At 48.1% G+C, this 70,957-nt stretch overlaps 3 protein-coding genes across 5 annotated transcripts in view; 2 read left to right on the forward strand and 1 right to left on the reverse strand.

Moving 5' to 3' along the window:
- The first annotated feature begins 15,783 nt into the window (after positions 1 to 15,783).
- Positions 15,784 to 16,347, forward strand: LOC129080253 (calponin-2-like). Its single transcript, XM_054585548.1, has one exon. The coding sequence runs from the start codon at positions 15,784 to 15,786 to the stop codon at positions 16,345 to 16,347; it is 564 nt and encodes a 187-aa protein (XP_054441523.1).
- Positions 16,348 to 30,828: 14,481 nt separating this feature from the next.
- On the forward strand, positions 30,829 to 54,605 carry MAL (mal, T cell differentiation protein). Its single transcript, XM_054585551.1, has 4 exons — positions 30,829 to 30,997; positions 48,615 to 48,782; positions 49,928 to 50,053; positions 54,266 to 54,605. Exons 1-4 carry the CDS (start codon positions 30,905 to 30,907, stop codon positions 54,338 to 54,340), a joined length of 462 nt encoding a protein of 153 aa, XP_054441526.1. The 5' UTR covers positions 30,829 to 30,904; the 3' UTR covers positions 54,341 to 54,605.
- Positions 54,606 to 66,989: 12,384 nt separating this feature from the next.
- The window catches only part of MRPS5 (mitochondrial ribosomal protein S5), a 23,088-nt gene continuing 19,120 nt past the window's right edge, over positions 66,990 to 70,957 (reverse strand). For 2 of the 3 annotated variants that reach the window (XM_054586513.1, XM_054586531.1), the window contains exons 11-12: positions 69,423 to 69,559; positions 66,990 to 67,368 (exon numbers count right to left, since the gene is read on the reverse strand). In XM_054586513.1, the coding sequence (XP_054442488.1) occupies positions 67,144 to 67,368; positions 69,423 to 69,559 (362 nt within the window). In that variant the 3' untranslated portion in view covers positions 66,990 to 67,143. Of the gene's footprint in view, positions 67,369 to 68,034; positions 68,195 to 69,422; positions 69,560 to 70,957 lie in introns of those variants that run through there. The other variant, XM_054586521.1, reaches the window with a different exon arrangement.

The raw sequence follows: 70,957 nt of genomic DNA on the forward strand, positions 1-70,957 counted from the left end.
GTCCCCAGTTGGGGGCATAGGAAAGGCAACTGATCGATGTTTTTCTTGCACATTGATGCTTCTCTCCCTCCCTTCCCTTCTTTCTAAAAATAAATAAAGAAACTTTTTTTTTAAAAAAGAAGAAGAAACCATAGGTACAAAGCTCCAGGTGAGAGAATGGCTGCCTCAGGTCTTTCCTCAGCATAAACAACTCAGGGGGACGGCGCCAGTGAGAACTCTGTCCATGTCCTGTAACTGACTGCCCCAGCCTGGGCAGAGGAGGAGGTGTGAGATGGAGGTGCAGAAAGAACAGCTATCAAGTGGAAGAAAGTGTAAAGGGAGGAGAGAGAACAGTCCCTGCCAGCTGCCCCTTCCACTGCAGGGTTGACTTGGATAAAAGATCGCAGCTTTGGCTCCAGACTGGACTGGACTTTTTAGTACCTTGATGTCTGAGTGCCACCTGTGGCTCCTGAGCACTTGAAACAAGGCTGGTCTGCAGTGGAATGAGCCGTCAGTGTAAAATGCGCGCGCATTTCCAAGACTTAGTATGAAAAAAAGAACATCAAACACCTCCATGAAAAATGATATATGGGTGTCATTGGTTTTAAGAAAATCTTGCCCTATCAGGTGAATTGGAGCAGATACAATTAGCAAAAATATGTATTGCCCTGTAGCATTCCCTAGTTGGAAGGGAACAAATTCTGATTTAAAATAAGACATTGGTTGATTAGATTCCCTCCATCTGCACAGCTTTACTCTGAGGGAGGAGGCAATCTTCGTTAGGTGGTTAAAAATGGATAAAGTAACCCCAGTATTTACAAGTAATTTTCCCTTTATTGTGGTAATTTTTAATTTCTTCTAAACTACTAATAAGGAGAAGGAGAAACTCCTTCTCATAGTCCTCTGCAACCACATGCTTGCCGCTCTTTCTTTTCTCTTTCTAAATTCCATTTCCTAAGGTGCACACACTGCTCTGCAGGAGTCTTCTTGAGAACCCTATTTAGTAATTCTGTTGCTTCTGTTCCCAAAAATCCGTAGGTATATTAATTGGAATATATCATAATACCCAGGAGTACATGTTCTAACAGTTAAATTCCTTGTGAACCCATCAGAGTCCCAGAGAAAATTGAGGAAATTTGTAGGTAGATTCCTTAATTCTGCTCTAGTCCAAGAAACATATGCAATTGCTGATTCCCCTCCACCTGAGACCAGCTTTTTTGCAAAGCAAGCTTCTAGAATTTTTGGATAATCCTTGTCTAAATTTTTATTCTCATTTTCCCCTGGGTCAGAACAGAGGGGAAGTAGAGGAGATACAGAGAAGGTAGAAGGGGAAGAAGGAAGGTAGGGGAGGGAAAGCCTGGACAATGAAGCTCAGAGACCAAAGAATAGAGCAGAGGGGCTGTAGAAAGGGAAAAAATGGGGTTTTGGTGTTATTAGCCTCAGAAGCCGTCTTTAGCTCAGAGATAGTCTCTAAAATTTCTTATTAACTTCATTGGTTTTTTAAAAGACTGTATCTGTGCTCCTTAAAACTTCTAATTTCCAAATCAAGGTACGAATCCCATTCAGTTTAATTTTAGAGCCAGCATTTTCTAATTTTGCATGCAAAAAAATTATTTTAGGCATCTAAAAGCATCTGTATGTTGGCCATTTTAAGTTGATATCATTTCTAGTTAAACTGTCCTCTTTCTGTAAAGTCTTTGCAAGTAGAGACTTCCTACATCCCCAGGAGTATTAATGAGGGCTGGGGTCTGGGAGTTCCTGGCCGTGGAGGCACAGTTTGCCATGTAAATTTTAATTTTATTTTGGGATCTGTAGAGTCTGCACAGATTTCTAGGGATATTGTGTAGTGGGTCAAAGTGCACCGTTTATGGGTTGAGCTCCACCGTGAGGCTCTCACCCTGAGTCACATCAATTCTCTTACGCACCTCGGTGCCTCTCCTCAGCCGTCTAACACAGCAGTGAGGACTTGGAGTACCAGGTGACCAACCTTTACATGTGCGTGCCCAGACAAGTCAATTTTTTAACTACAGTTGAGTTGGAATTCCCTATGGGGTGCCTGCACATTGTCTGTGGAGGGGTGGGGACAGGATGACCCCTGACACCTCCACACAAATTCTTAGTCCTCTAAGGATACCCTAGATTCAAGCTGGAGGAGGAAATGCCCCTTGCCTTTGGAGCCCAACATGCCCAGGCTCTCATTTATCCAGAAAAAAATGTTTTTTGTTTAGACTCTCAAAAGCAATTCCAGTTGAAAAGCCAAAGTTAAAACCAGCCACCCATTTTTCCTCCAGTCACTCCTGGGTTCTCTCTCAACCCTTAACCTTTAGTTCCACCTCGAGGATTTTAAAAAGACAGCTCAAATAAAATCAGGGCCTCTTACCTTAAAACAGGGAGGTCTGGAATTTCTATTGAAAGTCACTCAAGCTCGCTCTTTGCAAAATGAGGAGCTGGTGGGACACAATAGGCCCCTGCTCGTACCTAGCACGAGCCCAGGTCTGCAATGTGGTTCTGGGTGGGTTTCTTTGGAATCCTGCTGTTCTGTGTCAAATTAACGTCAATATAAGACACATCCAAACCTGTAAGAATTTTTGTGAGTTTATTTGAGCCAATCTGACGACTATTGCCAGGAAGCACAATCTCAACAGACTGAGAAAATGCACCGAAAAAATGGCAGCTTCGCACCTTATTTTATACATTACAACCAAAAGAGAAGATATAAGTGGGTTACATGAAATCCGCTGGTGACAGATTAGGGAGACAGGAGAAGGCAAAGAGGAGAAACCTCTGGGATTGGATAAAAAGTAAAATGATAGACACATGCCTCTTTTATATAGGTAAGTACAGAACAGTTAACAGTCAACAATTAACGCGATAACAATACCAATGAGGAAAATTTGTGGTCTCCACTCTGGTGCAGTGCTTGTGCTTTGAGGAGTCCAGAAAAAGGAAATTTAACATTCCAAATGTAGGTTATCATAGATACAAAAAGATAATAGGCTCAATTAAGGTAAAGATTGACTTTTGGCAGGGAAGACTCTAGCCTAGGACATGACTGCGTGCCATGAATTGCTTTTAGTGAGAAAGTTTTAATTTCAGACCATCCTACACGGTCACTTTTGGTCTCTGAGTTTGTAAGGCTGCCACACAGGCCTCCCCTGAGCTTGTCAAGTTTAGCGTGTGGCCCCTTTTCATCCACAATGGTTTCTGTGATGTCTGCTGAATGGCGTCACTGTGTGGAGGGAAGCTGAGATTTCTCCCAGGAGCCAGAGAAAGGGCTCTGCTGGGGTGAGAAGGAGTGGCTTTTACTTTTCCTACCAAGCCCAGTCCTTCCAGCCGACGGTAGTATTTATCCACAACTTGAGCAAAGCAATTGAAAAGCAGCTGCGTGTTAACATCCCCCCTGCCTTTAATTCACTCTTTGGGGTTGATTCTTGGAGGAAAACGTGGACAGGCTGTCATGTCCTTCTGAGGTGATGAAGACTGAACCTGAGGCTGAGCCCCTTCTTGCCTTCCACCCCTATGCTACCCCAGCCCCGGCTCGCTGCAACAGGGGAGGGTTTGTGACCCCTGGGGGTGCATAGGGAAGAGGAAGGAATGGCAGTGGAAAGACTTTACTAGGTGGGCCCTGCAGTGTGCTCTGGCACTGGCAGAAGCGGGAAACAGCCTGTTTCTCATTCAGTGTGTTTTCATGACCTCTGTGGAGGGTCACAGCCCCCCTCACCACCTGCCCTAATGGTACTTCACTGTATACCTCTGGCTGGCAGACCTTGAATGAGGGAGGTGCTCTGTCCACCTTGGGTGCTGAAGAAGGTGGACCCCTGGGCAGCCAGCCACACCTGCAACTCCTCAGTGCTGTCCCCTTCCCATAGGAGCTAGGAAGACCATCAGTCTCCCCACTTTCTTTTTGGCCCCCATCTATTCTGGGGAACATCTCTCTGGCATTCTTACTCTGACCCACTGGCTCCGACATGACAGCAGGCTCCAGCCATGGCTCACTCTGGATTTTTCAATCTTGAACCTGGGACCAGTTCCTATATCCCTCCAACTGCTAGGACACAGGTTTAGTTATTCAAGCAGGCTCCTTAAAGCCCTTAATTTGAGACAAACATTCATACCCTCTCTGTCTCCTTGAAGATTGGCTGGATCCCAAAAAGTCCCCTCTCTTAAAAAAAGAAAGAAAAAAGAAAAGAAAAAGAAAGGGAAAAAAAGATTGATTGATTTGAGAGAGAGAAAGAGAGAGGAAGCAGTACAGAGAAATTCCCTGAAAAAAGCTCTCAGCACCTGCTGGGAAGTCCCCGCATTCCCACTCTGCAGTCAGCCTGCCTCAGGCAGCTGGGACCCCAGCCCAGGCCTCTGACGTCCATGCTCTCCTACCAGGGTTGCCAAAAACTGTAACCGAACAAGCAGGTGCTTGGTTGCCTGCCACAACAAAAACCACATTAATGAAGCAGGTGCTGATGCAAAAGAAAAGAGGTTTTATTCAGGTGCCATGAAACCTGGGAGAATGGTAGACTCCCATCTCCAAGGCCGACTCTTCTTCCTGCTCAGGCCTTCAGTGTTCTTATAGGGATAGGGAGGGAAGAGCTTTTTTTCCTATCCAGTCATCATTCTAGGTTTTGTCAGTGCTCTGTTTAAGAACCTCTCCCTGTCGTCATCTTGGCCAATGGGGGAGACTCCCCAGCACTCCAATGGACTGTCTAAAGTAATAGGAACACTTAAAAGGAAAACAGAAACTATTATATTTATAGACTCAATTTTAAAGGCTTAAGGGGGAGGACTTCCGGCCAAGATGGAGGCACAGGTAGATACCCTTTGCCTCCTTGCACAACCAAAAGAAGGACAACAGCAAATTTAAAAGCAAAAAATAACCAGAACTGCCAGATAATCAAACTGTATGGAAGTCAGACAACCAAGGAGCTAAAAAAGGAATATTCATCCAGACCAGTAGGAGGGGCAGAGATGGGCAGCTGGGGTGGAGAGGACATGTGGCAAGGTGGTGGCTGGAGGACTGGGCGGTCCCACATTTGTGTGCAGATAAACCAGGAGGAACAGCTGGGGAGCAAGACAGACCATGCAATCCAGGGTTCCAGTGCAGGAAAAGAAAGCTTCAAAACCTCTGGAGGTAAAAATATGTGGGAGTTGTGGCAGCAGAAGAAACTCACAGGACTGTTCATTAGAGAGACCCATGGGATCCTAGAATGTACACAAACCCACCCACCTGGGAATCAGCACTAGAAGGGCCCAGTTTGCTCTTGGGTAGCAGGGGAAGTGACTGAAAGCCAGCAGAGAGCCGAGCAATTGGGATTGATCACTCTAGGACCCCTCCCCCACAAAGTATCACAAGGCAGTGACCTGGGTTGCCCTGTCCTGGCGAATACTTAGGGCTCTGCCCTTCCCAAAGTAACAGGTACGCTGAGACAAAGAAATATAGTCCAAATGAAAGAACAGATCAAAGCTCCCAAAATAGAACTAATCGATGAACGGATAGCCAACCTATCAGATGCATAATTCAAAACACTGATAATCAGTATGTTCAGAAATGCTGGAGTATGGTCGCAAAATGGAGGAAAAAGCAAAGGCTATGCAAAGTGAAATAAAGAAAAATATACAGGAACCGACAGTAAAAGGAAGGAAACCAGGACTCAACTCAACAACTGGGAGCAGAAGAGATAAACATTCGACCAGAACAGAATGAAGAAACAAGAATTCAAAAAACTAAGGAGAGGCTTGGGAACCTCTGGGACAACTTTAAATGTTCCAACATCCAAATCATAGGGGTGCCAGAAGGAGAGGAAGAGCAAGAAATTGAAAACTTATTTGAAAAAATAATGGAAGAGAACTTCCCCAATCTGGCCAAGGAAATAGACTTCCAGGAGATCCAGGAAGCTTAGAGAGTCCCAAAGAAGTTGGACCGAGGAAGCACACACCAAGGCACATCATAATTGCATCACCCAAGATTAAACATAAGGAGAGAATCTTAAAAGCAGCAAGAGAAAAGGAGACAGTTACCTACAAAAGAGTTCCCATAAAACTGCGAGATGATTTCTCAAAAGAAACCTTGCAGGCAAGAAGGGGCAGGAAAGAAATACTCAAAGTCATGAAAGACAATGACCTACATCCAAGATTACTCTACCCAGCAAAGCTATCATTTAAAATGGAAAGGCAGATAAAGTGCTCCCCAGATAAGGTAAAGTTAAAGGAATTCATCATCACCAAACCCTTATTATATAAAATGTTAAAGGGACTTACCTAAGAGAAAGAACAAGATAAAAAACTATGAACAGTAAAATGACAACAAACTCATAACAATCAACAAGTGAACCTAAAAAAACAAACAAAGTAAGCAAATAACTAGAACAGGAACAGAATCACAGAAATGGAGGTCAGGAGTGGGAGGGGGAAAAGGTACAGGGAATAAGCAGCATAAATAGTAGGTAAAAAAGAAAATAGGCAGGGAGAGGTTAAGAATAGTATAGGAAATGGAGAAGCCAAAGAACTTACTTGTACTATCCATGGACATGAACTAAGTGGGGGAATTCAGGAGGAAGGGGCGGTGCAGGGTGGTGGGGAATAAGGGGGAGGAAAACAATGGGACAACCGTAACAGCATAATCAATAAAATATATATTCAAAAATACAGGCTTAAGGGAATTTAATTATCAAGTAATCAAGGCACTCAAAATAATTGCTAATGTGTAAGCTAAAATATGTAAAATTTAAATATGCGTTGGGCTGAAATTAATGCTTAAATAAAAACTAGGTTTTTGTGAATTTAGTGAATTGGATATTAAAACTATAAAGCAGAGTGGCCTCTGGCTAATGTTTTTTGCACCAAACCTCCTTCAATTACAGCGAAAGATGCCATAGTAGAGGTCTCCTTTGGGGGACCTCATGGGAAGAAACCAGAGGGACTCCACAGCCATGTTTAAAACAGGGAAGAGACAGTCAAGACTGATTTCTCCCTAGGACTCACAATTTTATATATTGCTCTAACTTTGCATTATCGAAGCAATCATTTCAAAACCCATTATTCGTGCATCCTATTATTTAATAAATCTACTCTTCAGTTATTTCTAGGATTTGATGGCCTACACCAGGAGTAGGGAGCATTTCCCATGAAGCTGTGAGGCCTCATGTGGCTCTGGGAGGCAGCCCTGGCAATAGGCTCACATAGTTACGTTTTGTGTTAATTTGCAAACTGTAAGTATATAAATAACAATTTTAAATTTGGATTACTGAGGCCCAGAGTCCACTTCATTGGTGCGTGGCAGAATACAGCGCTGTGGGTTAGACCACGGACCCTGGGGCCCGTTGGAGCCGGGTGCAAATCCCAACTGCCACATTCTAGCTGTGTGATTTCTGGCAAGTTATCTCAGCTTCCTGATCCTCTGGTTCCTTGGCTCATATGCACCCAACTTTAGCACAGTGGCTGCTGCACAGAACACATGGAGTGCCCAGTGACATTGTTTTACAGCTGAAATCTAAGTGAGGAGGTCTTCCCTTGTGTGTGTCAGCTCCACTACTATAACAAATACCTTAGATTGGGGGAATTAAACTGCAGCCTTATTTCTCACAGTTCTGGAGGCTGGAAGTACAAGAAGGTGGTCCCAACAGCTTCAGTTCTTGGTGAGAGCTTTCTTCTCATTGTGCAGCCAGCCACCTTGCCTCTGTCCTCACATTGTTAACAAACTCAAGGAGTTTGCCATTTTCAGGGCTCTGGTTCGAGAACCAGGTGGAGTTATGGCAAGGTCATTTTATTTACTTGCAGCAAGTAAAGGAGACAGGGAATTCATACCCAAAATTCTGTCTCCAGGAGGAAGGCTTAGCCATTGCTTGTATACACTATTTGGCCAATTACATATTGATTTCTTCTTTGTAGTTGGATACATTTAACCTGTTGAGTTCTGAGCAGCTCATCCTGTTCACAGCTGCATCTGCAAAATACTGTACTACAATTTAACAGTTAGTAAGAATAACTTAGACCTTGAGACCCTTGTCCTATATAACAACATGGCAGAGAGAAAGGGATCTGGTCTCTTCCTCTTCTTGTAAGAGCACATCCCCAGTCTCACAACCTCCTCTAATCACCTCCCAAAGCCCCACCTCCAAATACCATCACAGCCCTGGTTGCTGTGGCCCAGTTGATTGGGCATTGTCCTGTAAAGCGAAAGGTCTCCGGTTCAATTTCCAGTCAGCGCATATGCCTGGGTTGCATACAAATGTCTCTCACACATCAATGTTCCTCGCCTCTTTCTCCCTCCTTTCCCTTCTCTAAAAATAAAAAGAAAAATTTAAAATGAATAAAAAAGAATACCATCACAGTTGGTGGTAGGGCTTCAACATGTGAATCTGAGGGGGGCACAAGCCAGTCCATAGCACCTTGGCAGCTGAAGTTTCCATGCAGGTTGAGTGTGGGGTGAAGGGACCTGGCAAGGAGCAAGAAAGACATGAAGAGGAGGAAGTGGGAGCACGGCCAGGAGATGCCACCAGCCCCAAGACAGGGCCACATGGGGGCTTCTTCAGTGAGGAGTCCTCTTGGACTCCACATTGCTGTCTGCGTTTGGCTCCCACTGTGAGCGGTGTCTCAAATGAGGGTCTGCAATCTGTGCCCTGATGCAGCCAGAGACAGCATAGGAAGGACTCTGAGACTGCACAGCTGTTACTGGCCAGAGTCTAACATCCTGGTTGCCAGGAAACGCCTTTTATCACTTAGAAAGAATGAATGGCAAACTGAGGCAGGGAGGAGGGAGACATGGCTCATTCACTAACTCAACCGTCCTGAGTCTGGTCTGATAATATTGCCAGGTGTTCCAGCATCACAGGGAACACTGTTAGCAAGGAAGGGGGGAAGTCGTTAAAATTCTATGTATTGACTCCACTATCTGGGAAAGAAAGCCTTGAAGCTGTGCTTTCATCCCAAGGCCTGAAATGTGGGAGAGGGTCCACAGTGCCCAAAGAAGCAGCCCATAAGTAACTTTGGGTAACTGCCCCAACTTTAATTAACTGCCTCCTGTCATGTATCTGTTTTACAACAAGATGAACAAGTGGAGTCTGGCGCAGGATAAGGATTCAGACTAACACACCCCGACACCTACCTCAGTTTGGATAGTCACGTCCCCCCTAGGAAAGCAGACACCCGCCAATCAAGATGTAACTTTTTTTACTCCTATCCTGCCAACTATGTAAATCCTCAGAACAAAGGACTTGCTCTCTTGGCTCCCTTGGCTCTCAGGCCACCTGGGGGCTTGCCACCCCGGCCTTCCGCTGCCCTTACTTTTGCTGCCCTGGTTTGCCCTGAACCCCTGCCTTTCACCGGCCCCCCTCCCCGACCTTAGCTAGGCCCATTCTTTTCCATGGGTCAATGGGTAACTAATAAACTCTGATTGCACACTAATAGATTTGCTGATCTGTAATTCTTTACATGCGTCAGCAAGAACAACCAGGTCTCTCCTGTCAACACTGAGGCTCCTGCATGCTGGAAGGCTGAGGAGGGAACTTACAGGAAGAGCAGGGTTTGGGGGTAGAGAGGAAGGGGCTGTCCTAGACCAGGACATGGGGAGGGCCCAAGGGTGAGAATACAGGCTTGGGGGAATTACTCAGAGTGGGGGAGATGGGAAAGCATCTGGGTCACAACTAGGACCTTTATTAGCTATCTCTGTGGAATGGGCTTGATGTGGGAAAGGCTTGTTTAATCCCTCAGCAACCCCAAGGGAGGCACCACAGTGTACCTAGTTCACAGTGAGGAGACCTAAGTTTAGTGGAGTTAAATAACTTGCTACGGCTTCCAGGGGACAGAAGTGGACCTGGACTCATGCTACGTGACCCGTAGCCTGTTTCTCAGGCCCATTTTGCTCCTGCCCACAACAGCCACACCGTCCACTCCAGGAGGCCAGGAGCTAGAACAGACCTGCCTATGGGCATATCATCCAATGTCTTGGAGCCTGCAGAGTGCACAGAGGGCCCCAGCTCTCCCTGTCAGTCAGTCCGCCTTGCACTGCAGGCCCAGCAGTCCACCGTGGCACACAGCCCAGCCCAGCCCAGCCCAGCCTGCAAGGGCCAGGCGTGCTCCAGCTGTGGGATGGTGGAAACCCAGATTACATTTCAGGGTCTTTGGTCAAGCTACAAAGCCTGAGCTTGCCAGTGGCCCCACACTGTGTAGTCACGGTCACTGTGTACCCCCAGCTCCGGCACATTGGGAGCCCTAAGGGTGAGAGGTATTCAGCACCCTGGATTTGCAGTAGGGGAGAAGAGAAGATGGGGTTCTCTGTGATTTTTTTGAAGCCTAGGGCTTGACTCCATAATGCCATCATCAGCTCTGTCTCCTTCTATTCTTCAAAGTGATGGAGGTGAATTTTAAAAAGGCAGTCCCCCAGGGAGTGGGCCAGGCAGTGGTCAGGGCTACTCTGGGCAAGCAGCAGCCATCTCAACTCTTATGGGCAGCCCTAGTCCCACTTCACAGATGAGGAGACAGACTCAGGGACTAGGTGATGACCCAGCCTGCCCTTGGCACCATGCTGGCCACTGAAGCAACTGCCTGTGGCTTTGGATACCCAGGCTGGTGGCCAGGGAAAGAGTGGGCTCTGCACTGTGGGTCAGATGTGGGTTAAATCAGGCTCCACTGCCTCCTTGGCGTGTGGGTTTAAGTAGTCACTCGGCCCCACTGAGCATCACTTTGTAAGGATGGTTGGGAAGATCAGCGATCAAGGGTAAATGGCCCTTGTCACTTAATAAATGGCCACTTACTCCTCTACTCTCAGGAGAGAGGCAGGAGGTGGCTCTAGCCACCAACAGGAAACCTGGCATACAGCTTCTTGCACCAACGACCAAGGCCAGAAGGCATGGGCTGCAAGGGAGATCCCCAAACACCAGCCAGCCCATGGGTGAGCTTTCTCTCGCCCTGGAACAGGCATCACCTGTTATAGATGCTCCCCCACCTCCTGGGTGCAGAGCCTTCTATGGCTTAAGGGTCAGGTCACTGCTACCAACACCGTGGTCTCATAGCAGTCGGCACTTAGACCTTCCCCTCAGGCCGAAGGTCATTGGTGACACAGAAGAGGGGACACTCTCCTCTTGTGTGGTTAAGTGAGGGGCCCAGACTCTGACCTTCCCAGCTGTCAGGATGGCCCATGACTCACCTCAGCCCTGCTGTTGTCTGAGTTCTGTCAGAGGTGCGGCATCTTCCCAGAAGATGGCACTCAGGCTCTCAGGGTGGGGTGGTCCCCAGTGGGCTTCGCCCAAGTACTCTCCGGGGAAACAAGGATGTTGGGTTTTTTGTATAGAAGTTACATCAGACACACACAGAGACAGAGGGAACCCACGGCTGCTATGTATCCCTTGGCGCTCTAAAGCGAGGGCCCCTGAAATGCACAGAACCATAGTGTGAACACTGAATCGGAGGGCAAGGAGCAGAGTCCCCATCCCAAAGTGGCTTTACCGCAAAGGAATTCAGTGCCATCTCTCAGTCAACAGAAGACTGGAGGCATGGCACCTCGGGGTCTTCCCCTGTGATACCCTGCAGCCTGTCCCAGGGCCAGAGAAAGCTCACCTTGGACAATCTCCCTGTTATTTCCATGGCTTTGCCCTTATCATCTCAGGGAAGCTGATGTTGCAGCATCATCACATCTCCATACAGTAAGGCCCAAGTATATAAAACAGCCGCATCAGGGGACCACTCCTCTGTGGAATAAGGCCTAAAACTGAGACCCAATATCATGTGCTGCCTTGACACCTGGTGAAGCCAGGAGGGATGGCGTCCTCCCCTCCTCACTCCAAGTCCTAGCCAAACAGCCCTCCTATCAAGGGAAGCTAGCACAGTTCCTGCCTATACCTGAGTATTGGGGCTTCAGTTCCAAGCGGGTGAATGGGAGGTGATTTATGCACCTTCCCCCACGCTGGAGACCTCTCTGACCAGGGTGAAAGCTCCATGAAGAGACTTTTTTCTGTCCAGTAGGAACTTCCCAGTGCCCACATAGTGCCAACATAAGAGTAGATGTTAAATGGATACTAGTGGAACTAATGTATGAATGAAGAGTGAACACATGAATTTCATAATTGGCTGAGTTGTGATTTGTGCCCAGGCCTGAATAACTGCAAATAGCTTTACCATGACTAACTTAGAGCAGCGTCTATCTACTGTGTGTGAGCACACAGGAGCCAGGGATGCTGGGCTATTCCCCCCTCAGCTCTGGAAGAGGTTCCAGTCGCCTGCACAGTTGTACAAAAGTTTTTTCAAAAATGCTCTTGACCCAGTTTTGAGGTCCTGGCTAGAGGCTGGTCAGTGCCCTCCTTGAGCAGCTGACTAAGCCCCACCCCAAACTCTTTCCTTATGTGGCTCTGACCCTGTCTATGAGCCCTAATCACCAGGGGCCAGGCAGCCAGGGACAGCCCCTGAGCTGTCCTTCTCAGAGCCCAGCAGCTATTCAGATCTGCCAGTCCACAGAGAGCTCAAGAAGCCTGGCTGACCCCACCCCACTTGTCTCACAGCTGCCCTGGCAGCTCTAGCTGCCTGCTACTCTGGTTTGGAGCTGCAAGTGACAGTCTGCCTTTCATCTCTCTGAGCGTCTTTGTGTTGCGTCCACCATCAGAGAAATGTTTACAGCTTATAGAACAATCGGTGCTGTGAGCAGGGCGGCGTGGCGTGGCCGTGACCGCTTGGTGGGGAGACAGCTCTCCGTTTATCAGTGGGTTCCAGACCACGGCTAGAGGGGCTTGCACAGTAGTTGTTAGCCGTGTGCTTGCTGTGTCTGCGTGCGGTTGCCTCTGTCTTCTTCCTCAAATTCCCTCAGTGTGGGAATATTCCAGGTGAATGGTGCTAACTGGGCAAACGCTGGGGACTGCGCACCAGCCCGAGCAGAGCCACTTTAAGGCAATAGGACAAGTCACTTAACTAACACTCTTCCAGGTCGGGCATTCCGATGTGTTTCCAGAACAGCCATTGTTTAGAAGAGGCCCATTCCAGGGGCTCAGACTTCTTCAGTGTCATTTCTCCTTATTGTTATTTGGAGCAGAACCCTGGTTTATCTGTTTCAGGTGAACCTCGTGTTGGCTGGGCTCTCCAGTGATAGAGAATAGGTACTGGTCTCACTGCCCATGTTGTTCATGTGGTGGTATTGGCCTACCTGTCTTCTTTGCAGGCGCATGCCTCGCTGCTGCCACCTGCGCAGCTCCTGCTCCGTAGGCGCTCAGGGGTATGGTGAGTTATATCCTACCCCCGCTCCCACAAACACCTGCACAAGAAGTTAATCAATTTGGAAAGTAATACAAAATTCCTAAGTTAGCACTCCACCTCCACCCCACACCTAATACGAAAAGGGCCTAAGACCTCAGGTGGGAGGCTAACGGCCTGTCCCAGGAGGGGCTGCTATCATTCTCCCAAGTGGGAACCCTGATCTCCGGGAGGGGGCAGCCCTGGAAGGAGAGGGATGGCTGCCGATGGGGCAGGGCCTCTGCTCCGCGCCGCTTTCCCTGTCGTCTCCTAGAAGGCCTCCACCGTGACCGTCAGAGACAAAAACTAAAACCCTGCCTTTAGGATTCTAGAAGCAACTCCTCTCCCCTAAGAAAAAGAAAGAAAGGAAATCTGGATACATGGGGAGATTAAAAATAACAAATTTATTAAAATATACCGAGTGGGACAAAAATAGGTTTATAGTTGTGAGTACATGAAGCACAAAGTTTATTCTTGTATTATTAATTGTTAATTATTGTGTTATTTTTCCATACAAACAACTGTAAACCGGCTTTTGCCCCATTCTGTACATATATACATACATATAAATTACATATTTATACATACATACATATGTAAATTAAATTGAAACAAGTGTCCAGCATCTGACTGAACTGCAAATCTAAAACTTACTTTCCAAATTATGTAACAACAACATCAACAACAACAAAAAAGTGTGTTGACTGGCAGTTTTGCCTCTACAAGCTAGGTTCTAAACTGACTTTAACATTTGTTTAAATGTACCAACTGACAGTTTCATGGACTTAATACTAGGTCTCAAATTGCAGTTATACCTGAGGACCTCACTAAAATTAAACATGACATCCCTTATAACCTTAATAAAGTAATTACATATGAAACAAGGAAAAAATAGATATGCCTCACTTTAACTGTAGCCTTGGCTATATTACCACAGTTATAGTACCCATTGCCCTAAAATATTCCATTAGACACTCGGAGACATAAGTAGTAAGTTAAAATTAAATTATCTTTGTCACTTACAAGCTGGTTTGACAAAATGAGAACCTGCGGAACCCTAGTTATAATTGTTAAATATGGCTCTAGGTAAGTTAAAACAAGGTTTTCAAGGATTAAAACTTATTAGGTAAGATCTAATAATGAATGGTGATTATCCCCACTGCCTCTCCATTTGACAGCCCAATTTGCCTGCTCTTAAGCCTGGAAAAAATATATGGCACCTCATGGTGAATTATCCATTAAGATACTCCCACCATTCCCTGGTTGGATCCCCAACTCTCTACCACCCTGTGTCAGCTCTAATTGCCCTAGAACCAGCTGCCACAGCCAAGGACAGGCCCGATGCTTTGGAGCTTTTGATGCCAAATGATTCAGATCAGCCAGTCTGCAGGACCCCCACCCCTTTTGCCACACTTAAGCTGGCCCTACAGCTCCAGCTTGTGTTATCGTGTCCCCAGGTGCAGCCTCAGGGAGCTGTAAGTTACAAAAATTTTGCTCTTCTTCTGAGTGTGAGCATGTTGTCTTCACCAACAAACCTTTAAGTTTTACAAAACCCTGGGTATAACAAATGCTTTCTGACTTGGGAAAGGATGGGAAGCACTGGGTCTGGGGAGGTGCTGTGGAGCTTTACAGAGCCCAGGACCCGACCAAAATCTGGGTCTTGAGAAAGGAAGAAGCCAAGATAGGGGTGGAAATGAATAGGCTGCCTCCAAGATCAGCCACAGAAGACTACCTTTGCTGCCAGGCCACCTCTGTCCCCTGCAAGTCCTGTGACAGACTCCATGACAGCCAAGAAAGACTGATCACTCATTCACTCACACATTCACTCACCCACTCACTCACTTACAGACTCAATCATTTGCTTGTTTATCAAACATGTGTGCTGTAGCCAGGGTGTCCAAACTGCGGCCCAAGGGCCACATGCAGCCAGGATGGCTGCGAATGTGGCCCAACACAAAACTGTAAATTTACTTAAAACAGTATGAGATTTGTGTGTGTGTGATTACGTGTCGCAATGTATTTAATGTGTGGCCCAAGACAACTCTTCTTCTTCCACTGTGGCCCAGAGATGCCAGAAGGTTGGACTCCCCTGCCTAAGCCTTAAGGATAGAAAAATGGAATAAGAAAGAATTCGTGTAGGCAAAACGCTGGGTGAGTAGAAGAGCTGCCCTGAGGGTGCAAGAAGGGGAAGTGGAGGGGGCCACACAGGTGCGGGCCTGGCCTTGAGATACATCAGGTGTAGAAGAGAGTGGAAGGCAGGTACACAGAGCAGAGAAGAGCAAGGAAGGTGCCTGCCACTGTGCGGAAGACCTGTGAGCGTAACATAAGCCATTGGTTCTAAGACAAAATGAGTGTGCGGTGAGGGGATTCCAACCAACCTCTGGAGGAGAGGATGTGTGCATCAAACAGAGAATAAGATAAGGTTGGTCAGAGACTTAAGAAAATGATGCAGGTCTGTCCCACCATGTGCCATCGTAGGCATGAGCCCCATGCAGCTCAATAAGGAGCCCTTGTACAGGTTTTTGGCCGAGGTCAAAAACTGCCTCCTGTCTCAATATGACCCAGAAGGAGGCAGAACTTTGCAGCTAGATCAAGGGACTCATGGGCCTTTCTATTGGCCCTGACTTCCAGAAGAGTCTGAAGGTTGAAATAATCCCATGCACACTCATGAATAAGCTACAGCTGGGATCCTTCCCCAAGATCAACTGCTTCATGCAAAATTGGCACCAGCTAGAAAACCTCTCCAACTTCACCAAGGCCATGATTGGCTACAGCTTGAACTCTGCAGGCCTGTTCAAGGCCAAAGACCTGTTTGAGAGTGGAAACATGACACATGTGCTGGTGTCTCTTCTGGCTCTGGCAGGGAAGGTTAAGACAAAGGGGCCACGGCCTAGTGTGGACATCAGCATCAAGCACTCAGAGAAGCAGGAGCGGAACTTCGGTGACACCACTATGAAGGCAGACCAGTGTGTTATTGGGTTTCAGATGTGCTCCAAGAAGTGTGCCAGCCCGGTGGGCATGACAGCCCCCAGGACCCAGTGGCACATCTCTGACACTAAGCTGGGGACCAACAAGTGTGACAACTCATCCATGTCTCTGCAGATGGGCTATATGCAGGACATCAGCCAGAGTGGCCAGGTCTTTGGCCTGGGCTGGCATATATGACCCCAGTACTGCCCACAAGGCCCAGTGGCCTAAGGGGCTCCAAGGTCAGCAGGCAACTGCCCAAGAACAGGGAAGACCTGGAGTAACCCCCTACTACCAAGAGAAGGCAGACTACTGAGGCCCCTCTTGTAAGGTATTTCCCCATATCATCACACCATCTGGGATTTTGAGTTTTTCCTGTGTTTTCATCTTTTTTTCCCATGTATTCAAGTGCTTCCTACTGAAGGTCTGCAAAGACCAGATCCAAATGTGTGTGGGGTAGAGGTCCACATCCAAGTCACAAATTTCCCAGCAGGCTTTGGGGGAAAGAAGAAACCTGTGCAGGGAGGGAAACTGACCCCAAATGGTTTCCAGTAGCTTCTGCTCCTCTTCTCTTCTTTTCTGCTGATCAGTTTGTGTTTTTTGTATCCACAGAAGTTTCAGGCACTTTTAACAAAAGTAATTTTTTTTTTTCAGGGGAACAGGGTGGTATTGATGAAAGGGAGTGTTGGGAAGGAAGTCCCCTGGGAGAGGGCCAGGCCACAGTCCCCAAGTATTTTAGGCATCGTAAGAGATTGGATTTCCCCAGGACCCTCCCAGTGGCCCAGTGAGGAAACTGAGGCCCAGACAGGACAATGGAGTTTTGAGTGGCTGAGGCAAAGCCAGGCCCCCCTTTCCATATTCGTCCCCTCCCCCCAGCCAAGCACTGCAAAGGGACCTCTACTGGAGGCCCTCCCTGGGGCCAGCCCCACCCAGGATCCCTGGGAACAAGAGATAATGCGAAATACCAACTTGGACCAAAGGCAATAAAAATCTCTTTTTAGGTAGGAAAGAAACAAAGGAAGGAAGAAAGGAAGCAAGGCGAGGCAGCCTCTTGAGCAGCGCAGATCCTAAGGCCTATTTCAGACAATTTAGAATGTGATGTCCTGACCTGCTCAGACCCAGCATCGCCATCCCAGAACCCCACAGTGGGCATTTGCTCAGAGGGACCTCAGTATTGAGGGCTAAGTGCAGGCTAATTCTTGTATGTAGAAACATAAGGACCAGCCATGCTTTAGAAATTAGGCTGATTTCCAGTTTCTCAAAAGATGTCACACAGTCAACAGCTATTGACTGAGGACCTTCTCGGTGCCAGCATTATTCCTGGCATACAGAGCGAGGCAGGCTTTCCAGATGGCCAGCATTCACCCAGCAAGTAAACACCGGGCAACTTTCAGTTAAGAAGGTTCCATGAGAAATGATCAAGAGGACATAAGAAGCGACAGAGCGAAAAAGGGGCTTCTGGTGAGGGCTTGTCAGGGAAGGTCACTCTAGGAGACCATGTGTTCAGTCCTTCAGGAAGAAGTGTTCTGAGTGGAGGGAACAGAGAGCACAGAGGCCCTGGCCTCTGTCTGAAGGGCGGAGTGGAGGACTGAAAGACCCTGAACTGCGGGAACGACCGAGCTGGGGCTGGCTGGGTCTGGGTAGGTCTGGGTAGGTCTGGGTGGGTCTGGGTGGGCCGTGCTGTCCCAAGGCAACCAAGACTCAACTACAAGAGGAGCATGTTCTCAGCCCACACAAAGGACGCACCTCAAGTACCCAGCTGTGGGGAGAGGGGAGGCTGTGCCTCTGGACCTTATAGGACACCTGCTACATTAAGCTATGCTACCAAGACACCAAGTCAAAGCAGCTCTACTTGATACAGTGCTGTAGGCACAGGCCTGAAGTACCCTCAGCCTGGCTACCAAAACGCCTCCAGACCAGCAAGAAGGCTACACAGAGGCCATGGCCAAGGCAGCCTCGGGCTTGGACCAGGGAGGGCGGTGGAGGGAGAGGGAGAAAATGGACAGATGGGTGACAAGTTTTGGAGACTCCACAGGCTTTGGTGTAAAGCTAATGAGAAGGAAATCAAGCTGCTGAATGGGCGTCCGCAGGCCCATGGATTGAAAGGAAGAGGAGCCTCCTGGCTTAATTCTCAGCTCTGTTTTCTAGAATCCCACCCCCCAACTCCCTTCCCACCATCCTTCCTGGCATTAGTCCTGCCTGCCCCAGGCTCTGCTCCTGCTGTTCCAGGGCAAGGCTCTCTTCTTTGTGCTAGGACTCTGTTGGTCAGGTCACAGCCAGGAAAACAAACCCATGTGATTGTTTTTCTCTGCTGGAAGCCTTAGCAGACAGAACCCAGAACTGGGAGCTAAGACCTGCCTTTCCTTCTGGCCCCACCTTGGGGACTTCTGAGCCAAGGGCTTCAAGGTTTTGTGGCCAATGTTTTGTATTGATCTCAGCCTGTTAATAACAAGTGTTGTGGCTGGACCAGCCCTTGTGTTTCTTATTACAGTTGCCAGACACCCTTCAGCAATAGCCATCAGGAAACTTTGAAAGCTACAGGTTTTTTACTTACAAAACCTGGGATTACCTAGCACACTTAGGGCCATCCAATGAGGTCACAGGGTGACAGAGGCCTGGCATTCTGCTTTTATGGGGCTGTAGGGTGGGCACTTAGAGTTTCTTGGGCTCACTCTTAATTGGTAAATTTAAAACATAAGAGCACTTACTGCAAGGTGTCTCAAGGGGGTGGCAATCGCCACCACAATTAACAGTGATTATAAAGGAGGACTTTGGAGAAAACAAAAAGATTGCTAAAGTAACCCATCTTGCAGGATGACATTGAAGACTTGTCTATTGATCTAAGATAGTTATTTTGTAAGACTTCCTAGTGTACAACACAACTGTGTCCAACTGTATATAGTGATAAATAGTTTTCTTTTTTACTTTGTCTTTTACTATCTATATTATGATGCAATGCATTGTAGATTTGTGTTTATACAAATTTTATTTTTACGGTTTCATGTAAACAATAAAATAAATAAATAAATGCTCAAATAAATGCTTCCTTTAAAAAAAGAAGATTTTATTTATTTATTTTTAGCAATAGGAGAAGAAAGAGAGAAAGAAAAGGAGAGAAACATCGATGCGTGGTTGCCTCTTGTGTGCTTCCTACTGGGGACCTAGCCTGCAACCCAGGCATGTGCCCTGACTGGGAATAGAACCAGTGACCCTTCTGTTCATGGCCTGGCACTCAGTCCACTGAGCCACACCAGCCAGGGCAAATAAATGCTTCCTTATTTGAAAAGAAATAAAACATAAGAGCAGGAATTTAGGAATTCCAGTCAAGATGGCAGCATAAGCAGGCATAGCATGCCTCATACACAACCACATCAAAATTACAACTAAAATATAAACAATTGTCACTCAGAACTGGCAGAAATCATGTTGAATGGAAGTCTGACAACTATGCAATTAAAGAAACCATATCCACCCAGACTGGTAGGAGGGGCGCAGATGTGAAATGGTCTGGTCCCTCACCCACATATGATGGATAAAAATTCAGGAGGCATATCTCAGGAATGAGAAGTCACAACCTCACACCAGGCCCCCCAGCCCAGGGCTCTAGTGCCAGGAAAATAAGTCCCCACAACTTCTGGCTGCAAACACCAGTGGGAATGAGTAGGTGGAAGAAACTGCTGGAACCCCAAGCAGTTCCTCTTAAAGAACCCACACATGGACTCACCTACTCAGTCTCACTCCCTCTAAGCTCTAGCATTGGGATTGCAGCTTGAAAGGCATCAGTGGTATATAGGGAAAAACTGAAATGTCTGACATCAAGGTGAGCAGAGGCCATTGTCCTTTTTCTAAACCCTCCACCCACAAGGCTGGCAAGCCAGTGCCATATCCAAGACTCTATCAAACTAGCTAACACCTTTTGACCTGCCTTGGAGATCCCCAGAGACTGCTCCCCACTGAACTTACTGTCCCACTCAAGCTGCTTTTCTGTATGAATGGCTGGCATTGGCTCATTCTTCACAGCTTCCTAAATCCTCTCAAACAAGCAACAGGTAGCCTCTGTGAACCCCATGCACAGCAGTAGCAGCAGCCAGCATAACTATGCAGCTTGGCTTTGCCTGGGAATCTCCAGGCTCAGCACAAGTAGCAGCTATCTCAGATTTCTTTATAGCTCATGCAGGGTGGTTCTGGGCAAAACACAGATGGGCACTGACCTTGGCCTGCACCACCGGGGAGACCCCAGGGTCAGCACACCCAGTGGACAGCTACAGTCCATGTCAGAGCACCACCGCCCTGTCCCGCACAGCTCATCTTACATGGAGGGTAGACGCGGGTGGTCAGTGGTCATGGCCAGTCCTTGCAGCTGACTTTTCTGGGTAAATCCCTCTGATTGATCTGCCAACAGCAACCAAGGCTCAGCTACAAGAGGATGGTATTCTCAGCCCGCACAAAGGACGCACCTCAAGTACCCAGCTTGGGGGAAAGGGGAGGCTGTGCCACTGGACCTTGTAGGACACCTGCTACATTAAGCTATGCCACCAAGACACCGAGTCAAAGCAGCTCTACCTGATACATAGAAGCAAACACAGGGAGGCTGCCAAAATGAGCATAAAAAGAAACAGGGCCCAAATGAAAGAACAGATCAAAACTCCAGAAAAAGAACTAAACAAAATGATGATAAGCCATCTATCGGATGCAGAGTTCAAAACACCAGTTATAAAGATGGTCAAGGAACTTAATGAGGACCTCATCTTTTATGCTATCTGGAGCATTAAAAAGATCAGGTTAGAAGCAAAGGACACACTAATAGAAATAAAGAACAATTTACGGCGAAACAACGGCACAGTGGATGAAGCCGAGAATCAAATCAATGATTTGAAACATGAGGAAGCACAAAACAACCAATCAGAACAACAAGAAGAAAAAGTAAAATAAAGAAAGTGTAAGCAGCCTCTGGGACAACTTCAAGAGGTCCAACATTCGCATCATTAGGGTTCCAGAAGGAGAAGAGAAAGAGCAAGAAATTGGAAATCTGTTTGGAAAAAACAGTGAAGAAAGTGTCCCTCATTTGGTGAAGGAAATAGACGTGCAAGTCCAGGAAGCACAGAGAGTCCCAAACAAGATGGAGGCAAAGAGATCCGCTCCAAGACACATTGCAATTAAAATTCCAAAGGTTAGAGACAAGGAAAGACTCTCAAAAGCAGCAAGAGAAAAGCAATTACCTATAGGAGAGTTCCTGTAAAACTGTCAGCTGTCAGCTGCAAAAGAAACTTTGCCGTCTAGAAGGGACTGGCAAGAAATATTCAAAATTATGTAAAGCAAGGACCTGTAGCTGAAATTGCTCTGTCTAACAAAGCAAAGATTTAGAATTGAAGGGCCAGTAAAGAGCTTCCCAAACAAGAAACAACTAAAAGAGTTCACCATCACCAAACCATTATTATATGAAATGGTAAAGGGACTTATTTAAGAAAAAGAAGATCAAAACTATGAACAATAAAATGGCAGTAAATACAACTCTATCAACAATTGAATCTAAAAACCAAACTAAGGAGAACAGAGACAGAATCATGGACACAGAAAGTGTTCTGATGGTTGCCAGATGGGAAGGGTATATGGGGGAATGGGTGAAGAGGTGAGGGGATTAGGAAGTACAAATAGGTAGTTCTAGAATATCCATGGGGATGTAAAGCACAGCATAGGAAATGGAGTGGCCAAAGAACCTATACATGACCCATGGACATGAACAATGATGAGGGAATTGTCTGAGGGAGTGGAGGGTGCTGATTGATAGAGGACAAAGGAGGAAAAATTAGGACAACTGTAATAACATAATAAATAAAATATAAATGAACATAAATTAAAATAAGTAAAATAAAAAACAAAAAAATCCAGATGATATTGAGGTTTTCAGTAAATCAAAGAAACATGTTACCCTGTGTCTCATTTGCTATTTGAGAAAATGCAATCAAGTATATTCACTACGATGTTATATAGTAAAATGATAATACAATGTCTTCTCATCTATTAAAAAAAAAAGAAAGAAAAAGAAATTAAGGTATCTAAACTGGAAAAAAATAATAAAGTTATCTCTGTTTGCAGATGATATGATCTTATATGTATAAAACCCTAAAGATATCAACAAGAAAACTGTTAGAACAAATAAAATCAGCAAAGTTCCAGGATGCAAAGTCCACTTGCATTCTATTCATGAACAATGAATGATGTAAAAAGGAAATTCAAAAAATAACATTCCATTTGCTAAAAATCAAGAAGGATAAAATACTTAGTAATTAACTTAACCAAGGAGGTGAAAGGTCTCGCCCCCCTTTCTTCTCAAGGCTTGACTCAGAGGTAAGCTGGTGCAATTGCAGAAAGGGCTAGGGGACCCAGCCCCTCTAAGCCGGCAGTGCCAGAGCAGGAGGCGAGAGGTTATCACAAAGTCCAGATGGAGCCTTCTGAAAGGGCTGAAAGCAGCCACTCAGGACCCCAGTGAACCAGGCCTGACCCAAGGCAGAGCCCTAGGGGCTACGAGTGGCAATTCTGCTTCTGCTCCTTACCTCTGAGCTGGGCAAACCCCCTTCTGTCCCAACAGGTCCGAGAGGCCACCAGAGAGTGAAACCCCCAGACCAGGTTGACCAAGTGACTGAGGTCTGGACACAGGGCAGGATACGTCCGGCTGCTGCCTCAGCATCATGACGTAGTGCCAGCTGATGGCACAGTGAGAGCAATGGAAGTGAACCAAGGAAGAAGCCAGCCCATGAATGGCTAGGTTTCTATGGGGGCTGAGATTTTACTTGCTGATGAAAATTCTGGGACCTCTTTGAAACTATTTTCCTCCCCTAGCAGTACAGTGCTGTAAGGACCCCTTTTAAAAGTTCAAAGTCAGGTAGTGGTGACACACAGTGTCATCCTTTGCTTTAGTTCTCAGCTGTGGCTTTAGTTCTCACAAACTCCCATCTTGTGAGTTATAGAAGTCACGGCTGGTGACTCCTGCAACAGCCAGAACAGAAACTTCCACTGGCTGAAACAGGAAGGGATAGAAACAGCCTCAGGCCTGGGAGGTGGTGGTCAGGAAATGAGGCGGAGATCCAAGTGTGTGAGTGAGAGCCAGAATGTTCTTTAATGAACTCTGCGTCCATGTAGGGGAGAAAAGTTTTATTCTCAGAGTGAAGGCATGTGCGAGATCACACATACACGTGTGACAGTGACGAACCTGGGGAGTTCCGTGAGAATGTAGTAATCCTGCAGTTTACCTCACAGCAGGCACTCGACCCAGAATATCTCATTTAATATGAAATCGCCCTGTGAAAGCAGGAGCATCATTGCTGTTTATAGACAAGGACACCAAGGCACAGAAATCAAGCAATTTGTCTGAAGTTGCATAGTGAATAAATAGCAGAAGGGAGATTTTTAACCTAAGTCCCAAATTCTGTTTCCATAATCTTGAGGGCTCTCCAAGGTCTCTCATTAAATGCCTGTTGTATATTTAACATGGAACTAGAAAGAGGGGGACGATTGTGATAAAGTCACAGGTGCAGCCCTGACTCCATATGTGGCTATTTTCGTGCAAGGGGATATGCCAAAGAGAAAGCCAGAGGCCAGCGTTCAGAAGGGCCAGCCGCCGGGATGCTGCCTTCCCTCTGTGTGAAGGAAACCCAGAGCCAGAGGGCTGTGGCAACCGGATGACTGAGGCAGCCCAAGCAGGCAGGAGTGTCACCAGCCAGGGGCCGGGCCGGGAGGCACGCAGCCTTGTCCCTGGCCTCAGAAGTGAAACCATGTCTGTCCAGCTACACCTCTAGCCTGTCTCTTGGACCATTTAGGACCATTTGGGACCATTTGGAGTAGGAGGAAAAAGTGATGTTTCCAGAAGTGGGGAGACGTGAGATCTGGGGACTCGAGCCCGCACCCTAGTCTGGCTTGGCAGCACACAGGCCATCCCAGAGTGGCAGAACGAAAGGGACTCTTCAGGTCAGCAGCCTGCAGCCACAACATGCCTTCCTGTAATGGGTTTTCCATTGATAAGTTCTATATTCTACAATCACTATTTAAAGAACAAGTGATATTTCTCTCCAACACTCGGCCCCACCTTTCCCTTACTGGCCATCTCATCGCCAGAGGGAACCATTTTTGAAAAGTGTGGCTTCTCTTGCCTTCCAGGTACATCATTGACACATTATAAACTTATAGTTTCTTCAAAGAAAACACACGAATTATGCTTTATGTATTGATATGCAACTTCCTCTTTTCACCTGCAAAAGATGTTCTACTGGCCAAATTCTTGTATCAGCATATGAGTGACTGCTGCCTCCCCTTGCTGGCCTGGGATCCCACTGTGTGGACGCGGGCCTTGTGTGTCTGGGTGACTTGTCCTATGCCAAGTGGATGTGGTCACAAGGCCTCCTTGAGAAGGGGTTGTCCTTTCCCGTAGAGCTGCTCTCTCTGAGCAAGGATCAGAGGTTGGGGCGGGGGGCGGGGCGGTGGGGAGGGGATGTTTTACCTCAGGGAAACTGGGCATGCTAAAAGTCTGGTCTCTAAGGGGTTTAGAGGAGATGATATATCTGAGAGGTGATGTTTCTGGGAGGTGACACTTTAGGAAAATGTGGGGTTTGGGAGATCTTTGGTCTGCGAGGAGGTGGGTGCAGGAGGTGATGGGGTTTGAGTCATCGTCCATGATGCAGTGGCCAGCTCTGCAGTCTGGGCTGCTCCCCAAGCCAGCTGGGCTGGTCAGATGAGAGTCCAGGCTTCCTCCCCAACAGGCCGTGATCGGCCTCCACCCTCTACTGCCGTGGTGTTTCCTGCACACCTTTGTGTGCACCTCTCTGGAGCCTCCTGCTTTGTCATCCAGGTGAGGCAGAAGCGAGTTTTCTCCTTTCCTGCCAAGGGCTTAGTTAGTTGCTCTGAGTCATCGACCAAGACAAGGGGCAGCCAAGAGCTTTTTCCTCTTCTTCCGTTAGGCCTCACAGTTGGAAAAACAGGTCGGTTCATGGTTATAGGAATCAGTTCACCCAAAGGACACACTCTATGACACAGTTGGTAATTTTAGAAAACCAATAGAACACGGCCCCTGTGGAGTCTCAGGATCCCTTGTTTTCCAGAAGCCTCCCTTGTTCCTTCTCTCCCCTTCCCCATCTTCTCTCCCAGTCCTCACTCCTTGCTCTTCCCATGAACTGGCACCGACAGATGAAGGAGCAAGTTCCTACTACTCTCCATGAGAACGCTATTCTTCTGCACCAAGCCTCTCATTCTGTTTGGTTGAGGTTTTATGGTTTTGTTGTATTTTCTGAATTTCATGCTGATCTGTATCTCTAGTGTCTCTGGGCTAACTCAGAGACCTCCGGGCTGGTCTCTGCCCCGCTGTTGGCTCTGTTTCAAGAGCTTGGCACTCACCAAACATTGCAAGGACTAAGGAGACATCGACACCTGCTGGACTTCCTTTCCCCAGAAGAGAACTCACACTGGCCTTGGCAAGGGTCTTGATGGCCCTCACCTGGAATGTGTGTGGGTATACTGGCCTCACCTCCACCACGAGGCTCCCACACACACCTCCCTTTCCAGCCTGGTCACCTGCACTCAGACAGCTTGAGCATGGCACTTGGAGGGTGCTTGAAGCTGAATGAATGGACAGGTCACTCTGTGGAAACAGAAGCTCAGAGAACTAAAGTGTCTGCCTCTTCATGAGTACTAAAAGAATTTGCAGAGATTAAAATGGCTGTCTTGATTTGGAAGCATGAGGAACATTAACATAACTTTCCTTTATACGTTTTCTATGTTTTAGAATATTTTTTTCCAACTGGAAACAGGAATGCTAAGAGTAGATAGCAAGAGAGGGCCCTTACTTTCTCAATGACTGGAGGCAAGTGGCTTTCCTAGAAGGTGGGTTCCTTGTCATTCATGAGGGGTCAGTTCTCATGGGGCCTCAGGTAGAAGTATGTTTGAGAGTGAAAGTCCTGGAACCAAGTCTGTTCCAGGGTGCAGCTGCTAAAATCTGATATTTACTTGGCAATTGCATCTGGTTCTAAAAAGCATGCTGTGTGGCAAAGGCTATCTGAGGGGTAAGTGAAACCTCGAAGGAAGGAGCTTCACATGGGAGCAAGTCAGACCAACCTCAAACCTGCCTGGACCACATTCCAAGAACCCTGGGGCCCAGCCCTTCTCTGAGCCTCTGATGTTTCCTGATGTTTTGGGCAACTTGGGCCAAAGTCTCAGTGTGACTCTGTGGGCAGGTCCTGAGCTCTCGTGTAAAGGTAGGCGCAGGTTCTGTCCTCTCTACAGCAGACAGGAGGAGCCGGATTACTCTCAGGGCTGAATAGGGAAATGACTAAGCTTGAAGCACGCTTTACACCCTGTGAATGCTGCCTCTTTTCTCCTGAGCCTGTCTGCGCTTGGCCTTTCCAGGTCTGTCACAGGAGCCACCCTGCTCCCCACAGGGATCAAAAGCTTTCCGGCCTCTAAGACTCACGTATGCCGCTCCCTCCTCCTGTCGAACCCTTTCTACCTCCTCCAGCACCCCTGTCTGCATCTCTCAAGTCTTCTTCCAGAACTCACTGCCAGTGTCTACTTCCTTCTACCATGGATGTCCCCAACCTGAGTGCCTCTGACTCTTAGTATGGATTTCCTTGGTACTTGCAGCCATCCCAGTGTGTGGAGTAGTGCCTAATGCTCCTCCAGAGACAGCCAGGGGCCCAGGGAATGCTCTTCCTCCCCCAGTTAACTATTGCTTGCTCACTCAAGGATCACTTCCCACAAACTCCCCCAACCCAGGCCAAGCCAGGCTGTGTTGGTTGATGCTCTTGGGACTCCCTGCTCTCTCCTTCTAGCACCAAACCTCACTGCACATTTATTATGTGGATGTCTGATAGATCCCTCTCTCCTGCAATCCATACTAAGCTTCAAAAAGGCAGGGATCATGTCCACCTTGCTTCTATACTATACCTGTTGTCCGGCGATTACTGAGCTGATACTGACAGGGGGACTGAGGGCAGAGTTCTCTACCAGGGTTACATCTTCAGTGCTCCCAACAGGTTCTCAGAAATGCAGCCCTGTCCCCACCCCAACCTTGATGTAGAGTGACTGACCCATGCCTCATTGCTTAGCATTTGAGAGGGCAGGAAAATGCCAGTGTGGGCCCCATTCTGGTGTCTACTGACTGCATGTGATGCCCCTTTTAGATGGAACACTCACCCAAGGGATCCAGGACTCACTGACCCTCCACCATCTGTCCTTGCCCCTGAGACACCCAGAAGGTGCCAGTTCCCTGCTGCATGCTTGGAATCTCAAAGCTTGGTGATGACTCTCTCAGGTGGTGGGGGAGTGCCTAGCGTCCCTGGCACTAGAAAACATGAACCCAGAAACGGTTGGGAACAAGAGAAAGTGTTCATGCAGTGGCTCATTGTCACTGGAGGGAGCAGGATACGGGTGCCCCATTGGTCGTTCAAAGGACTGCTCTACCACCTCTAGTTTTCAAGGGTGTGCACTTCATGCAGTAGGCATGGAGGCAGTGGGGGCGGTCTGCCTTGTGGAATGAAGAGGTCCTGTTGCCCTCCCTGGGGTCTGGGCACAACCTCTCTTCAGTCTGAGCCTGTACGGTGGGGTGACACTTATTAGAAAGACTCTGTGGGATTAAATGAAGTCACGTGGACAAAGTGCCTATGGTGGTGCCGGGCACTTAGTGGGCTACAGCCAAGGTGGTTGTGACTGTCATGAACCCAACTGTCCAGCAGGCACCCTCATTGCTTAATGCCTCGGGTGGGAATCCAGGGCTGCGGCGACTGCAAATCAAGTAAGATCCCTTGGGATAAATGCTGGCCCACAGTAGCTCTCTGAGCTTGGCCTTTATCCAGCTTCCCCAGCCATAAACAGAGATGATGACCTCCAACCTTCTGTTGTCCCCAGTCAGGGTCCAGAGCCCTCTCAGCTTGGCAGGGATGCCTCATGGAACAAGCTCAGTGCCATGCTTGAGATGACCACTCTAGACTGGACTTGGGAGGCTGCCGATGGTCTGCATGGAGCATAGCATTTGATTGGCAATTGTCCATCTTAAGTGTGGTCTTAAGTACTTGAAGCTTTGGAGGCAGGCACAGGATCACTCAAATTTGAGGCTGAGCTTCACCTGTCACCACCTTTCTGAGCTTCCATTACATTAACATTAAAATGGGAGTCATCCTACAGACCTCAAAAGCAAATCATCTGCTCTCAATTATTGGCATTTCCTGTCTCATGATCTTCCGCTGAACAGGTCCCCTCTCCCTCACCTCCTCTTCATGAGTGGGAGGTGACCTCTTCAGCCCTCTGGCTGGCATAGCAATATAACTTTTACTTTCTACTTTGTAGAAACCCACCCTAGGCCATGTTATTATTTTGATAGAAGCCCCAGATCCAGCCCAGCCTGACCTCCACACTCATATCCACTATGTTGCTAAAAAGACTGACGACACCGCAATGACTTACTTTTAGCTGGGGTTATTTTTTCATATTCTGCTGGAAACCAACGTGTGGTCCCGTGTTTCTTATAAATATGAACCATAAGCAAGGGGCTCAGAGCCCTCTGGAGAAACTCCATTATGACGTGAACACAAACCTCTCTCTGCTTCCCAATATTCTATGTTTAAACAGAGCCATCCAATTTCCTCCTCTGTGGTCTAGCACAGGCAAAACTGGGACTGTTTTGGCACTGGACTAACATTTATTGAGCATCTATCATGGGCTGTGTCCTCGGTTAAGTGTTGACAATATGATATAACAGGGAAGGAGACAGGCTGATAGGGATGGGGTGATGGATGGGACATCCTGCAGAGGGTAGAGGGTTGTCAGGAAGCAGAGGACCACAGGGGAGAGGAATGGGTCACAGAGAAGGGGCAAGCCCCCTTTGCCTTGCCCAAGATGCTTCCTAATCCTCTGTAGCATGTTAGTCCTTCTGAGAAGAAGACTGGAGTCGATCGTTGAGAGACACCAAGGAGCCTTTCCCCAAGTCACAGGCCCCTACTTGAAGACCTTAGCAACAAAGATTTGAAATAGCCAAAAACAAACAGAAAACCTCAAGGCCAGGCATAGCGATTATTAAGAGTTGATAAGACCTTTGTGTTTTTAAATTAGTGAATAACAGTAGAGAAACTGCTGAGCTGTTACTGTTTGTTTGTTTGTTTGTTTTTGTTTTTGTTTTGGATTTGCTTGAGGGCTGCGGCTTTCTTTGGCTACACTGTTTGGGACCTGTCTCCAATAGAGCCCTTTGGGAGGGAAGAGGTGTCCTTCCAGGCCCAGCAGGCCTAACTGACTCAGGGTAAGATGCCTGGGTGGGTGAGGACCTGGGGGGAGGCCCTGACAATCTCACAGCCCCTGTGCCCATGAAGGCTCATCCAGGCAGAGAGGTCCTGCCTTGAGGACCTGGTGGGGGAACGGGGACAATGGGCCCTGGCACAACAGTCTCCTGGGTCTCAGGTCACCAAAGTCAACAGCCCCAAGGAAGTGCATAGAGGTGCAGTGTGATTTTCTCATCTCAAATTCCTGATCCGTCTCCAAAAATGGTCAGAATGGACAACTCATGGGAAAGGATTTTAGCTTTGGAAAATGGGTCCAGGAATATACTTCCTTCTAGAGGGACTGGGAAGGAAAGAGAGCTACACGGAGGGAAAGGGTGAGGGTCCCCATGGAGAGGGGGGGCTGGATGCCCTGTTACCAGCTGTGGGTGAAGCCATGGGAGTGCTGGGAGGTCTGAGCTGGGGCATGCCCTGGGGACGGTACCTAAATTAAAATAAACAGGCAACTACTCAAGTGTAATACTTGCTTAAAAAAATAAAGTAAAAAAAAAAAGAAGAAAAGAAATTGTGGTACAGAAAAAAAAAATATATACAAAACAAACAAACAGGCCCTACAGTTAACAGGCAATCAAAGGGCCCAAGGAAGAGGAGTAATCCCATCACTGAGGCACCAGCTGCCCCCTCTGAGTGAAAGGGATAAATCTGCTCTAGGAGTGTCACAGCGGCGCTTGAGTTCAAGGCAGATCTGCCCCAGCACCAGCCACAGCACTGGCAGCCCTCCCCCGGGGCCGACTGGGCGGAGAGCGTGCTACCCTCAGACTGACAGACTCACAGCTAAAGCTCACGGTGGTCTAAGGTTGCACACGGTTTCCAGAGCAGAAAGAAGGGGTGGGTGGCCAGAGATGTTCTCGGCACCCCTCTTGCAGACCCCTCAGGACACAGGAGTAGGAACTTGTCCCACTGTGAGCCTTATCTCAGAAATCGCGAATCATAACGCACCCCCGCAGAAAGATGAAGGGACCCAACGTGAGAGTTAAAGCAGCAGTAACTCGAAGGGCGCCACGGTGAGGAATTTGGGGACGTAGTTATTGATGGTTATCATTCTTAAGGATGGTGATCACCTGCGAAGAATGCACAACCTAAGTAGCTTATTCTTGTTTTCCGAGGAAGGTAGCACCGGAGGTGGGACGCAGGACAACACCCCCGCCCTCGTTCCACAAACCCGCGGCGCGCCCTCTGAGAGGTCAGGGCGGTGTCAGCATTGCGCCCCCCGCCCCCCCGTACTGTCCCTTGCGGCGCGCCCCGAGGGAAAGAGGGCGCGGTGGGCGGGGTGGGCGGGGTGGGCGGGGCGGGCGGCGGCCTCGGCTCCTCCCTCCTGCTCCCGGCGCCCCTGCTCTTAATCCGCGCGCGGGGGCGCCCGACCACTGGCCTCCGCCTAGCCAGCGAGCTGTCATCGCGGAGCCGGAGACGCTCGTCCAGTCCCGAGGCCGACGCAGCCCTCCGGCATGGCCCCTGCAGCGGCATCAGGGGGCAGCTCCCTGCCCAGTGGCTTCGCGGTCTTCACCACCTTCCCTGACCTGCTCTTCATCCTCGAGTTTGTGAGTGGCTCGCGTGGTCGCGCTGGGGAGTGGGAAGGATGGGCTGTTCGGACCAGATTCGGGAGCTGCACCGGTCGAGCCACACCAGGGTAGCTGGGCCAGGGTGAGGAATGTCTCCCCCTCGGAGACCCTTCCACCATTCCAGTAGTTTTGGCCCCTTCTGGGCCGACGACAATGGGGCACACAGACTTAGAGGGAAAACCAAATACTCAACCTGGGTCAAAGGTTGAAAGCGGGCCAGGTCGCATCGTTGGGAGCAGGTTCCAAAGCTGCACCCCGGACCTGCTTCGCAGGGGCCAAGCAGAGGAAGCCCTTATTGGAAAGCGATGTCCGCGTAGAAGTGCCCAGCTTTTTCTAGGGGGTTAGGGTTTGTCTGTTTTTTAAAGTCTGCAAAAGAAATCTAAGTTCACCAGTCGAGGTTTGGAGGTGGGGCTGGTGTTGTTGGAGTTGAATCTCGATCATTCTCTTCTGGCCTTTGAAAGTTTCTGGCCAGTGAATGTATTTAAGACGATCTGGAAATAATAAAACAGGCCGTGGTTTGCTCCACCAGCCATTCTGCTCTGTGTGTGTGTGTGTGTGTGTGTGTGTGTGTGTGTGTGTGTGTGTGTGTTGGGGGGTCGGTGTGTGTGTGTGTGTGTGTGTGTGTGTGTGTGTTGGGGGGTCGGTGTATGTGTGTGTGTGTGTGTGTGTGTTGGGGGGTCAGGGGGCTCGGTGCTGGCACAGTGATCCCGTATCTGGGCTGACCTTGAGCAGTTAAGGCCTCTGCACCTGCCAGTGGTCTCTCCTTCCCCGGTGGCTGCATGAAGGTAAGGTGCTCCCCGATGGCCACCGGCTCTTACCTGGAAGGGGGCCAGCTGTGTTTGTTCTGTGGGTTAGCAGGTGACAGATACAGAGACTCCTCTCCTGCACCCCTACCACAGAAGTGACTTAGAGAGTTGTTTGGGCGGGGGGGGAGGGGGGGGATGAATGGAGGCAGGAGGGTGATCACCAAGGGAAGCAAGTTCTGTCGTCCATGGAAGATTTGGTGGCAGCGGATCACTGCACTTGTGAGAGTTGGGCCCAAACCTGGGTGTATCCAGAGGGACTTCCAATCCTGGGGCTGCCAGAACCAAGGAAGTGACACCTAGAAAAGAAGCCCCGGGTACCTCTGAGACCAGCCCCATGATGCGTAGATAGGGACACACACTGCTCCCAGAGTTGGGAGGGGCTCTTGCCACTGGAACATTCTTTCCCCAAATGGCTCATTCCATGCTTCTCTTCCGCACCCAGCCTGTGCTTGCCTGAGGCTGGGTTACTGAAAAACTGAGCAGGCAGTGCTCATATGGAATGGCAGTTCCTTTAGAGGCTTCTGTATGGTTTTTACAAAGGGAAAGTTTCATGACCAAATGAAGTGATGGCTAATGGTGAGGTATGACGGGGCAGAGACATTTTTGAACAGCAAAAGCTCTTTCTAGTGTCTCTTAAATTGCTCCAAAGTGTGGTTCACTCTGCCTGTGTAGTCATTTGGGGACATTATAACGAGAAACTTACAAGAGTGTGTTAGTTGGGCTCCTTGCAGAGGATCCTGGCGTGCCCTCCTTCTCCTGCCTTCACAAGAGCTGATTCAGGTGGCAGCAGGCGGTGGCTAGTGTTGGTCCGGCTTCACAGAAAGGACGGCCTCCAGTGTCCTCTTCTTCCTCTTGGTAAGGCTGTTAGGGAAAGGCTGCCCCTGAAGGTAGGAACAGCACAGCAGGAATGGTGATCTTCAGAGGACCCCACAAAGTGAAAAAAGAGAACAAGGTTGTGGGAAATAGAATCGGAGCCAGGGATTAGTGGAAACTTACTCCTCCAGGGCTGTATGTGGCCTGCGACGGGGCTTGCAGAAGAAGTAATTCTCCTTTACCAGAATGCTTCCTTCTCAGCTGCCTTGGGAGTTGTTTTTTTCTCTTCTACCTCAGATCCTGCTCCCTCTGTCCTTTTCCTGAGAGGCTCTGATGCCTCGGTTGTATTCTCTCTCTCCCTTTCTAGATTGGGGAGGGTTCCCTGGGGGCTGGGAGAGCAGAAAAGAAGGTGGACACAGCCCTGTGAGTTTTCCTCTGCAGGACTGTAAATGCGAAGCGGCCCGGGTCTTGCTGTGTGGGAAAACTAGAGTTAAAGGGCCGAAGTAGCACTGCCACCCCAGGCAGTGTTTTTAAATTATGGACTATCACAACTCAACGACAAAAAGATAAACAGCCCAGTTAAAAAATGGGCAGAGGACTTGAACAGACATTTCTCTAAAGAAGATACACACATGGCCAATAAGCCCATGAAAAGACACTCAACATCATTGAGGAAAACAGCATCAAAACCACAACGAGGTGCCACTTCACACAAAATCAGGATGACATAAAACAATGGAAAATGATAAGTACTGGCCAGGAGATGGAGAAAATGGAATCCTCATGAGCTGCTGGTGGGAATGTAAAATGGTTCACCTTCTGTGGAAAAATGTTTGGTGGGTCCTCAAAAAAAAAAAAAATGACTATATGACCTAGCAATTCCACACCTAGGTTTATAACCAAAGGATCTGAAAGCAGGGACCTGACTAGGTACATGGACAGGCATGTTCATAATGGCACCATTCACAATAACCAACAGGTAGAAATGGGCATGGGTCCATCGACAGATGAACAGATTAACACATTGTGATATAGCCATACAATGATGTATTTTTCAGCCATTGAAAGGAATCATGTACTAAAACATACTATAAAGTTGATAAACCTTGAAAACACTATGGTAAGTAGAGGAAGCCAGACACAAAAAGTCACCTATTATATGGTTCCATTTATATAAAATATCCAGAATAGGTAAATCTATAGAGACAGAACACAAACTGGTGGTTGCCAGAGCCTGAGAGCAGAGGAAAAAGGAGAGCAACTGCTGACTGGGTACAGGTTTCCTTTTGGGGTGATGGCAATGTTTGGGAAATCGACAGAGATGGGGGTTGCACAACACTGTGAACAAATTAAATGCCATTGAATTGGTCAATTTAAAATTGTTAACTTTATGTTGTTTGTACGTCACTTCAATTTTTAAAAATTGTAAAAGTATTTCAAATATTACAGGAAAGTATATACATACACACACACACTATTTTAATAGGTATCCAGGTAATTCTCACTCAGCTTTATCAAGTTTTAATATTTTGCCTTATTACCTTCAGTATTAAGGGAATAGAGCTTTTCAGATGGCATCGAAGCCTCCTGGGTATGTATTACATTACTCTGCTCCTCGCATCCCCAGGACCACCCTTCGGCTAAATGGGGTGGGCTGCGCGTGGCCCTGCTTCGTGAGTGTGCACACTTTATGAACGGTATCCTCCTGCACAGACCTTTCTGCAGCATGCTTTTCATGCGACGTCCTTTGAGGTTTATAGATGTTCACACTGGGTTTTTCTGATGCACACATCCCAGGAGCAGATTTATGGGGATGCCACCAAAACTTAATTAGACTCAGGACCCCCACTTGCCGGCCTCTTCCAAGACTTTGCCCTATTTTGTATTCTTTTATAAAGAAGGTCCCCAAATTGTATAAGCTTCAGGCTAAACTTGGACCTTTCTAAATCTCACCAGCAGCTTATGGAAATCACCATTGTTCCTCCTCCTTGCCGCACTTGATAACATCAGATGTAATTTTCTGCTTGTCCGATGGGTTTGAAATTCTTGATTATTTTTTTATAAATCTGCAGTCCAGCAAGTGGTTGATTACTCACAATTCCTATTCCCATGCCTGACCTCCCAGAACCCTGGGAAGTGCAGATATCAAACCTCGGCCTCCAGGGGTAAGTAACCAGGGTGGAGCTCACTCCCCTTCCAAGTCAGGGAGCAGGGACTGGCGGTGGCTCAGGGTGGGGCATGGCAGCCTCACCTGGGCCCAGCACCTCTACCCCAGAGCTCCTGACCTCCGAACTCTGCATGGCTCTCACAGGAAGTGAGCTGCCTGAGAGCCACAGAGGCCATGCTGCTGTTGCAGGCCCTGGGGGCACGGGTGCACCCCCTGTGGACCCAGATGGAATGTTCCATGTCTCCTCTCCCCCAACAGCTCACACCAAGGCTCTGCCTCTGTCCTGTCCCCCATCCCCACCTTATGGAGGACTCTTCCTATTGAAGGCACAGTCTCTGTTTCCTCCTTCTCCTCTTTTATCAAGGGCTTCCTGACACTCCGACCACCATTCACAGAACAGGATGCTAATGCGCAGTGTTTTTTGTCTCAGCTCTAGCCAGAGCCCTAAGAGGAAGCCTCTCACAAAGTGCCAGGAGAGACCCTCCCACACGCTCATGTTTAAATGTTGTAAAGGAACAGGTTATGAAATTACTGACCTACAGCTTCCTCCCAACCTATGTAAGACGTGAAGCCACTGAAAGCATGGCTGGGATTAAAAGAGAACATTCTTTGAAAAGAGTGTGCTAGGGGTGCCACTCACCTATCTGGGGCAGCGTTTCCCTGCTTGCCTGTGGGGAGAGGCAGCGCTTTGTAGGGTGCACTTTTGGTTGGGGGTGGAGTAGAGAGAGCCACCTGGGATCAGTTTACAGTAAACTGGACATAGGAGTTACTAAAATGAGACCGTTTCTGTGACCTAAAGTAATTGGGGACCTCTTATTATTTGATAGTGACAAGTCCTGGGACCTGCCTGGATTTTCACCTGCCAAGACTGGGCACTGGGATTTTGGTGGGACACAATGATACAGTTGTTTTCTGGAGGGTGGTCCCCATTTTGGTGACGCCGAGAAGGCAGTATCTGAACTCCTAGGAGAAGAGAGATACATAGTCACAGAAACCTACCCAGGTAACTTGGTGTCTAGGGTGGCACTTCCTGCAGTGACAGCAAATAGCCTTCAGGTTTCTGCATTTCCTCAGACACCCACGATGCACTTTTGCCTACTGCACAAGGGCCTAACCTGGCAGCCTTGGGCAGGGCCTGGCTCCCTTCTCCCACCCCGAGAATGAAGGGACAGCTCAGAGCCATTGGGGAGCTCACAGTCTCCTGGGCCTGTTTGTCAAAAACACATTGGAGGGTCTGGAACACTAGATTCAGGGAAGGTTCAAGAATCTGCATTTAATAAGAGCTGCACAGGCCCCACTGTTGTCTGTCGGCCAGGCCATCCTTCCAGCATTTTTGGGGGGGGGACAGAATAGAGGAGACAGGGGAGCCCAGGCACCACTTCCCTGCCCATCCCCGCTCCCCAAGGCCCACTGCCTGGCCAGTGGCGCAGCAGGCTGGCCGACATCTCAGCCCGAAGTTTCTCTTCAGTAAGGGGTAGCCAAGTTGAAAAAAGTCAATGCAGAATTTTTATGTGTGCAGCAGCAGCAGTTGAGCAAGAATTTAATCAAAAGAGAACAAGATTTAAAGAGGGCTAAGGAGAGCTGACAGGGAGATGGGAAAGCTGGTGGCACCCTGCAAGGCACAGTGGATGCTGGGAAGAATGAGAAACAGGTTAGATCTTCCAGAAAGTATAGCCTACTAGGAGATAACACATTTTGTGAAGTATCGTTGTTTGAATATATCATCATATGTTAAGTTTCATGAGAAATAAGTTCTAATTCTTCATTATGTTCATGTGAATTTTTTAACCTCTCCCTTTTAAAATTTGCTTTAACCTTGAACTGATGAGACATCACTTTAAACTTTGTATAATGGTATGTTCTTGTCAAGATGGCCTGTAGTACCTTTACTGTATGTGGGTAAAGTCATGGCAGTATTTCCTCTGATGACAAATTTAAACTCACTGTGATACTGGCTAGTGACATCCTTTCTTCCCTTCATCTCTCCCACCAGTAATTCTGCAGCTGGATCATCCTCTTTACAGCTTTTTCTTCAGTCTTTGCTCATTTAATAAATTCAAGTTAATCTTGAAGGAAAAAAAGAGTATTGGGGGAGGTATTTAGTGAGAGGCTGAGGCAGGGAGTACCCTGAGGTTCTCCCAGGTTCTGGGCAGGCACCCCCTCTCCTCCCAGGGAAATGTTCCTGCCTCCCCAGTCAGGGACTTCTGTGGAACATGGGGGCTGGCCCTGCTAGCCAGTGCAGGACAGAGACTGAGAATGGTCTTCTCTGGCTGTGGTCCGGGACTCCTGGCCTTGTCCCTATCTTGTGCTGTGGGGGAGCGGGGCCCTCTCAGTCCATGTTTAGAATGTCCAAGTTTAGAACCGGGTAAGGGCACAGCCTAGGGTTTCTCCTTTCCTCCTCTCTAAAGGGAGGGAAGAATTCCAGGTAGAGGTCTCTAAGGGATTTGCTCTCAGAGTTAAGAAGTGACTTTTCCAGTTTTTCAAGAATCAGAAGGCTGCTTTGATCTGGAGTCAGTGACTTTGAGCTGTTCTTTGGAAACTGCGAGGTGTGGCGATGGCGCTCAGCTCCGATGGCCCTGCCGATGCCATCACTTCCAAGCTGCATTGGAAAAGAGGGGCTTTAAGCTTTCCATAAGTCGCTCCCAACTTGACGCAGACAGCCCACCGCCTGTAATGGTCTGAGGCACCTTCTCTGGGTGCTTTCGGGAGGGTGGGAGGATACCAGATGCCACTGCAGGGCCAGCTCAGGCCAAGGACAAAGGCTGACTATTTGCACCTACACCCACTGTGCCTGCTGCGCGTGGAGAGAGGGGGAGCACATGGTGCTACTGTCTTTGGAATGGCTAGGCTTTGCTCTGGGCTCCAGACATTCTGTGACAGAAGGGCGGCACAATGAGCTACCTGAGGCTTGCCTCAGGTGAGATGGAGCCAGCTTGTGAGACCTGGATGGGGGCTGACTCCCTGGATGCAGCTCAGAATCCTGGGGCTTCTATGGGACACAAACCCCGCAGAGGCTTCCTCCCCACCTCTCAGTCGTGTTTTGGACCAAAGGTCGTCTGAAGCAGGTGCTGATGATACCCCAGCTGGTGTTCTCTTCAGATGCTGATGGATGTGAGGACAGTGAGTGAGTGGCACTCCTGTCCCCGAAGCACTAAAGCTACAGAGAAGTGTAGGCTGACTCCTTGTAGGTTTCAGATTGTTCCCAGGAGCACTGAGCGGGGTCATGATTTTCTCTGCATCATGGACCTGACCTGCTTTCTACATTCAGGTAGAAGGAAGGACTTGGCTACTGGTAGCTCCTGCCGGGCACTGGAGTGCTGTGCAGGCATGGATTCTCTGCCACCCCTAGCGCCAGGCTCTCTACCACTCCCACCTCACTCATAGCTCATGTTCTGCCCACCTTGGGGCAAAACGGCTCCTGAGTTGAAGCACTTTAATGCGCCAAGGCCCTAGGGCCTGAGAAAAATATGTAGGAACTGAAAGAACAACCTTGTCATCAGCCATCAGACACAGATACCCGCAGCTGTGGGAAGAGGAAGGCCAAGGGCCAGCAGACCTGAAATTTTACCCCAGAGCCTGATTCCTGTTAAATGCAATTGAGTGGGAGGAGAGGGTTAGGGAAGAGGAGGAGGAGAAGGGGAGGAGGACCCCGGAAATTCCTGCGTCCAACTTTGCAGGCCCTTACAGGGCTGAGGGTACAGGCTTGAGGTGGGGGGCACTCTGGGGAAAGAGCCAAGAAAGAAGGATAGAGGATAAGCCGCTCCCCAGCACCTGTGAGTGGGGTGGGGCGGGGCGGGGCGGGGTGGGGTACAGGTCGTGACAAGGGGTGTGTCGATGGACCCTGGGATGAGGAGTGCAACGTGTACTTTCAGAAGGGGGGGGGTGATGTCCTTAGGTTCTGCTCTTCTGCTTGTTTTCTTGGCCTTAAACACAAACCTTGCTATTCTTTTCATCTGAAAGAACAGAGCCTGTTGAGCAGCGGAGGGGCGGGGGAGGGAAGCCTCCTCCCGGCTCCCTCCTCTGCTGTCTCCTCACCTAGACACAGGGGGGCCGGAGCAGGATGATGGCTAATGGGCTCGTCTCCCCTCCCTCCATGTTACTGTTCTCTTGGGGGATTTCTGGTGGACTGCCTGTCGGTCACCTTGGGGAACTGTCACAGGCACAGAGGCCTGGCCTGGGCTCCACAGCCAGCCTTCAGAGCTATGAAATGGGGTTATAATAGCACCCACCTCTAGAATCACTGTGAGAAATAAGCCAGTGTAGCAGACACAAAGCTCTTCCAATAACGTGGTGCACAGAACTTACTGCTTAATAGCCCTTAGGATCAGTTATCATCAGTTCACTAAAAACTCAAACATCTGCTCGAAATCAAGTGGCCAGTCAATGTAAAAGGGGGCCACAAGGCCAATCCCACACCCCCTTTTTGCCTTGGACGTCCTTCTTGAGCAAGCTGTGCAAGGCGCGCAAGGCAGACGGTGGGTGAGATCTGGGATTGTGTCGGGCTGTGGAGGCCGCACTTGACTTGTCCCCAGTACTGCAGATACCACCCTCTGTGGGGTCTTCCCAGTGGCTCCTCAGCTTGGGGCTGCCCCTGGACAGGCAGATGGGACGGCAAGGGGGAAGGGAGGCCTCAGCCGGCCTGTCCTGCCTCTGCCTTGGGGGCGGGGTCCTTCCTGAGCCCCTTTCCTGCCTACCTGGTACCAGGATGGGTGGGTAGAGCTTTGTGAACTCTGAGTGTGATGAAAATTGCTGTAGCTCCCTGAAGACAAGAGAACCAATTACCAGTGGACCCAGGATTAAACCTTTCAAAAATGATTTGATGACACCGTTTGTCATCAGTGGTGTCAGTGGGTCACCGTTTGGAAGGCCATCGGTTCAAGGAGGGGAGGGCAGGCTCTGGCAAGAAAGCGTGCCCTGCCTTTCCCCGAGCCTCCATCCTGCCCTGCACAGCTTGCTGCTAAGAGAGGCGCAGTTAGACTAAGGGGCCTGGCGGCGGGGGCACCTCCAGCTTCAGGTCTTAGGATCCTTTCCAGAACCAGCCCCACAGTCTTCACTGCTCTCCATCCACAGCGTTCCTTTGGTGCAGATGGCATGGTGGGGCTAAGTCCTCCCTCTCATTCTTCAGGCCTGGGCTTACCTAATACCTGCATCTGAAAGCCACCCCTGAGAGCACCCCTTCCTAGCACTCAGCACTTGAACCGCATGCCGTGCTGTGCCTGGACCACAGGTTTGTCCACATTCCAAACAGGCCATGTGCTGTACAACAGTTGTTAGTGTGCACTGGAGGGACAGGGGCGAGCATCTTGTCTCCCACCTGGCTGTGAATCATGGGATGAGTCTTTGACCCCAAGAGCAGACAGGAGATGAAAGTGACAGTCACCACCAATTCCCAGGACATCTCCAGGACCCTTGAGAGAAGCAAGGGGCCCTGTATGGGCGGTTTGCAGGTACACACCTCTTTTGCTGGTTCACTCGCATTGTTAACCGATTTGGTGACTCCCATTCCTGCCTTTTGTTTTGTTTTGTTTTGTTTTGTTTTTGCACTGAAGCCACTCCCACCTTGTCTAACATGTCCCAGGTGGATTCCGTCTTTCACAGGTGGCTTACCCTTATTTTTCACAGAACCTCCTGTTCCTGTTTATCCCGCTGGATAAAGCCAGTGGGTATAGGAGTGGTAGGAAAAATTTTCCATCCAACTGAGGACATGCCTGAGGAAAGCCCCTAGCTTTGTGGATCTGAGAGCATTCCCATTCATTAGGACCTGGTAGCTGACCTCTGCCTGGTGAGGGAGATCGTATTCAGCCAGGCTCAGTCATCCTCATGCTCCTGACCTGTGTGGTGGAGCAGAGGTGTGGCGGGTCCAGAGGAGCAGAAGACTTCCCTGCTACTTGAGCGAAGTGGGGTAGCAGGTCTGAGCAGGGGCCTCCTCTCAGGCCACACTCACCCTGTTAACATCAACTATGCATGTTGCACTCACTGCCATTTCTTTAAATCCCAAATCTCTATCCCCTTCTTCACAAACAGAATCCAGCCCCCACCTCCCAGAGTCCTGGTCTCGCCATCAGATTAGATAAAAGGACACAATCTAAGGTTTCTTGGGAGGGATGGTGTCATGATGGGTCCCTCTGAGAGGAAGGAATCTGTTGATAAAGGAGGCAGGAGGGCAGAGCAACTGCTGTAGGTAAACTGAGTCTGGGTCCTCAGCACCTCCTCCAGTGTACACCTTGCGAGAGCCTCAGAGGTCAGACTCCTCCTAAGCTGCCTTGTCAGTTGGCAGAGGGGGAAAGGTCCTCCCACGCAGCCTTCTGACCTGCCCCAGCCACCTCCCCATGGAGTCAGAGTAGGGGTTCCTGTGCCAATTTATGAGATCTGTCCATGTCCTGGGCAGAGGGATTTAGCTGGTCACCCTCTCTGGGGCCCTGATACTTTAACCAGGACTCTTCCTTTGGTCAACCTTGAACTGCTCTGGTGGGCCTGGTAGCAGCACTGAAGGGAGGGGACAGGAAAGGAGAAAAGGGCTCCTTTTAGTAGTGTGTGCCTTTGGATAAGTCTGTCTCCGGGGTGCACCTGCACTCAGTGCTCACCAGACTCCTGGTCACTCGTGGCGCCTGTTAGATGCACGCATGGACAAATGAATGGATGAGTGGGTGAGTGAATGAGCAAGTGAAGGAAGTGTCTTCTTGGACTTGCTGGGAGCTGAGTTTCTCCATAAGGGAGGTGGGGTTCATGCAAGAACCAGAGAAGCTGGCATGAGCCCCTCTATGTTCTGCTTCCTGCCGTCTTCACCCCTCAGAACAGGGAAGTCTCCCAGCCTTTCTCTCAGACTCATTTTCTGAAGAGAAGAGCCAAGTACCCTGAGGAAGGCTTCGGGGTTACGGGTGTTGGGTCCTTCTCCTCTGACCTCCCTCTCTGTGCATATTCTCCCACCTGGCGCTTAGGTCCAGTACTGGTCCAGTCGCCCATTCATTGAACCCTCCTGACCTTGCAGTTATCCCTGACTGCTAGAGAGCTCAGTGAGTATAGATGTTTCCAGCAACATGGATTGGGGCTTCTGTCCCTGGTGGCCCTGGAGGAGCATTGATAGGCTTGGTGCTCATGGCCGTGGGAATGTGTCTCATCTGCTGTGGCCATCTTCTCTTTTTGTTCCTGGGGACACCTGACCAAAGCGGCAGGAGAGCTTAGTGCTGTCTTCTGTGGCCAATTTATTTTACTTCTCACGAGTGCAAGGCACAAACTTCTGTTCACATGCACCATGATGACACCAGATGCTCAGAGCAGTAGGGGGCCATACCATAGGTTGTGTATGTGGAAAGCCCTGCATTGGGAGTCCTCTTTGGTTCACATCTTCACATACATGTTATTGGAAGAGTGTTTGCTTGTGGAGACCATGAAAGAATTCAATTGAGCCCCAGAAAAATATCCAGAGAATTTGAGCAATTCTTCTGCACTGAGCTCAGTTGTAAAAGTCCCGTGGCAGAGACAGTGGGCCATTGTGGACGCTGAGCCCCTTCAGCACTGCGCAAGCAAGGGCACAGCCTTACAAATCTTAAGAATGTGCCCAAGATTCCTTTCCCTCTTTGTAACCGAGGCTCATTGTTTGAAGAAAGGATTTCTCATACTTTGATGTCCTTTGTGTTTATTTCACAAAGCGAGACACGTTTTTTTCACTTTTGATTTCTGGGAAATCATAGGTTTTTCTTTTTTTGATGCTTTTGAAGATTTTTTTTTAATCCTCATCCAAGGATATGTTTATTGATTTGAAAGAGAGAGGAAGTGAAATAGAGAGAGACATCAATGTGAGAGGGAAACATTGATCAGTTGCCTTCTGTATGTACCCAAGTGGGGGATCAAACCTGCAACCTAGGTATGTGTCCTCACCAGGAACTGCACCCACAACCAAAAAGTTGGTGTCGGCAACCAACTGAGCCACCCAGCCAGGGCTTGAAGCTATTTTTAAGTTCCTGGTCCCAACAAGGTTTGGAGTGGATACTTGCACACGTGGAGATCCTAGGCCTCCTGGGATTTTCAGCTTGTGGTTACAGTTTGTGACCTCATCATATGACACTTGTGACTGCAGCACTTAGAGTGATCACTGTGTGCCAGGTGTTCTGCAGATACAGTCCATTCCACTCCAAACCTTTTGGGTGGGCTCTATCATTATCACTATTTGTCAGATAGGGAACAGAGAGGTTAAGTAACTTGCCTAAGGGCAACAGGCCACCCAAGAGCAAGGCAGAGCTGGGATTCGGACTCTTCTAAAGTCTACACCCTGAACCACCCTTGCCTGCCTCCCATGGATTAATTCAGACAGAAAAAGAAAGAACCTCCTCTGAGTTTACACAAGAGCTCCCCCCAAGACTATCTCCTGAGGAAGTTTTTTTCACAGAAATAAGTCATTTGATCAGGTAGACCACAGATAGGAACTTTTTAGGTCTTTGGGGATTTTTGGTCTAGTTTTGTACATTATCTTTGGTTCTTAGAGAACCTCAGCTATGCTGAGCATCCATATTGGCCTGAATTAAACACAGGTTTCGGGTCCTGAAACACTAGCATAGGTAGGGGCCCAGACCACCCACTCGGCCCCCATTCATAGACACCGAAGCTGGGTTCCTACATCTGGAAGACACCTAGGGATGTGCTCATGTTCTACACAAGACAGGGATTGAAGCTGAAGGAGAGTAGAGGGAAGGAGAGGGAGCTTTACACCCCAAAACCAGGCAGGAACTAGAGCTGTGTATTCATTGGTGTCACTGTGCTGTGCTGTGCTGGGCGTTGTAGATAGAAGCTGCATCGTAGATAGGAGCTGCTCCTTCTTCTGTGTGACAGGAGCTACCAGAATGTCCTCCAAGGGCTGCTATGGGAACATGTTCCAAGCCTCTGACGAGCCTGGATGTCTGCTTCTTGTCCTATAATTGCTTCTCTTCTGTAGAGTCAGATGCTGGGCCTTGGTGGATTTTTCAAGGGGTCTCAAGTGATTCTAATGCAGAATGAGAGCTGAGAACTATGCAGTGTTAGCCCAGGTCCCATGACCCCTTTCCAGCTTGGGGATTTGAGCTCAGCCCAGGGGACTTAGAGCCTTTTGCCGAGACCACCCTAGCAGCTGTACAATCTCTGTCATGGGGCATGGTGCCCCGGGTGCAGGCAGGGGTGGTGATGGTCTCTGCGCATTTGCTTACTGGAAGCTGGGACCGCCTAGAGTGTTCTTTACAAAGGGAAATGCTTGAACCCTCACCTACCCCCTTGCTGTTGACAAATATTTGGCCAGCGGGGTCCTGCAGCTGGGACAGAATGATTGCTCCCTGCCCGGGATGCCTTATCAGCTGGGTGTGGGTGCAGCCCTTGCTCTCTGTTTGCTCTCTGCACACTTAGTGGGTGGAGTGAGGCAGGCCTGGCTTGGCACCATGATTCACACAGAATCCCAGCTCTGCACTGTGCGGGCCTTCCCACTAGCTGGTCAGTTTGGTCTCGAGGCCTGCCCTCCCTTGAGCTCCATGCCCTGCCACCCCTTGCCCCTCACTTTGTGCACAGCTTCCCAGCCTTGGACCCTCTCACTGCTGCTTCAGTGTCCCCTGGGCTGGCCTGTCCTCGTCCCACCTCACCCTCACCCCTGGAAAGCTACTTCTTGACCCTTTGACCCAGTTAACCAACAAAGTCCACCTCTCCCTTCAAGATTTGATTAGGGCTCTGCCCCAGCCCTCTCAGAGCTGATTATGATCCTGCAGAGTAACTAGTAACCTCTGTGTCTGTCTCCACTGGGCTGTGGGCCTCTTGGGTGAGCAAGTCTTACCCTGCTTGTTGGGTGGTTCTGTGCACGGTGCCAGAAGCTTCACACTCACATCCATAGTTTCCGCCAGCTTGCAATGTGGGGAGACAGCTGCAGATGGTCAGCTATTGACCAGGAAACAAGCCGTGCAGCTGAATTGCTTGCTAAAGCCTCCACCATCAGATGCGGTGGTGCCTGTTCCAGGGTTCATGTGCGAATGCTGTGTGATGTGGGTGCTGTGGGACCTCACATGTGCCCCGGGGAGCAGAGCCCTCAAAGCTGTTATGGCTCCTAACATGCACCTGCCCTGGGATTCTCCAAGAGCAGTGTCTGTGCCCAGGGCTCTGCTTGCATACATCTAGTTGGGAATAAGGTCTCTCCTCAGCTTGGCCTCCTGTCCCCAGGGCTGCTCTTCCCCCTCAGCACCCCTCCCAGGTGGGCCCTGTGGCTCCCTGCGGAAGCAGCCGCCCTGCCTTTCTCCCCTGGGCACCTCCTGGGCAGGGCCATGAGGGGAGAGGGCAGGCCCACTGCCTGTCTCCAGCGAGCAAAGCCCTGGGGTTGTAATCACTTCATCTGTGCTGACATTGCCTTCTCTTGATGTATAACCTAAAATATGTTTCTGGGATAGGTGGGACCTGGTGGCATCTGTCCTACAAGGACTTCCCTGGGAACCAGTGATTCTCCAGTTCTTTCCAGCGTAGAGGCCCCAGAGAGATGAAACGCAGTCACTTGGTGTCCCCCAAATGGTGGGGGCCAGAATGGGCTGCTGGTGTGTTGTGATGGTGGAGGTATTTTGTAAAAGTCCCCTTGAGGGAAGATTTCTCACCTCAAAAGACATTATGATAAAGGAAAAAGGCCAGTCACCAAGGCCCACATATTATGTGATGCTACTCATGTGGGAGTGGTGAACAGGGACATAATCTATAGAGACAGGAAGTTGGTGAGTTGTCAAGTAGGGATGGGAGGGATGGAGGGGAGCAATAGCTGAAGGGCACAGGGTTTCTTCTGAGGTGATGAAAACATTCTAAAAAGGGGATGATGTGTGCATAGCTCTGTGAATATACTAAAAACACTCGAGTTGTACACTTTACACGGGTGAATTATATGGCATGCAAATTGTATCTCATTAAAGCTGTTTTTAAAAAGAATCCCCCCCCCCATCTCTGTGAATCCTACTATGATAGATAAACCATGAAAACAAAGGGAAGTCAGTATAATTTTCTAAAGGACCTTTGCAGGGTGGGCTACACCCAGAGGCAGGTGGGTTCTTACCATAGAATCTAGGAATCTGAGAAGGAGGCTGGGGGTGAGGAGAAAGGAGGGAGGGAGGAAGAGAGAGCGAGTGAGACATTTTCAAGGGAGCTGGAACATAGTCTTCATCAAGTAAAAACACACACCAGGAGGTCTGGATTAACTTTGGAGCTTCCCTCTGCCACTGAATGCCTGGAGCACGACACTGGTTATGGCCACATCCAGCAAGTGCACACTCAGGACTTCATGACAAATGCTCAGTGCAGTGACTTCACTCTGAATTCACCTTATTTTTCTGGCCTTTGATTCCTGACCCAGCAACCTAGAGAAGAATGCAGGTGGAAGCTATATGGTCTGCAGACCAGGATCTAAGAGCCACCTTCTCAGATTTTGCCATTTCCAGGTACCACCTGTGCATTACTTTACCTGTAATATGATTTTACAGTTACTTTTCCCCCCAAATAACTATATCATTATGTTAAAAATAAAAAACTGTTATCCAGATCCCCTCTGCCCATGCATCTAGGGGAGCTCCAGACACCTGGCTTCGCCCTGAGTCCATCTCTTTGCCTTAGAAAAGCTGGAGAGTGAAAAAGAGAATCATTTTCCTGATGGGCATTAACTGTTCCTCAATGCCATGTCCATCAACCACATACAAACACCTCCAGCCCACTGGGTCCCATGCGGGTTCCATCACGAGTGCACTCCCCTCCATGGGCATCCCAAGCTGTTCCTTTGGGATTGCTTCACACATGGCTCTAGTTTAGCCACACCCATCTAATAGGACCCTGAGGCCAGTTAACGAACTCAGGCCCTGGTGCATGGCTGGACAGGTGACCCACACTCAGGAGTTAGCCCTGAGCACAGGGGACCTCCTCCCCTCCATCACCTGGTTGGGCAGAGTGCCATATTGTAATCGAATATACCTGTTTGGGGCTTAGTGCAGCAAAAGAGAAGTGCAGGGCTTTCTGGAGCATGTGAATGGGGACCTAACTTTGGTCCTCCTCACTTCGTCACCAGGTGACCTGGCAGAGGATGCTTAGGAGAGGAGTGTCGTGGACCCTGGCCTCTGCCAACCAGCCAGACGGGCGTGATGCTCCATCCTCTCCATGCCACACTCTCTTGCCTCCTAAATCCACATCCTACTTGGCCATTGGCACACTCATGTCCCTTTGTTAGTGCCCATCATGGAGAAGGCTAAGTGATCTGTTTGATCCTAAAGGCCACCATGAGTGTAATCTGCACACATATCTTCTATGGCTGTCTAAGGATTTGTAGTTAATTGATTTTGCCCCAGTTACTATAAAGTGTAAAGTGTGTCCTACTGGCTCTGTCACGGGGCTTCAGACCACCTCAGATTCATCAGGAAGAAGGTTTTCTGGGTAGAGAGGCTCATTAGACCCAACCTGGTTTTGATAAGTCCAGACTCTTCACTGCACTGATTTTTCCATCCAAACGTGATTCTCTCCTGATGCTTCTTAGCCAAGTGACTGAGAACACCTCTGAGGACAGTGGGCTTTCTTACCCAGCAGGTGGGCGGCATGTACCATGTGAGTTCACACCACAGGACACATAGGGCTGGGTAGCGGGGGCAACGGCCCTTTCTCAGCCCTCAGATGTTCAGGAAGATGGTGCCACACACCACAGTTCCTTGGAACCTTTAACCGCAAAGCCATGTCCACATATGTCCAGCCCCAAGCAGAGCTCTTATCTGGGTCGGGGTGGTGGGTGAGGCTGAGCTGATTTCACTATGATGAAGGGGGACAAGGAGAGGGAAGAGTGTACAGAAAATGCCAGCATGGGTTTGAGCGTGCTTGGAGAAGCGGTACTGTGGCATTGAGGGGCATAACTGACCACCATGTCTGTCCTCACACTATTCTTTAAAAACATGAGGTTCACTGATCATGTAGACATAGATGGCAGTGTCTCCTGGGTAACTATGGGAGACGCTGCTTCCATGTGTGTCCTAGGCTTCCTGAGGAGACCGGGCCGACCTGGGCCCTCTCCACTCAAGCCTGGACTCCAGTTATCAGGGCACCACCTGGACTTGGGGACTTCAGGGGTCAAATTTCAAAAAACAAAATGCAAATGACATAGTGGAGCTAATTTATTTTGCTGGTCACTACCATTTCATAAAAGAAAGGATATTTTACTATCAAAATACTAGGAAGGATATAACCTCAGAATAAAGAACAACCCTTCTGACAATAACCTAGATGAAAGACATGTCTTTTCTTGGGATGGTGAAAAACCTAACTTCCATGAACCTCAGTTTCCCCATCTGACAAATGGGTCAGTACCTCGTTCATGGGGTGTTGGTGAGGATTAACTGAGTTACCGTATTTTTCTGTGTATAATGTGCACTTGCCCAAATTTTTGAGGGAAAAAATAAGGATGCACATTATACATGGGTATGGTGATTACATACCATAGGTATAATAATAGGTATAATAATCCCATGTATAATGCACATAAAAACGTGAGTATGCATTATACATGGCAAAATATATAGTATTTTTAAAGTATTTAGGGCAGTGCCTGATATATAAATCTGATATAAGCATTTGTTAAATAAAAAAAAAAACTTAATTGTATTAGATATTTTAAAAAAAAGAAAAAGACACACAAGCAGGGGATTGGACAGACTGGGATGAGAGGTCCAGGCTGGAGCCTTGAGGGGATGAGAGTCATTTCTGGTGAGAAAAATGCTCGCCACTATGCTCTACCTTCCTTCTGTCTCCCTCTGGGTCTGTCCTTTCTTGGCCCCCAAGCTCACCCTTCCCCGTACTCCTGCAGGTCTTCGGGGGCCTGGTGTGGATCCTGATCGCCTCGTCGCTGGTGCCCATACCATTGATACAGGGATGGGTGATGTTCGTGTCTGTGTTCTGCTTCGTGGCCACCACAACCCTGCTCGTCCTGTACATGATTGGTGCCCACAGCGGAGAGGCCTCCTGGGTTTCCCTGGTGAGTCCCAGCTTGAGATGTCTGAGGGGGTGGGCAGTATTGGATCCTCTTCCCTGGGAGGCTGGCTTTTCCCATGCTGGGCAAGGCTGCCCCGTAGACGTCTCCCACCCATGTTCCAAGATCAAGCCGGCCAGGCCTTCAGCGCTGAGCTGTCTAAGCACCCAGGGCTCCCTGTGGCCTGGAGGTCAAGAGGAGGCAAAGGCTAACGGGCACTGCCTGACTCTTGCTGGGCCCACTCTGCTTTCTCTTGCATGACTACCTTCTTCACAGATAAGCAGCAGCTCAACCCCCTGCCCATACTGCCTGCACCTGCCAAGTGCCTATAGAGGCACCTCCTGTCCTCCAGGAAGGATGGTTTCCATCTTGTCCTGGGTGTTGGCCTTGGCTGCCCAGCAGGGGCCATGCTTACTGCTCAGCTCCCAGTTACACCTTCTAAAGCAGGGTAACCAGAGAGGAACTTGGAGGGGGCAAGGGATGACCTTTGGTCTCTATCTGCATAAATTCTGCCTTGAGGCCCATGAAGAGGGTAAAACTTACACATGGGACACCTGCCATTATCTGCCCTGGAATGGAGGACAGGTTTGGCTGGGCCTCTTCCCTCAAAAAGCCTCCTACTGAGACTTTGAGATCACTTTCAAATTCCAACTTCTCAAAACTCCTTATTTGCTTTTAAACAGAACTGGACTGCCCCCTTCCCCCCCACACAAAAAAAAATCGAACAACAAAATAAGACAAAACAATAATAGAAATGGCCCGGGCCTCTCTTGCCCTGTGCTGGCCACCAACATCACATCCTAACTGGGACTGTGACCATGTGTGACCGTCCTCAGGTCCAGAACCAATTTCTACCTGTTAAATCCTAAGCTGTTCCTGCCCCCACCTCTTTCTTGATTCCATCTCAAGGGAAAGCAGCATCTCTTCCTCATCAAAGTGTTTTCTCTGACCCTCAAACCAGTGAGGAAAAAAACCCCCAGAAGTGCTGATTAGACACTCTGTGAGGATGGTGATGGGTGGATAAGGGGGGACAAAGGGACCGAAGCCATGCCAGGTGGGGCCGGGGTGTGGACAGGCCCTGCTGGACCACAGCTGCCCTCCTGTCCGTGTCTGGGCCCCCCATTTCTCTGACACCCTTTCTGCCCCTGCAGGATGCAGCCTACCACTGCACCGCCGCCCTGTTTTACCTCAGCGCCTCTGTCCTGGAAGCTCTGGCCACCATCTACATGTACGACGGCTTCACCTACAAGCAGTACCACGAAAACATCTCTGCTGTGGTGAGTCCCCGTCAGCCGTCCGTCTTAGCACCCACTGCCCGCTCACAGGGTCTGAGCTGAAGGATGCCCAGGCCCTCTTTCTGTTTTTTCAGTTCACTAACTTTTTAATGAAGTAAACCTTCCCCTCATTTCTGAAGAAGCAAAGCCCCAAAGAAGAAAAGTTACATGCCCAAGACTTCCCCAGCCATCAGTCCGTGTCATGCTGCTCAGGCCTGGGCTGGCCCAGGGCTCTGTGCCTGGGGGGCTTTGCAGAGGGCAGGTGTGTGAGGAGGGAGGACTGTTGGGTGCTGGCACTGTCTGAGCTCCGTGAATAATCTCACTTAACCCTCACAGCAGCTCTAGGATGTACGCACTATTCTTACACTCATTTCACAGATGGAGAACCAGGGCACCAAGAGCGTGCACAGCTTGCTCCAAAATCTCAGAACTGGTGGGGCCTGGTGTCCAGGCTGGGTGCTGTGTCACCCCCACTCCGGTTGGAGCAGTGAATCTGGCTACTTAAGCCTCCTGGCTCTCACTGAGTGGTCCATCTGCCATCAAGGCACAGTCAGCCTTGGAGAGCACTGAGTCCAGGATGGAACATTGAGTAGCCAGAGTCTCGCCAGGCCCTGGTCTGGACCCCCAGCTGTGGGTATTTGCTGCTTCAGAGGCCATGATGCTGTCTACTGCCTGACAGTTGAGGACCTGTGGGAGGAGGAGGGACCGGAGTTGCATCTCCACTGGTTCCTTGTACTCTTAGCCTTGACTTGCTCATCTGTAAAATGGGTGTGTTTCCTGTCCAGCTTCCTTGAGGAACACAGAGGTAGTGAACGACTTCCTTTGAGGCCTCCCATTGAGCAGTGGGTGCAACAGGGGCTTGTACCTCATTCAGTCAATCAGCAGAACAAGTGGGGGTGCCAACTTGTGTGTGACAGGGGCCAGGTCTCTGAGCTCTGAAACTGATGCTCTCCAATGGTGGAGCCAGACCCACTGTGGCCTGAAAGGTCAGGACCTGGATTTTCTTTTAGTAGAAAGGATCAGAATGACAGGGAGTTTGAGAATAGATCGTTTCACAAAGCTTTTCATAGAGTCATGCGTGTATGAGCTTGTTCTGGGGCACTAACGCACAATGTCAATGTATTTCTAACTGTAGATGTTTAAGAAATAAGAAAATGTTTCAGAAATAGCACTCCTTAGATTTACAGAGGTTGACCTATGAATTACGCAAATGTGATGATAGGCAGTTCCAGACACTGAAGCTCTGCTGTTCCTCCTGCTGTGAATGGGTGGAGTAGAGGCTGAGAGGAAACCCACAAGGATGGATGGTGTTGGGCCCTGGGAAGGGAGTTGGTAGGGGTACTCTTCCTGTTCCCAGAGCCAAGGGTCTGGAGGAAAGTTCCTCAAAGTTTTGTCCACTGGTCCCTATGGGCCCATCCCCCAACCTGGGAAGACACATGCTCCCCTTAAGCTCCCAGCCTACTTCCCAGCTTCATAAACCCGGCCACCTGGTACCCTTCAATGTTCCACAAGACAGAATGGCTCCCATATCGGGTCATTCCCCTAGAAGGCTGGTTTTTAAGTGGTAGCACAACTGGATAGCACCTTGGTTAGCCTTCCTTCCCTTGGGAGGTTGGTCATCCTTCAAATGACTCTGTGTGGTCTCCCCCTCACCTAGAAAGCCTCATGCCTCCCCCATCCCAACCCAGAAGTCTTCTCTCCAAGCAAACATCAGCAAGGCATTTGACAATCATTTCTATAAAATACTGTGGACAATGGTTGTGAAATGTAGATGGAATGTGTCTAGTGGGTCAGCACTTGACGACCCAACCCAGATGGTGTGAATTCATGCCCCTACTCTCTGGAGGGGTCTCTAGTTGAGAAGCAATGGGCTCTACTGTGTTCCGACTCTTCTCTTTTACTTTTTATCAAGATGTAACTTATATCCAGAGACGTGATCAGGATGCAAGTGTACAGCTTGATGAATTTACATAAAGTAAACTCCTCTATATAACCAGCATCCTGATCATGAAATAGAAAAGAAGAAATAGCTCCCAGAGTCCCTTCGTGTCCTGCTGCCATCACCGCGCACCCACACCAAGGCTAACTCCCACCCTGACTTCTGGTTGCCCAGTTCAATTCTACCTGCTTTTGAACTCCGTGTAAGTGGAGTCATGCTATGTGTGTTCTGTATCTGGCTTTTTTCTCTCGACCTCAGGCTTCTGAGGTGCACCCATATGGTTGGGTGAGATGTACAGTGTTCATTCTTTTTGCTGCATAGGTTTCCATGGAAGACCACACCAACACATATTAGTCCATTCCATGACTGATCACACGTCCCTACATTTTTGATAATCTGGAGAACCACGAATGTCCCCAGGCAAAGTTAAGCTGTGCCAGAATCAGGATGGAAATGTCCTCTGCAGGCAGAAACACTGGGCTAAAACCACTACAGAAATATGAGCCCGTTTCCAAGTAAAATCATGTTTTTTTCTACCAGTAGCATTAGTGATATCGATGCACAGTGCAGAAAGGGTCACGATTACTCAGGATTTAGCCTCAGACGTTAACCAAACAGAACCTGCCTTTCAGATGGTCAGGAGGCGGCCAGTCTGGGGTTGTGGGGAGGCATCTCATATACCTTCTCCCACACCCCTGGCATTTGGGCTCTTGGGATTATTGGAGCTGACTAAAAGCAGGAGCAGAAATCTGGAGGTTTCTGGGTCCATGGTTGGCGCTAATGGCAGCTGTTTAGAGAGGGGTTTCTGAAAGCCTAAGAATGTTGCTTCATGTCCCTGGCTCTCAGTGTCCTTGATGTGCCATTTCTTTTTATTTTTTTAAAGGTTTTATTTATTTATTTATTTTTGGAGAGAGGAGGAGGGAGGGAGAAAAATATCAGTGTATGATTGCCTCTCATGCACCTTCTACTGGGGACCTGGCCTGCAACCCAGGCATTACTCTGACTAGGAATCAAGCCAGCAACCCTTTGGTTCGCAGGCCGGTACTCAATCCATTGAGCCACACCAGCCAGGGCTCATTTCTCAGTCTCACTTGGGAAACACGTCTGTTTCCTTTCCAACAGGACTTCTGAGGTGCTTCCACCAATGATTTTCATGTGTCTGGAATTGCCCAGATGGTAAACTGCTCCCTGCTGATGGGAGGGGGGATTACTTCTAGGGGGCTACTCACACATGTATGACTGTTCCTTCCAGACCGGGTACTTAAGAGTCTCCGGATGAGTTCCCTTACATTTGTTGTTAAGTAACTTGGCTTACTCATCTCTTCTGGCCAATGAGGCTGAAGGGTTCACCCATGTGTGGAGTGGGAAACAGAGCAGCACGGTGCCACCGCTGTTTACGGGCATTTTCCAAAGTCAAGGAAGCATGGCCACCCTAAATGCTGTGCCTGGCTTCGAAACTCTTGACCCTGAGCCTAAGGTCACAAAAGCAGGTGCAGATAGTTGACTTGGAGGCAGGCAGCCTCCCTCTAGGGAGGCCAGCCACCATAGTAGGGTAATAGGCGTAAACGGTGCCCTGTGAATACAGCAAGTCAGGGCTGTGACAGCCAACAAGTGACCAGTTGCCCCATTTCCAGGGCCTTCATCCTCAGCACCAAAGCAGCTAACTGGGATCTTCCCAGCAGCTTTCTCAGTAAGCCACCTCCGTTTGTGCAAAAGTTGAAGAAAATCCCTCTTCTGTGTCCCTGCCCCTCTCTTCCTGTGAGCCTGGCCTCCTTACCCAGGCCTGTGATATTAAGAGTTGTAGAATAAAATTCTGATGGGGTCTGAGGATGTCCAGGCAGCATCAAGACCTTTACCAGAGCCAGCAAATCCACATGGACATATTCTCTTAGCAGAGGCTGCTGGGGTCACAGCTGGTGGAACTCTGGTCTTATTGGTGTGGAGGAGGGAAGTTTTCCATGCAAGGTGGTTGATACTCTTCTGCTTCTGAGATGCCCGTTTCCGGTTGGGTGGCACCCACAGTCATGTGAAAAAGCAGAAAGTTGGCCTTGCACACCAAGTCCAGTGGATTGTCCGGTCAGCTGGAGCTCTGTGTCAACACCATTCTGGGGCCATAACTGGGCTCAGCAAGGAAGGGTATAACATGGGTGGTGCGAAGCAGATACTGGCCACACCCAGCAGGTCTGTCATCCTGAATGAGCACCATGAGAGCAGCCATCCCGTGCCTTGCCCTGTCCCCGTGTATACCCATTAATGGTCATTTATCTTGGTTTCAGGTGTTTTCATACGTAGCCACTCTGCTGTACGTGGTCCACGCCGTGTTTTCTTTAATCCGATGGAAGTCTTCATAAAGCAGAGGAGGAAAAACTTTAGCTGAACATCCAGACGGTGTTAATTGATCAGCCCGCCTTCCAGCATAACTTTTTAGAATACAGGCATGCTCTCCATGGAGGAAAAAAGAAAACAAACCAAAACAAAGGCAATGTTCTTTTTCTTGTGGGTGTTATGTTAACTGTCCCATAGACCTTCATGTCAGGGCTCAGGGCCAGCTACTTTTAACCTCCAATGACAGCTGTCTTTCTCGGGTTATTTCCTGTTTTTTTTTGGGGGGGTCATGGTGGGGTGGGAAATGGGGGCTCTGATCTGAGACCATGAAACAAAGATGCACTGCTGACCTCTTGATGGATCTTGAGAACTCTCTTGGAATTTTTCTCAGGCTCTCTGAGCACCCATCTCCTGGCATGTTTCTAAGTCTTCATGGAGATTCTACCCATCAGGGGGAGTAAAACTCACCCAACAAATATTTGCAGATGTCCACGGTGGAAGATGATAAAACTTTGAGACACTTCATAAAGTGCCTTTATGTTTATTACTTTTGTGGGGTGTTTTTTCTATCAGGAATGCCATCATGTCAGCTTTCTTTTTGAGAAATCCTTGGCTCAGAGTGATGTGACTCTAGAGGCAGCATCAAATGGCAGTTCAGGTGACAGCTGTATGTGCTTGGCCACTGCACTGGGCATCCCACCCTCCCTGGCAGAGTTTCACCTTTCTGGAAAGTCTCCCGGTACCAGCCTGAGGGCCCCATTCTTTTTCCTACAAGACAGAGGGGTCTGTGCTCAGTTCGGAAATGTTTAAGCCAATGAAACAAGGTGCAGAAGCTTCTTCTCATTCTGTGTGTCAGAAATGCTCTGGGCAGTGTGCTCTGAGGTCTGCTGCAGTTAGGCATGTGGATAGTAAATGAGAACTTTCTTGGGCCCCTTCATAGGAGAGAACCGGGACCAGTCTACAAAGTGTGACAGGTAGTGTGGGTATGAGACATCTTGGTTGAAAGGACTGGACAGTTAAGAAGGAGGGTACTCAGGACTCATGAAAACCCAGCTATCATTATCAGTGCTTCTTTGTCCCATCACCCAAGGAAGTTACTAGTAACTGACACCTGGGACACCAGAACAGGTGCCCAAAACACCAGTCAGCTCTAGGCCACTGCGGTGTACAGGCAGATCATCTCTTGCTAGCAGCCACACAGGGCGAAGACTGAAGCCTCAGGCATAGGTTTGACCAGTAGACACTTTACTTCCCTTCCAGCTCAGGGACCACATGACTGAATTGGGTCTCAGTGGTATCTTCGGGTTGTTTTTTGTTATCCCAGAGTAGTGGTACCAGAAAAGGGGTACTTTTAAGTGAGTCCACTTAACACAAAATGTAAGTAAAATCTTCAAAGGAACTTAGGAGCAAAGGTTTGATTGATGCTTTATCCTGAAAAATTAAAGTCCAAATTAAGAAATGAGAGGAAGTTTGTCACATGTTTAACATATTTGCAATCAGATGATTGAGGGAAGTCTTTTTGAACAAAACTGCCAGTGAGCCGGCACCATGATGCTAACAGAGCCTCATTTTTGACCCCCATCAAGAAAAGTGGAAGGGTTAGTTGAATTTCTCAAGGGTTTCAAAATTTAAATCCTTCTCTTTGAAGAAACTTTGATATGATCTGTTTTCTCTTTCAGTTGCAAATGGGTCCAATTGCAGAACCCTTAATTAGCCCAAGGCTCTGCAAGGGATCCTCCCATGGCGACTTTTCTTTCCTCCCATTACAAGTCAACTTTACAATCGTTTCATTTGGCATCTGATGTGCAATGGATGCTAATGGGACGAGCAGCCTCACAATTGCCCTCTCCTGGCCTTGATTTGCCCCATGCACCTCATTAGTCAGCTCCTTTGCATCCAGCTATTTTGAAGTGTTTATAGGTCCAAATACTGGTTGATGGGCAGGCCTCTGAAAAGAATGAGCATTGTCTGAGCACCTACCATTGGTCCCTCAAGATGTGGGATGGTGTCTTCTTGTGGCCAGCATGCCTCTCTCTGCCTCTGCATTTTGGGGAGGAGGGAACCTCCTTTGGGGCATATCTTGATGCTACCCCCAGGGCAGGTTGGGCATTCCTTATATGTTGTCTGCTTGGTGGCCCTGACTTGGACCAAAGGGCAGGTAGCATGAATACCTACACCTGACTGCCCAAGAGACCCACATCTGCACCTGTGTAACCCATCTTGCTGTCATCTTTGGAGCTCTGGCCTTGGGCCAGGTACTTATATGCATATGCACCTTATATGCCTATAGAGTCCTGTCATCCTCTCTGGCCACAGGAGATGACCACTACTTTTGCTTTACAGGAAACAGATTCACTCAGCTGGTGAGAATGAACAGAGAATAGGAGCTGCACTAAGTGCCTGCTCTTTCTGTCCCTGGAGTCCTGTGCTCACCTACCGCCCTCCAAGGCCCAGACCCGTCACCATGTGGATCTGTTTTCCAGCCCATTGGGAAGTGATAGGGAGATGAGACCTTACAGTGTACCTGATACAGGTGGGCAGGGGCTTTCAGAGGGACAACCCTTGACCACTAAGTGTTGGCAGGAGGCCACATGTTGGGTTCAGGTCCTGGACTGTTGTCTCACTGAAAAGGGACTGGTTGCTCTGAGCTGTAAAGTCACAACAATGTTCAGTTACGTTCAAGCAACCAGTCAGTTCTACTTTGCAGTCCCCACAAAGCCAAAGGCCCACCCAGTTCAGCTTTGTAAAGGTGAATAAGAAGCTGATGTCTGCAATGTGATCCAGAGCCAAAGCTCTCAAGCAGAACCAACCACAGTCACCACAAGTGTGTGGTGAGGATGCACGTCACGGGAGGCAGAGCCAAGACAGCTGTGGATCAAATCCAGCCAGGTGTGGTGGAGGTTCTTGCCTGTGGCTTCAGTGGCTGTGGCCTAGGATTCCAGGGGGCTCTGGAGGGACCTCCTGGGAGCCCTCCCTGAGCAGGGCAGGATGGCCTGGGAGAGGCTTCACCTGCATTCAGTCCTCTAAGACAGGCCCCTGATCCTCTGTTCTGCTTGCATTGGTCCCCACAAGATCTGCTCTTCCCCTGGAGAGGACACAATTGACAGGAGCTGGGCCTCATTGGCATTCTAGACTAGAACTGTAGAGAACCCCTTACCAGAAACCCATAGCCTCCCTGCGCTGACCTTACAGACAGCAAAACACTCGCACTGCCAGCCATGGGCTGAGTGAGCAGCCTTTGGGGCTGCACAAGGGCCTGTTGTTCCGGGAATCACTCGGGCCAGTTTGGGGTCACAATGGGGCCTTTCAGGCGACAAAGTGCTTCTGGCCCAGCCAAGTGTCCCTGCACACATGGGCACCCACCCAAGACATTTAAAAATAACACAGTTTGGGAAAACAGATTACAGCGATTTCCCCCATTCTCTGCGTGATTCAAAGGTCTTTGTCGTATCTCCAACGTCCCGGGTTATGGCCATCTCTAAAAGCTGGGGTGCTGGAGGCAGATGCTGGGGCCCCTCCGGTGGCCTCTTTCTTCACTCACTGTTAATGTGGGGACAGTCACTTCTAAACTCTATGGATGGTACCTTGAGAGATTTGATAAATGCAGGATGCCCAGCTTCCAGGGCTTTCTTCACCTAACACATGGTCACAAGAGCCGCAGGATGCAGACACCAGGACATGGAGGGAGAAGACTTGCCAATGACACTGGATGTCTGGGGCTACTGGAAGTGCTTTACCTCTTAATCCTTGTGACCACTGTATGTGACGGATACAATTTACATGAGGTATGACACACAGAAAGTTAAGTGATTTACCCAAGGTTGCCCAGCAAGTCAGTGTGATTCTAGTTTAAGAGGTCTGGTTACAAGGCCCCCAACACAGATTACCTGTTATTGCCACATTTCACCATGACAGGGCCCCCGTCCCTCTGGGAGCAGGGGACACAGACATGCCAAGCAAGGCCGTTATACCCACAATACTGACTAGTGATGTTGAAGTTTCCAAATGGCACAAGAGAAGTGTCAGGAACCCAGCCAGAAGCCCAACCTGCCTGGGAGGTGATATCTTGAGATGAGGGTGTGATCAATCCCAGGCAGGGGTAGGGTTGGGAAGGGGAGGCCTTGAGGTTGAGGGCCCTGGATGCCCCCCTGAGGGCAAGGCTGCACCTGGCTTGTACCCAAGATGGTGTCAACTGCCCAGGTAAGAGATGCTGAGTGTCTGCGCAGTAGCAATGCAATGACTAGACAGGCTGGACAGGGGAGGTGAGACAGGCGAACAGGTTCTGGTGAACTGAGACAGCGAAGGGGTGGCCAACAGCATGGATCCCTAAGCCAGACCAGGGTGTGGCCCGTCTCAGCCTCAGCACCCTTGTCTGCAGAATGGGAACATTCATAGGTTGCTGGGAAAATTCCAGGACTTTGCTCAGGAAAGCCCCTGGCAGGAAGGCAGGCTAAAAAATTACAGGAATGAGGAGGGAAAGGTCTAGAATGATCCTCAAGTTTCTAACCCCGGGCCACAGATGGTTGTTCACAGTGTTTGTTCATTAACCATGTTCCTGACATTGTCATGAACTTGGATGGATATTTTTGCTTTTTCCCACAGAATGGAACATTTAAGTGGCCATGACAATTTAAAATAGCCCCACCTAGTAAACCCAACTTCAGTCCATTGGAAAGGAGGCCATTTCCGCCAGAGCCCTCTGACCTCTGAGGGAAGTGCACCGTGAGGGTCAGGGTCATCCAACCGGACCCGACCCTTCAGTCCCCTCTGTTGCCTGGTCATAACAGGCCAGCCAGACCTGAGCAGCCTCCCCGCCTCCCCGGACAGGCAGCAGCACAGGTGAGGTCTGGAGATTCCAGATGAAGAGAAGGACCGAGAGGCACCCAGAGCCCCCAGCAGTTAGTGCTGGAGGGAGCCCCAGCACCACTGGGGTTCCCGACACCCTCATAGGCCAGCCACCTGACCTCGTTTTCCTGTCCTCCTCCTCCTTCCCCAGTTTTATTGAGATATAATTATCATATAACATTGTATAAGCTTCAAGTGTACAACATGAGTATTTGTATATACCGTGAAATGGTCAGCACAGTAAGTATAGTTAATATCCATCACTGCAGTTACAAACTTTTTCTACTTGTAATGAGAAGTTTTAAGATCTGCTCTTAGCTACTTTCCAATGTATATTCTGTGATTATGAACTCTAGTCACTATGCTGAACATTACAACCCCAAGACTCATTTATAACTAGAAGTTTGTACTTTTTGACCACCTTCACCCAATTCTTCCTTCCAAACCCCTGCTTCTGGCAACTACATATTTGGTCTCGAAATAGAGTTTTGTGGGGTTTTTTTTTTTTAACATTTCACATATGAGATCACAGGTATTGTCTTTTTCCGGTTTGCTTATTTCACTTAGCATAAGGAAGTCACTATCCCAAAGAGGTACCTGTGCCCCCATGTTCACAGCAGCATTCATTATTCACAATAGCCATGACATGGATGTGACCTAAGTGTCCATCAGTAAATGAACGGATAAAGAAGTGGTGCATATGTACAATGTGACATTACTGTCACAAAAAGGTACATCCTGCCATTTGTAACACATATGGACTTTCAGGCATGATGCCCTCCTCTTTCAAGATAGCCCACTGCTTTCTGCTTTCACCGAGGCAGAACACAGAGGGGTGAATTAGCAACCTGCACTAACATGACAAGAGAAGCAAAAAGAGCTGTCCCTATGAGTGTGGGGACAGCGTTTAGGTTCCGTGGCCTCCAGTTTTTGCAGTCAGAGGTGACAACCACCTTGTGGACATGCACCTACCAGCACTGCAGTGAGGCGTGGCTGTTCGGAGCATCACACACCAATCTCTAGCACACTCTTCATACCCTGTACTGTGAGTGTTGATGATGACAATGATGACCACAAGTCATCTGTTGGCCTAAGCTCTGCCCAGCTGGCAGGCCATGTGCTCCAGGGAGCTTCCCTCACCCCACCAGGCTCCTGCTCCTGGGTATCCTGGCTCTCCGCACACTACTCCTACCCCACCACATCCCAGGCAGATCCCCTGACCAGCTCTCTGTACAAGCGTACCCATCCCCACCCGCTAAAAGGACAGAGAAAGGATAGAACAGAGTGGCTCCCTGCTGCTCCCAGGATGGAAAGGGGCTGTGGGAGGAGGAAGTGAGTTGGCCCAGAGGTCCCCTTCTATGACTCACACCTATTACCCAGACCTGGAAGGGATGGCCAGCAGGTGAAGTGCAGGTGGACAGATAGCATATTTTCATGGACCTCTCACTTCTAAAAGCAGAGCTGGGGCCCCCAGTCTTCACCTGTGCCCTGCCTTGGGCAAACAATGACAGGAATGTCTGCTGAGATGGCGTGCCCAGTGAGCAGGCCTGGGCAGCGAGATGCTCCGATAGGGCTCCTCTGCCCTTTACCCCACTTAACCCGAGTCAAGCAGTTTAAGTTCACTGGCCCCTGATGCTGACAAGACAAAGGTGTCTGACCATTTTGAGGGGTTCGGCCCCCAGGGTGCACTCCATGTCCTGGCATAGTCCCCCCATGCCCTCAATAATGGAAAGGGCAAGAGCTTCTAGCTTCACTAGGTAGGAAGGAGGGGAAGGCTGATGGAGGGGAGACAGCTGCCAGGTGGTCAGTGTCGGGCCCCATTCTGGTTAGCACCCTCTGCTCAGCTTTGTTCCTTCAAGGGTTAAACATGCGGTCCCCAGTCACTGGTATCATTCTCAGTGTGACTGAAGCTAAAGAGCTCCTCGCACGTTCTTTATTGTCCCCTCATGACAACTCTATTAGGTAGGTGCTACTGTCATTCCCACTGTGCAAGCAAGAAAGTAGGCTGACACTGAATCTTTCCCACTGGGGCCCCTGCTACGTGGCTTAGCCAGGCCTTGAACCAGGGCAGGCCACCTGGAGTCCAGGTAGGGACAGAAGCATCCTGCAGAAGTGTCATGGAGATGAGTGCTTCCCCCATGTTCCCCTGCCTCCCTGAGCACTGTCTCTTCGCCCAGCCCCCAGGCCTGGCTAAATGCAAGTTCTCTGCTGTCCCATTCCCTGTTGGGCTTAGAAGGGCTATTGCTCTGAAAGACCCTTGAAAATCTCAGAGGAAGACCTTAATTGTCATGTTTCAGACATAGGACCCCCGGCTTTCCTGTCCCAAGACTCTTCTCTCACTGAGAATTCCTGCTGAGGTGGGAGAACAACCTAGCTCCCAGCCTTGAGAAGCAGTAAGAAGCTCCTGGCTCGCTTGAGCAACTGCTATTCTCTTTGGGCTCAGATAAGTGATTTCCTAGACAGAACATCTAAGGACAGACATGGCTGCAGTAGCCGTCAGGGTCTGCAAATGGTCAGATGGCTGGAGGAGGTGTGCGGGACAAGGATGGATAAAAACCTTCCTTTCTCGGGCATGACCACACAAGTGACATGGGTTTGGTGTTCTGATTTGTCTGGCTTGGATCCCTTGGGATTTCCGCATCAGCACCAGGACTAAGGCATCGTGAAAGGCCCTTCTGCCATCGCCCAAAAGGAAGACACCAGAGACCTTTCTTCCTCAGTCATTTTCCTGTTTAATTCTGGGTATTTCTTTTATTGTTGTCTTCAGGTTTACTTGTTTCTGCCACAGTCTAACCTGCTGTTAACCACATCCAGTATATATTTCATCCCTAGAAGTTTAATTTGCATATTTTTGGTCTTCCATGCCTCTTAACATGTTTAGTTTGTTCTCTAGTTTCTTGTTTTTAACATATGGAAAACAGTTCTTGTCTATTAATCTGTTTCAATGTCTTCATTTATTAATTCAGTTATTGTGTTATTTCTGGCTCGGTTTCAATTGGCTGGTTTCCCCCTTGTTATAGGTTTTATTCTCTGCTTCTTTGCATCCCTGGTTATGTTTTATTATAAGCCAGGCATTGTGAATTACACTTCACTGGGTGTTTTATTTTGTATTCTTACAAATATCCTTGAGCTTCATTCTGCAACACAGTTAAGTTGCCTGGAAACAACTGTGCTCTACTTGGGCCTTGCTTTTTAGATTTGTGAGTTGGAATCAGAGCCAGGTTTAGTGTGGGGTTAATTCTACCACCCTTAAGAGTCTTCTTGCTCTCTCTCCAATGCTACATGAATTATGAGGTTTTCCACTAGGGCTGTTGAAGGCAGACACTGTTTTTAGCTCTAAACATTGCTTCCTCTAATCCTTTTGGGTAGATCTTTCCCTGGCCTTGGGTAGTTTCCTCACAAGTATGCACTATTCTGTACACAAGATAATTATTTGGTGGGTCGCTCTGCAGACTTCCTCAGTTCTCTTGCTGTGCATCTCTCTCTTCTCAGGAATTCTCCCCTGTGAACTCTAGTCACCTTGACTTCCCTTGACTCCTAAACCCTATCTCTGAACTCAGGAGACCACCAGGTCCTGATGGGATGACCCTTCCTGGAGGCTTGGACTTTTTCCAGATAGTAAGTCAGGATGATTTTGTTTCCCATCTCTAAGAGATCATTGTCCTTTGCTGCCTGAAGTTCAGCGTCTTATTATTTCTTAGATATGTAAGAAAGATAGCCTAGCAAGACAAAACACTTCTTTACTGAGGCCAAACAGCATGCAAAAAAATGTGGCCCCATCCTCATCTGATGTCACAAGTTGAGCACTTTCACCACCATCCTGCCAGACAAGGCCTTCTCCCTGTCCCACAGTATTACTGGGCTACTGCCGCTCCACCCAGGCAGAAGTGAAGCCTGGAGGGGAGCTGAGAAAGGCCCCTAGATTTCCCTCTACACTTCACAGCAACAATGCAGTGTCCCCATCCCACCACCCCGTGCAGCCAAGAGGAGGCTTTATACAAGAGATTTAACACACACCCTGAATTGCATAACCATTTTCTGGAAATGTCCAGGGTATAGCCAAAATCACTTGTCATACCAAGAATGAGGAAATTTTCAATTTGAGAAAAGACAAAGGACACTGACACAGATGACAGATGCTGCAATTATATGATAAAGATTTTCAAGCAGCCACCATAAAAATATTTCAGCAATTATAAACACACTTGAAACAATAAAAAGAAAATCTCATTAAGAAAACAGAGGGTGAAGGCAGAGACAAATGTATTTGAAAAAATAAATAAATTTAAAAAAAAGAAAACAAAATTTTAAAAAAGCAAATGCAAATTTTAGAACTGAAATACACAACAGCCAAAATAAAAATTTTGAATGGAGAGGCACAAAAGCAGAATGAAGAGGGAAGAGGAAAGAATCAACGACCCTGAAGACAAAACAACAGCAATTGCCCAATCTGAACAACAGAGAGTAAGCAGACTATAAAAAAATGAACAGAGCCTCAGGAGTGTGTGGGACCATAACAAAAGATCTAACATTTGTGCCAACTATGTCCCAGGAGGAGGATGTGGGTGCAGTGGAAGAAACATTCAAAGAAACAAGAAAATAATATATCCCAAAGAACAGGAAAAAACTTTTGCAAGTTATATATCTAATAGGGGACTTGTATCTAAAATCTATAAAGAACTACCACATTCAATAAAAACACAAGTAACTCAATTTTTTTAAATGGACAAAGGTCCTTGAAAGACATTTCTTCAAAGTACATACACAAATGGCCAATAAGCATATGAAAAGATGTTCAACATCACTAGTCAATAGAGAAATGCAAATCAAAACCACAAGATAGCACTTGACACACTAAAACAGCTATCACCAAAGGACAAATGTCAATAAGGATGTGGAGAAAACCTCATACATGGCTGGTGGGAATGTAGAATGCTACAGTCACTGTGGAAAACAGTCTGGCCTTGGTTCCTGACAAAGTTCCTAAATCCTTTGTAATTTCCTGGGTGACAGTAATGTTTTTTGTTCTAATGAGGTGACTCTGCATGGGCTTCTGGATGGATCTGGTCACCAGAAAGACCAAGCCATTAATTAGAAGCTTTGAACTTTCAGCACACAGCCACCTCCCGCCCCCACTGCCACATCCTTCAGAGGAGAGGAGCTAGAAATAGTTATTGATTGATCAGTCGATCATGCCTGTGATGGAGCCTCCATAAAATTCCAAAAGTACGGGGTCTGGATAACTTCCATCAGGGTTGGTGAACACAGGGAGGTGCTGGGAAAGTGATGCCCAGAGAGGGCATGGAAGGTCCACAGCCCTCCTCACATGGCTCCCCCTAGGCATCTCTTCCATCTGGACATTCATCTATATCTCATCACATCCTTTTATAATAAAGTGGTAACTGTTTTCCTGAGTTCTGTGACCTGCTCTAACAAATTAATGGAACTCAGTGAGGATATCTGTGGGAATTTCTGATTTACAACCGGTCAGAAGCACAGCTGACAACCCAGCGTGGGTCTGGTATTTGAAATGGGGGGACAGCAGACTTGTGGGACTGAGCCTATAACCTGTGGGATCTGATGCTATATCCAGGCAGTTCAGAACTGAGTTAACTGTAAGACACCATGCTGGTGCTGAAGAATTGCTTGGTGGGGGAAACCCCTCCCCCATACCTGGTGTCATCTGGTTGTGAGTGTGGTAGCAGTGAGAGTAAAGGAGAAACAAGACAAAACTGGGTTTTTCCTAACCAAAATGGTAAAAAGATGCTTGGAATATTAGGAAGGAAGAAAGAGCAATTGAAAGAGCAAAACTGGGTAAACAATAGGCTTTTGTTCGTGAGTTTTCCTTATCATTCTGATGCTTGAAGCAGGAATTATAACATTTGTCTAATGTGGTCCTCAATGTAGGTAAAGGATTTTTAAAAACAATTAGAAATAGGAATTTAAAGGGAGGTAAGGTTTCTACACATCATTTGACTGGTAAAAAGGCAACATCAGTAGACTGGTGATAAATGATATATGCATAATGTAATGTCTAGAGCAAATACTAAAATATCTGTACAAAGAGGCTTAATAAAAATAAAATTTCTAGAGTCAAAAAGAGCAAGGTATAGCCCTGACTGGCATAGCTCAGTTGGTTGGAGCACTGTCCCACAGAACAAAAGGTCGCTGGTTCAATTCCCAGTCAAGGCACATGCCTGAGTTGTGGGTATGGTCCCGTCAGGGTACATATGAGAGGCAACCAATTGATGTTTCAATTTTCTTTCTTCCTTCTTTCCCCTCTCTCTAAAAATAAATAAATAAAATCTACAAACAAACAAACAAACAAGGTTTGCCCATTTTCCTCTACTTTCCAGTTGTGTGACTGCAGTCAAGTAACTACAACTTGACTGCACATTATTTTTGATTAGATTAGATGGTAAGCCCTATCTCCTTAATTCATTTATTTTTAATAGTTTTCATAAATATTTAAACTACTCTTATACTAAGATATTATGTAAAGTTCCTATCACAGTGATTGGTATATACCACATACTCATTAAGTTAAAACTATAATTATTTATTAGGGAGATCTGGACAGCTTCATGCAAAAAAAAAAAAAAAAAAGAAACTTGACCACCAACTTACACCATACATCAAAATAAACTCAAGATGGATAAAAGACTCAAATATAAGACATGACACCATAAAAGTCCTAGCAGAGAACATAGGAAGGAAAATTTCAGATATTCTACGCAGCAATATTTTCACCAATATGTCCCATAGAGCGAGGGGTATAAAGGAAAGAATAAACAAATAGGACTACATCAAATTAAAAAGCTTCTGCACAGCTAAAGAAAACATTAGCAAAATGAAAAGGGAAACAACTGTATGGGAAAATATATTTGTCAATGGTACCTCGGACAGGGTTTGATCTCCAAAATACATCAAGAACTCACACAACTTCACACCAGGAAGACAAGGAATCCCATTAAAAAATGGGCAAAGGAGCTGAACAGACATTTCTCCAAGGAGGACATTCAGAGGGCCCACAGACATATGAAAGGATGCTCAGCATCACTAGCCATCAGAGAGACACAAATTAAAACCACAATGAGATACCACTTCACACCGGTCAGAATGGCCATCATAAACCAATCAACAAACAAGTACTGGCAAGGTTGTGGAGAAAAGGGAACCCTAGTACACTGTTAGTGGGAATGCAGACTGGTGCAGCCACTGTGGAAAACAGTATGGAATTTCCTCAGAAAACGAATAATGGAACTCCCTTTTGATTGGGCATTTCTGCTGCTGGGATTATAGCCCAAGAACCCTGAAACGTATGCACCCCTGTGTTTATAGCAGCATTATTTACAATAGCCAAGTGCTGGAAACAGCCTAAGTGCCCACTGGTAAATGAGTGAATCAAAAAACTGTGGTACATTTACACAATGGAATACTACACAGCAGAAAGAAAGAAGGAATTCCTACGCTTTGTGACAAAATAGATGGAACTGTAGAGTATTTTAAGTGAAGTAAGCCAGGCGGTGAAAGACAAATGCCCTATAATCTCACCTGTAAGTGGAACCTAATCAACAAAACAAACAAGAGAACAAAACAGAACAAGAGGCATGGAAATAAAGAACAAACTGACAGTGACCAGAGGGGAGGGGGAAAGTGGGTATTGGGGAAAAGAAGGGGAAGGGTCAAGTCAAGGAACATGCATAAAGGACCCACAGACAAAGATAATGGGGGGTGAGGGGTAGGGAGGTAAGAATAATGGGGGAAAAAACAGGGACATCTGTAATTGAACGACAATTTTAAAAAAAGATAGCTAGAAAAATAAAAAAATAAAACTGTAATTATTTATTATTGGCAAATAAAGAAGTTAGGGTTGGTCCTTCCTTAAAAACAACAAAAAAACCCTTGTTTTTCATTCAGGGTTAAGAGTGAGTCTCCTCCAGCTGACCTGACTTACACTGTGGCTGGTGAGGCCGGGGGAAGCTCAGGTGGCAGCTCTCTTTAAATGCGACCACACAGAGCGCTTCATTCCCTGGGCTGCTCTCACCTCCTCCCAGTCCAGTTTGATGTCCAGAACCTCATCTTCTGGCTCCGGATCTTTTCTCAAGGCCCCCTGGGGCGAGGCGACCACAATGGGCAGAGGGCCGCATTCCTCCCGGAACTCCACAACATGGAGACTCTTCTTGTCAGCCAGCTGCTGGTGGGTTTCCTGGGCAAGACCGAATGGAGAACAGCAGTTAGGTCTCTGAGGCACAACTGTAATTCAAAAAGCAGGATCTGCCTTCACCCAGAGGGAAGTCGGCAGTGACAGCACTGTACCACTTAAGGGACTTAAATACTCTTTCGGTTGTTTCTGGGGTATTTGCCACCTGCTATAGATGGAATCATCTCAGCCCTGCCTCTCCACCCCCAACTGGGGTAGAGGAAGGACCTTGGAGCTTGGCTTTCCAAGACCTCTCAATCATGTACCATGTTGTGCCCAAAATCAACCTGAATCTCATCAAGCCCCAGCCTAGCTCCCAATTCACAGGACACAAAGAGAAGACATGACGGGTCCATAGACATGTAACCAGCACCAGACCGGGAAACCACAGGACGAACAACCTGGTTTCTTCAACAAAACAAATGCAAGAAAAAAGAGCGGACCCTACACATTAGAAGTGACTTAAAAGACATAGCAAAAACTTACAATGTACTGACCTATCTGCAATCTGAGTCAAACAAATCGTATAAAAAAATTTGTTTAATCTAACAAATGGACATTTCTATGAACACTGACGAGATGCATGACAATAATAAATTCCTGGTAATTCTTTAGGTAAGAAAATAAATAGTATCGTGGGGTACTTTCAAATCCTTATCTCTCAGAGATACGTATTTATGGATGAAATACAATGTCGTCTGAGATTTGGTTCAAAATAACTGGAGCTGGGTCAGGGTGGTAGTGAGAAACAAAACTGACCACAAGCTGCTGCTCCCTGTTGACAGTGGATGAGAGTGCCAGGGGACTCATGACAGAAAGTAGCCATCAATGTCTGGAATAAAAAAATACATTTAGTAGATGGCTTATTAAAATACCTGATATGTTCAATGTCATGTTTCCAGACTCTGTCCACCTTGCAGTATTCTAACTCTATACACGTTTGAAATTAGAAAAGAGGTGAGCTGTTTCATAAAAACAAAATAATTTAAATCAGTGTCTTATAATCAATAGCATGTTACTCAAATTGGGGGCATTTTTTCCTCTTGAACACCACATTAAATAATTCAACTTTTTTATAGCTGATGGCATTTGAGATGGTTTGTGTGATACACAGTAGTTACATTAGAAGATTCAAAGTACTAACATAAAACAAAAATATCACATAAGTTAACAAGTACACTTGATTATAAACATGACCTATCTAAAACCAATCTTAGTTATATCAAACAAACCTCTAACAATAAATTTAAATTTAGAAATATGTACATTTGAAGGATGTTCTGGATAGCACCAACACACACAAACACACATGCAGCTGTTCAAAAAAGATCTTTTTACACAAAGCTTTTTCTTTTCATTAATTTTCCTATTTTAAACAGAGAGGGCTACAATTATTCCATAGGTCACTTAATTCAGAAGCAGGCATTAAACTCTCTAAATGTCAGGAAGTGTCAAAATCCTCAATAACATAGGACAGAAAAAGGAGGCTCTTGAACCTGGTTGTCTTTTCTGCTCCTCCAGCTCTGCGAAGATCTACCCCTCCTTTCAAGGGACAGTCAGCCCTTCCTCTGCACTGGGAGCAGAGTGACTGCGAGCCCACCAGGGCCGAGGGGGCAGGGGGGCAGCAGCCCAGGGCTCCCATTTGTGTGGAGAAAAAACCTGGCATATCAGTGCTCATGGTTCCTATCTCAGGTATTTGTCTGAACGACCTATGCAGGTACCATGAAAACTGCTTCTACTGATGACAGCTCTCGTGAATAGAGTGGGGCTGAGGGGCTTCGCCTCAGGCCAAACAAGAAGAACTAAATTAGGAAATGTATTTCTTTCTTTTTATTTTAATTTGTGTATTGTTGGAGATTTAGAACAAGCATGTATTCTTCCCACACTAAAATACAGATTGTAATTACTGGCTCTTAAAAATACTTAATTTTTCAAGTTCAAAACATCCATGAAGTATTTTTTAAAGGCTAATCTTCATGAATTAACTCTTCAGCTGGATTAACTATCTGATTAGACAGCAAAGAACCCCCGTGTCCTCGGGCAGCCCCAGGGAGGGTTACCTGGCGAGAGAGCCCATGGAAGAGTCCCCTGGTGAGGTTGAGCATGTTGAGGGACCCCGAGACCTTGGCATACATGTCTTTGATGCCAATGAGACGGCAAATGGTGATGATGGCCCGATGACAGTGGAGTCCATAACCTAGAAAAGGGAAAAATCAGGGTGAGTCACCCTGCTGGCTTTGACAGGGCTCTAGACTCTGGGTTTAGGGGACTCTGGGTCACAGTCTGGCTTCATCACTTCCCAGCTGGGTGACCCTTGACAACTAACTTAATTTCCCAGAAGACCCCTATCTTATTTAAATGAGATGTTATTTGGATTAAAGAAATTATAATAGATTTCCTGAGCACATGGGTAAAAAAAAAAGAGAAAAAAAGAAAAAAAAGAAAGAACAAGGTTGTTATGAGATTAACTGAACTGCCTAAAAGTCCTCAGCACCCTGCTAAGAACTAAGGATTCAGGGACACATCTGCTGTCGCCCATGACTGCTTGGCTGCATTGGGCAGAGATGCCCACTTTCTCCTCCTGGAGACTCTTTTGGCTTTGCTAACACTCTCCCCTGATGTTCTCCTGTCCCGTCCTTTTCACTTCCTTGCTGGCCTTCCCTCCAGCCACATGCCCTACTCATGTCTACTAATACCTCCTCCAGGAAGAGCTTTAAAAGCACAAACCGAACACATCATTTCCCCTGTAAAGGCCTCACTTCCCATTGTTCTCTGAATTAAAATAAAGTAAAATTAAATAAAAATAAAGAACTCCACCCCACAAAGCCCTCTATGACCTGACATCTTGCAGACCTCATGGAGAGACTCTGTCCTTCTGGCTCCACCTTGGGGACTCTGCACTTGGTATTTCCCTGCCTGTTCTCCCCTTACAGCTATTTCTCACTTACAAGGTCTCATTCAAATACCTCCCCCTCAGAGAGGCTTTAACCACAAAATTGGAGGTGTCACCCTTCTGTCCCCAAGGCCAGATCCCCCCTGCCACCCCCCCTGCAAACCAGCATCCTGACTGCTGTTTCAGGCCCTCAGCAGACCCTGTCTATCCAATGGTCCCCTCAGTAGAATGTGGGCTCCATGAGAGCCAGATAAGGTTTGATTACTGCTCTGTCCCCGGAGCCTAGATCAGACACTGGCAAATGCAGGTGAGAGTGAATGAGAGGAAAGAGCCTCAAGTTTACATGCTAACACTCTGATTAGACAGACATGAAACTCAGCAACCTCCCCACTCAAAGGCATAGCATTTTTCTTGGTGATTCAATATATGTATGTAAAAACTATATTTGGATACACGTATGTAACACATTCTTACCTAAAACTGTCCTTTCCATTTGAAAGAGAAACTTGTGGACTCTACAGCTGCACCAGATCATTCGAGAACTGAGGGCTTTAGGGAGTGGCTAAAGACAGGTTAACAATGGGGTGGTTTGTTGTCCTGTGTGGTTATGCACACACAGAACATATGTCCATGTGTGAACACTGCATACAGATACTGGTCTGTATAGATGCACACAGTCCTGGAGAGGCGCACATGCAAAAG

The sequence above is a fragment of the Pteronotus mesoamericanus genome, unplaced genomic scaffold, assembly GCF_021234165.1.
Source record: "Pteronotus mesoamericanus isolate MK-2021 breed Mesoamerican mustached bat unplaced genomic scaffold, CSHL_Meso_final contig_121, whole genome shotgun sequence".
In the NCBI taxonomy this organism is placed as follows: domain Eukaryota; kingdom Metazoa; phylum Chordata; class Mammalia; order Chiroptera; family Mormoopidae; genus Pteronotus; species Pteronotus mesoamericanus.

Coding starts and splice junctions, on each gene's coding strand:
- MAL (XM_054585551.1), top strand. CDS start 30,905: ATGGCCCCTGCAGCGGCATCAGGGGGCAGCTCCCTGCCCAGTGGCTTC. Junction 30,998..48,614: donor TGCTCTTCATCCTCGAGTTT/GTGAGTGGCTCG, acceptor GTACTCCTGCAG/GTCTTCGGGGGCCTGGTGTG. Junction 48,783..49,927: donor AGGCCTCCTGGGTTTCCCTG/GTGAGTCCCAGC, acceptor CTGCCCCTGCAG/GATGCAGCCTACCACTGCAC.
- LOC129080253 (XM_054585548.1), top strand. CDS start 15,784: ATGGGCCTTTCTATTGGCCCTGACTTCCAGAAGAGTCTGAAGGTTGAA.